Below are 72089 nucleotides of genomic sequence, written 5' to 3' on the forward strand. Positions count from 1 at the left end.
GATATATTAATATAATAAATTTAATATAAGAATATAAGATTATGATCTTATGATATATATATACACAAATATTTTAACTAGAGTAGATTCGTCATTTGGGCGATGTAAGCACCACTCCTGGGATAAGGTAAGAGGAATAAATTATGTCAGTTTTTTATTAAATTTGAACCGATTAAACGAAAGTATAAGATTGTAGGGTTAAAGTAAGGGATTTTCTGAACAATTTGAATGGTTGAAATTATTAGTTTGAGTTATTATACATATTTTGTAAAGAATTAAAGTGAGTAGGGTTGATCATCTCTGTTCTCTAAATATAAATTCTTAGGTTATTATAAACTGTGGAGATGATCATATCTTTATTTTTAGGAATAATGTATTCAAGCTTATTATGGTATATTTTCTATAAGCAGTATATTACAATACGGTTAACACTTAAATCGTGTAACATGAGATTAATTCTTCATAATAAACTGGTTACAATTATTGTGGTGGATAAACTTATATGTTTAGGTCATGTGTGATTATTCGTGTATTTCGCAATATAACGTTGGTATACCCGAGAAGTTTGTGTATATTGTCTTGATATAAATTGCAATATAACACTGGCAGGATATGAGAAGTTCGTTATGTTGGGCTTTTGTGGAGCCTAGTTATGTTTTGATTTGGATGACGACCCAACCTCTATTTAATTAGAGATTTCTATCCTAAGGCTTAGTCCATGGAGTGAAGGCCCAAGCCACAGTGCTCATGGACTAAGTGGTACAAGCCGTACTTGTGGGGGTGCGGGGGCAACGCCCCCGGGGAAAATTTTTGGAGCCCATTCGGAACGGAACCCTAGGCGCAACATATAAAAGGGTGCTTTCGGGTGATTAGGGTTTTGGTAGGTTGTATCCGCGAGAGAGAACGAGAGCGAGAGAATTGTATCGCCACACTCTTTGTGCTTTCTTCCTGATAATATTGAAATCCCTGCAACTCCGTGGACGTAGGCAAAATTGCCGAACCACGTAAATATTGTCTTGTGCGTGTGATTGAATTTTTCTTTGGCGTTATTCTTTCTCTATTTGTTTCTCACAGGTTTCGGGAATTTGTTCGTATATTCCTAACACGTTATATTGTCATTTATATAAATGAGGTAAAACGTTGGCAGACCTGAGGAGCTTGTTTTACTGATTTACCATGAATAGGTCATTGTGAAAGTGTAACAGCTGTCTGTTGTGAAGTAGGTACTGAGAACGATGGGGAGGGATGCTCAGTACGTAGAGGGAACGATGGGGAGGGATGCCTCGAGAACCATGGGAAGTGAAGTACTTGTGCATTATCCTTTGTGGGTGTGAGTACTTGTATGTGGATAAAATTTATTATGATTGTGGATGTGATGTGGTATTACATACAATATGTATTAGAGTGTGTCCAGTCCCACATCGTCTCTATGAGCAGTTTCAAAGCCAGTATAAGATCATCTTAGCTCTCTTTCCTTGACACCTAGGTTTTAAAGATGAGTTCTATAACATGGTATCAAAGCTAGTTACCAGAAGGTCTTGGGTTATAGTCATGTTACCTGCAATTGAAAAAAAATAAATATTGCATTCCTTATTATGGATGTTATTTATCATGTGTTTATCTCTCCACGTGCTGTCGGGTTGCACATGCGGGGGAGTGTTAAAGCTTGATACACATTGTTGGCCCACAACCTAACAGCTTAAGTTTTTAGGTAAAGTGGTAATCTAACATGGTATCAGAGTTAGGCCTTGGGCTGCTTCACTCCTCCGTGGGTTTGACTTTTCCTCGCCTCATTTCCCCCCATGGGCTCTTCTCGCCTCATTTCCCCCATGGGCCCGAGGAGGAGTATTAGTATGCGTCTAGTCCTACATCGTCTCTGTGAGCAGTTCTAAAGCCAATATAAGATCCTCTTAGCTCTCTCTCCTTGACACCTAGGTTTTGAGGATGAGTTCTCTAACAATACGTGAATGTAGTTTCCTGTGTTATGATTGATGATGTATGTATGAGTACAGTTCATAAGTGTCCTTACAATTGTAGGTTATTAACAAATAGTTATATTTTGTATACACCAAAACCCATGTTAGTCACACACTGGTAATAATTTATTCCGTCTTATTGAGAAGTGTCTCGCCCCATTATACAACTCATTTTTCATGACCTTCTGGTGATCGAGCATAGCCAGCTCCAGGGCAGGGTTGGATAGTTTAGAATAGTGTGAGTGGTTATAAGAACTCGAAGTATTTAAGTTTATGTTTTAAATTCTTGGTTATGTAAATGGTTGAATGAATATACCTTTTTGGATGCATAGTATAGTTTTCTAGTATTTTATTTAAGGATGTTTAATTATTTTTCGCTATTTGGATGATATTTATGAGATCAGAGATCTATGAATAAAATACATAACACCCCGGACCCCACTCTCAAATTCAGGGTGTTACATAACCGATTAATTATTATTTAAGAGAATTAATTGGTTACCTTCCCTATTCACAAATGTATTCTTGAACTCACTTTTTTGAAAGGTTATCTTCTATGTTTTTAATTTTTTTAAAACTAAAACTAAAGTGATAACTTCTTTTTCAAAGTAAAATGGGTAAGTTAGACGATAAATGAATTGATTTTCTTTATTTAATCTTATTTTCAAAATAGTTGCCAAACATGTTGGCTAAAATAGGCTGCCTATGTCCAAGGTCAACAATAATCAAATCTCATGTTTGTTTTTATTTCTATAATTGAACCTCAAGTTCATAGAAAGGTAGAGATCTTCTTCGCACATACTCAATTTACATTTGACTTTGGTAATAAATGGTGGGTCTTCTATTATACTATTAGTTGTCCACATTTGATTAATGCACGCTCAAAACAAATTCCATCCACATGTCCACAAATTGCTACCAAAATAAAGTTAAACAATATTAAATTCTCAACAAATCAAAATAATTATAAATCTCATAATTATTTGAAATTAAACAATAAAGGCTCCAAAACAAAGCTCTAAACTATCAAATTCTTAACAAATCAAAATTAATACAAATCTCACCATTGTGAAAATTTTTTAAGGCGAGTATTGAAAAAGATTCTTAATATTGGGAGAGCATAATGTATTTTTCTAGTTTTTAACTATTTGTTTGTATGTGTGTGTGTGTGTGTGAGAGAGAGAGAGAGAGAGAGACTGCGTACAGTGAAAAGTAAGGTGTACTCCAAAGAAAGGGTGAATTGGGTTTTAAAATTTTCTTTTAATTCCTTTAATAAATTATTTCTTAACTAATTTTTGAATTCAGCAAACACACATGTAAGATTTGAATTTCAATCACAAGTCCAACAAAAAATTAATTTAGTTATAATTCTTTATGAATGAGAATACCAAATTATATACTTTGTAGGTTTCTTAAAACTTCTTCCAGCAGCTTAGATCAATATCCAATGAATGAATTTAATCAATCAAGATAAGCTTCAATATCAAACAATACATCAATTCCAGCAATGCTTTCAAGATTCAGTTTTTGAATATGTCAATCCACTTAACAAGATGAACTTGATTTCTCAATATGAAACATAATAGAAAATTCAACCAAACTTCCAAAACTCAAATATTGATGTCAAATATATAACTTAAATTATGCAACCAATCAATTGTACTTGTGAAGTTGCTATGTTGAAGAGTGTGATTGCAAATTAACTCAAATTGAAAAAGGGATTAATACTTGACTAAAAGAATTTGTAAAACAAGAATTTAAAAAGAAAGTTTTAAAAACCCAATTCACCCCCCTCTTGAGAGTACACCTTACTTTTCAATTGGCATAAGAGCAGGATTATAGTGAATCCTAATTTAGAAGCTATATGAAGATCTTTATGGCACACCGCGTATCTCCCTTTGCCGAGGGTCAATCCTCAACTAGACCTCCTATATTTTGTGGGATTAACTGCACCTTTTGAAAACAAAGAATGAGAATCTATCTACAAATTATGGATTGGAAAGTATGGAAAGTTGTCACACATTGTAACGACCTCGACCCACCACGTGGGTCCGGGGTGCTACTTTAGTGACGTCTGTGTACTTGATACCTTATTCATCATATATGAAACACATATACGCAACGGAAATAAAATACAAAATTCTCAAATTACATTACGAGAGTTCTAATTATCTTTATATACAAATATCTCTATTTTCACATAATTACATCCCATAAAACTATACAAAAATAAAATCTCTATCCATACACACCACCTACATAAATTTAAACCACTACCCCGACTCCTCTAACCTACTAGACCCGATCCTTAGGATTTCCTGAAAAGATAGTTTTTAAAGTAGGGATGAGACACAGCTCAGTGAGGGAAAAACTAAGTTAATGTCAGTGCGTGACCAACATGCATTTAGTATATAGAAAATAATCAATTCACTTAGTAGATAAACACATTTATGAAATTATTCTTGTTTTACACTCACACGCACAATTAGCCGAGGATAAGGAAGATTACCCGCCCATACAAGTAGCTTCCCCCTACTTTAATACCATTACTGCTACTAGGGCACTCACATTTCTCAGTAAGCCCTCGAAGTTATCTTATTAATTATGCGTATTCACATAAATTAACATATATACATATAAGACACTCCCTATGACAAGCACGCCATTTACTTCCCCCATGACACGGGTTGTGCAATCCAAAGGCTAAACTAATGTCCTGAGGGATCCACCCAGACAATAGTCATCTATACTCTCTGCTAACATATTTTGTAGGTATATGCAGCTCCAGTTGCTAGTCCAATTGCCCTTACCCAAGGGGGTACATTCACCTCATATAGACAAATCAGATAAGGTCACCCTACACTTCTCAGCACAGGTGTGGGTGCACACAACCACATAACAAATCACTAGCAACGGTACTGTGCTCACAATACACTAGTCCCTAGGGTTCCTAAAGCATATCATACAATTTAGATAATAGAAATCACCATTTAAAACATCAATTCACATATATTTCTTGTTATTCCAAAAACTTGACCCCAGGTCACAAATACAATCCGGCTCTTAGCCGTTTAAACAAAACCCCGACCCTCGATTGTCATATCAAATCCCTGCATTATTCGCAAGCATTTTCAGTATTTCGCAAACAATTTTACTATTTCATAAACAATTTAGTATTTCAAAATCCCAAATTTAGATATACAATAATCCATATTAATTAAATCATCTGCCACACGGTTTTCCACATTTTAACATAACCATATAAACAAACAAGCCTTCCATCATTGATTTTATTCAAAAATACCATACAATATATCCTAGGTTTGTAAAATTCATTTCGAACGATTGGTTTTTAAAATAATATTTGAATTCTTGAATATATATATATATAAACATAACAATTAAATTGATTCAAATTTTATAAAATTACTAACTTAACTTAATCCCTTTACCGGATTCCTAAAAAGCCCGATAAAACCCCAACCTATGCCCCATGACATTCAAAACCCCTGAAATCCTGAAATTTAAATTTTACCATATTATTCATTACAATCCCTAGAATAAATTTCACTAAAATCTCCTTAAGTTCTGAATACTTTAAATAACCTATAAAAGTCTAAATTATTAAACTTACCCCGATTTAGGGTTGATGCCCTAGAGCTCCAATTCGAAAACTCGCTCCAGTTAGATTGTAGAGAATCTCCCCACGAATATCCTGGTGATTTCTGTTCATCAATTGAGCTTAATATTTAAGAAAAATTGAGGTAAAAGTGAGAATTTACCTTATCCCGAGAGATATGCTTACGTCGCTCCCACAAAAAATCTGCTCTAGTAGGAATGTCGATGGTAGAGATAGGAACTTGACGGTATCTTTGATTTCCCGATCGGCCGAATATTTGAGAAGAAATTAAGAAGAGTGGGAGAGAGGAGACGAGACGAGCGTGAGAAACCAATGGGGAGCTCTAGATTCTGCCAGAAGGGGTGCAGAAAGGGGGGGCAGGTTCTTCAGGAAATTTCATTTCTTGAAGAATCTTTTTCTTTACTTATATTATATTATATACTCTTATATATATTAATATTATAATATAGTATTATATTATATTATTTTAATTAATAATTATTATTTAATTAATTATTAATTATTAATTATTAATTAATTAAATATATATATATTTTTAGGATCATTCCACTATTCTTGTTTAACTATTTTTGCGGTTATTACACACATGGTGACCATATCCCAACTAAAATTGTGGATGGTAAAGAAATACCTAAAAAAAAAAAGAGATGACTGACAATGATCATAAAAGGTCATAGGTAAACTCAAGTGTTATAAATGCATTATATTGTACCATTGATATAAATGAATTCAATAGGGTCATGACATGCAAAATAGTCAAAGAAATATGGGATAAATTAGAAGTAATCTATAAAGGAACTATTGACGTAAGAGACAATAGAATAAACATGCTCACTAGCAAATATGAAGCCTTTAGAATGAACCTGGATGAAACTATCACTAGTATTGTAAAAACCCGAAAAAGAGATATAAAAGATTAAAGATTAATAGAATGATTTCAAAAAAATAAAAATAAAAATTAAAAAAAATTAATTAAAAAAATATTAATTAATTAATTAATTAAACGAATTTTTAAAAAAGAAAAAAAATTAATTAATTAAAATTAATTAAATACTATTATTATTATTATTATTATTATTATTATTATTATTATTATTATTATTATTATCCTCCTGAAGCTTGTTGAAGCTTCAAGAGATTCAAACTTATATATATATATATATATATATTATTATTATTCTTCTTCTTCTTCTTCTTCTTCTTCTTCTTCTTCTTTTCTTTTCTTCTCTGCAACTCTTTGAACTCTCTCTCTCTCTCCTCACGTTCTCTCTCCCTTTCTCCTTGATTTCGTGGCGGATTTTCGCCCGATCGAAAATCTGAAGATACCACTGGATTCCATTCGCCACTGCCGTCATTTCTACCGGAGCGGGTCGGTGGTAGGAGCGGCGTAGGCATATTCCCTAGGGTAAGCCATTTTCTCATTTTTCTTTAATTTCTTGTAAAATATAAGCCCAATTGACGAACGGACACCAACACGAGAATTTATGGATGATTCTCTACAAGTCTAGTGGAACGAAATTCTCGTGGGGGTGTCGGGCCAAAACCCCAAATTTGAGGTGCGTGGGTTATTAAGGGGTTTATTTTTAATTAATTAGCATTAATTTAGAAATGCTAAAATATTGAGCATTTTGGGTTGAAGTAGGATTTATGGAATTTAGGGCTCGGGTGAACACCGCGGATGTAATTTTGAGACCCGCAACAAAAATTTAGAAAATTAAGTGGGTGTTTTAAATAATAGTTTAAATATTAATTTGAGGTATATGGGGCCTAAGGAAGGCTAGATGGGTATTATTTTGGAGAAATAGATTAATTAATTTAGGGAAAATGTAAATTGAGGAGTTAAATTTTGGGCGCCAAGGGCGTGAAATTTTGGATTCTAGCGAGACTTTCAGTAAGTCAGGTAATGGGAATAAATTATAGCAGTGTTTTTAGAATTATTATTTGAATTAATATATGAAAATGAACATATGATATTTTGTCTGAAAATTATTATGATATAAATATCAGATAAACTGTGTGGCATTTGAGTGATGTTAAATTGTGGTATTTTGGAGTGTAAAATATAACGATAAGTAATTTCTATGAAAATATTGAGATGAGAATTACTCATGTGATTAGTGAAAAATAATGTAATATGGTATTATTATATGAGTAGAAATGTTTTGCCTGGAAAATAGGATTTTGTGAATTATTGATATTGAAAAATAATGAAAAGTGGGATTTATTTGTGAGTGGAAATTATTTGCATGAGAAATGAGTATTTTGGGAAAATGTGAAAAATATATGAAATATGATATATGATATTACGAGATGATGAAATATGCACAGAAAATGATGAGAATATTTATATTGAACTGAATTGTGATATACTGGAATATAATTGATGAAATGCCAATATTGCATAATGATTGCGGGTATGTGGTGGTAAACCCTGTTGAATGGTTATGATATTCAGCACGGTATCGTTGCCAGTGGTGTTAGTGTAACCACACGAACTCTTAGAGTGTGTGGTGTGATAGTCGACTGTGCCATTGTGTAGGGTTATTGGGCCCCTTGAGTCCGGATCAGGGTATTAGGCTGGCCAGTCGTACTACAGACGCGATATGTGATATGATATTTGATATAACCGGGTCGGCCAACCGCGGTTAGATCTAGCCTTCGGGCCGCACAACCTTAACCAAGGGGGGAAGCATGGCGTGTATAGAAAGATCCTCAGGGTGGCTATGAGTTACAGACATGATGTTAGTATTTGATACCGAGGATACTCATGAGCCGGAAAGTAAAGTGGAAATGAAAAGTGAAAGAAAAATTAAATTGGCTAAAATGAGAAATGAAAGAAAGAATGGAAATTGAGAAATAAAGAATGATAAAATTGAGAAATGGAACAGTGTGAGTTAATAATATAAATAATTAAGGCGAAGTGAAACTCTTCGCCTGAGGGCTTACTGAGTAAGATGAGTGCCCTGATGGGTATCAGATGTGGCCATACCAGGCTACATAATGTGTTAAGGCAGAAGGAAGCTACCTGTATGGGTGGGTAATCTTCCCTATTCTTAGGAACTTCGCGTGTAAATATGTGTTGGAAATCATTGAATTTGATAAATGATTCTAAAGCTTATAAAAGCTTGTATTGTATATATATATATGATTATGTGTATGTGAATATCAATGTATTTTCTCAGATGAAATGGTGATTTGAAAAGTAAAGTGTATTATAATTGTACTCATTTGGCCACACACTGTAAATAATTTATTCCTTCTTACTAAGATGTGTCTCACCCAAATTATCTAAATTTTTCAGGGGGACAAAGATAGGCCAGGTGGTAGAGCTCCGTGATCATAGGGAGCTGGGACCCTGAGATACAGGGTGAGTTTTGACTAGGGAGGTGTGGTTCCCTAAGGTTGTATTATTTTTGGGTATGAGATAGTGCTTTGTATTTATGTACGTTGATACTCTGGGTATTGTATTCTAACTGATGTATATATACTGTCTTCCGCTGTTAGGTTGTTTAATAAAATACTTCCCAATGCGGGTCGGGTCGTATGAATGATAGTAGGATTGTTGACGTGACCGATTAATAGATTTATGACATGATTATTTATTTATTATTAAAAAAAATTGTATGAAAATCATGGCGTCACAAGTATGTACACTAAGTTCACTCATATAATAAACTCCCTCAATGCATTAGAGAAAAATTACTCTACATATGAGATGATCAGAAAAATCCTTAGAGGACTTCCACCAATTTGAGAACCTAAAACCACAGCAATTACGGAAGGAAGAAACCTCAAAAATACCTCCATAGACGAATTAATTGAATCTCTTCTCACTTATGAGATGACTATGAATGAAAGGAATTCTGAAAATAACAAACAAAAGAAATCAATAGCTCTAAAGGCAGCAAAAGAAAGTTCTAATGAAGAAGAAGATGATAATGAATTAGATGATGATGAAATAGTTTTACTCACTAGAAGACTTGGAAAATTCTTCAAGAAAAATAAGAAATTTGCCAGAAAGTTTAGAGGTGCAAAATCTGAAAAAAGAGAAACAAGTAAAAAGGAAATTAAGAATGAACCTCCTACTTGTTACAATTGCAAAAAGGTTGAACATATTAAACCTAATTGTCCACAGCTCAAGAAAGACAAAAAGAAGAAGAAGAATGCTATGAAAGTTACTACATGAGACAATACAAGCTCAAGTGAATCGGAAAACGAATCAAGTGAACAAGAAGTAGCGAACATCTACTTTGTGGCAAAAAATGTTGAGGTAAATTATTATTCTAACTCATTAGAAGAATCAAGTGATGAATCATGTAGTGACTTATGTGAAACTATGTCATCGTATAAAGAAATCCAAGATGAGTTGTTTGCATTACATAATAGGTTTATAAAAGTAACAAAAAAAAACCATAACTTTAAAAGAACATAATGAAACACTCAAAAATCAACTAGAAACTTCAAAATTAGTTGAAAAAGAAAAAGAATCATACATTGATGAACTTATGAAGAAAATCAACAATATGTCTCAAGAGTTGATAAAACTTCAAGTAAATGGTGAAAACAAGAAAGAGTTAGAAATAAAAGATCTTAAAAGTAAAATTGAGGATGAGGATAAAATCATTTACAATTTTCCAAAAGAAAAAGAGAACTTTGAAAATTTAATTGGAACTCAAAGAATGTCATTAGACAAAGAAGGAATTAGATATAATGGAATTGAGAACAAAAAAAGAAAAAGAAAAAAGAATCTATATATGGGATACTTTGTAAAGGAATCAAAGTATTATGCAAGTACATCTTCCACAAATATTTATGAGCACACTACGTGCTTCTTGTCTAAGAAAAAAGGACATGTAAAATTTGAATACCCATTTAAAAGAAAAAATGTTAAAGTCAAGAAAGTATAGAAAGTCAAAAAAAAAAAAAAAAAATCTGAAATAAAGAGACTTATGAAGTTTTGGGTACCTAAAAATAACACATTGAGCCATTCTTGTAGGTTTGCTTTAGGACAACCCCTTCAAAAGACAAATGGTACTTGGACAGCTGTTCAAGGCACATGATCGGAGATGAATCCAAATTCACCACACTAATACAAAAATACGGTGAATATGTCACGTTCGGCAATAATGCTAAAGATAAAATCATTGGAATTAGAAAAATAGGTAAATAACCTTCTTTGACCATTGATGATGTTTTGTTAGTAGATGGATTGAAACATAATCTCTTAAGTATAAGCCAATTAAGTGATAAAGGATTTGACATAATTTTCAAACAAGACAAATGCATTGTTGAAAATAGAGAAAAACATAATGTTCTATTCACTGCTAAAAGAATTGATAACGTATATTGCATAAATTTTTAAGATCTAAAATCTCAAGATATCACATGCTTAGTAGCCATGAATAAAGCAAGATGACTATGACATAGAAGATTAGAACATGCTAGTATGAACTTGCTATCAAAGCTAGTTAAAAAGAGCTTAGTTAGAGGACTACCAAGCACTAAGTTGGCAAAGGATAAAATATGTAATGCTTGTCAATTAGGAAAGCAAACTAAGTTTAGCTTTAAGAAGAAGAAACATATATCCACTGGCAAGCCCTTAGAGTTTATTCACTTAGATTTATTTGGCCCTACTAGAACACAAAGTTTAGGAGGAAAGTAATATGCTTTTGTCATCGTTGATGACTACTCTAGGTTTGCCTAGGTTTACTTGAGTACTCTTCTTAGCTTCAAAAGATGAAGCTTGCAATATGTTGATAAACTTGTGTAAAAGACTTCAAAATTAAAAAGGATATGGTGTTTTAAATGTTAGGAGAATAAAGATATTGATAAATTTTGTACTAAACATGAAATAAAACATAATCTTTCAGCATCTAGAACTTCACAACAAAATGAAGTTGTCGAAAGAAAGAATAGATCCCTTTAAGAAATGGCTGGGATCATATTACACGAACACAAATTACCTAAGTACTTTTGGGCTGAAGTGGTTAATACTGCATGTTATGTAATGAATAAAGTTTTCATAAGATCAACCTAAAATAAAACCCCCTAAAACTAGGGAAAGGAAGAAGACCTAACATAACTTACTTTCATGTATTTGGATGCAAGTGCTTTGTACTAAATAATAAAGATAACTTAGGAAATTTGATGCAAAATCAGATGAAGGAATCTTTTTAGGATATGCGTTGAATTGAAAAGCATTTAGAATCTATAATAAAAGAACACTCACAATTATAGAGTCAATTTATGTACCCTTTGATGAAGTAAATCCATATACACAAGTAATTGATATTGAAGAAGTTAAAATTGATGCTAGACAAAAACTAGAAGACTTAAAAATCATAGAAGTGAAAGAAAAGAAAAATGAAGTAACTCCAAATAATGATTCTACTGAAATTCTAAGTTACCTAAAGAGCGAAAATTTGTAAGAAATCATCCAAAAGATCAAATCATAGGAGAACCATCACGAGGAGTATCAATTAGATCCTCATTGAAAAACCTATGTAATCATTATGCATTTCTATCTTAAGAAGAACCCAAGAACATTGAAGAAACATTAAGTGATGATTCATGGATAATAGCAATGCAAGAATAATTAAATCAGTTTGAAAGAAATAGAGTATGGAAATTAGTTCTTAGACCCGATGATCATTTAATAATTGGAACTAGATGAGTATTTAGGAATAAAAAAGATGAAAATGGTATTGAAGGCAAAAACTATGGGATTAAAGTCCATTTATAGTATTCCACTATATAATAGTAGGGGTACATTGAGTTCTCTATAGTTGAAGCTAGCTAGGCCCAAATAACTACATAATCCAAGTGGAACGCTACCAAATTAAATAGCTTGTTCCACTAGGGCGTAGATTTAGACATCTCAGTGGACATTGAATGTATATATAAGTCACTTAAGAGGGAAGCTCAATTCATTTTCCATTTATCTCTTCTATAGAGTTGCCTATTAGAGATAAAGGGTAGGTAGCTTTTCATAAAATTAGCGTCATACCTCAATTAAAATACTTTTCATCACACATCTAATGAGAGTAGAACTTATCCCAATTGGACTCTTATCCCATCATGAACCTAATTAGGGTAAGACTGATCCCAATTAAAGTCTTACTACATAATGGATCTAATTAGAATAAGATAGAATCAAATAGTTTTTCAATGTAGGACGCTTGTAAGTGAAATTTCTCAACGATCTCCTTTCACTTATGATCATTAACTACTCTCACTAGGTGTCATACAGCTAACTAGAAACTATTAATTACCCAATCATGGAAAAGTTAGAAAATTATGAAAGTTCGTTTTTATACGATACACATCTACAAGATCACACAAAAGAATACTCAAATATTCGGATAACTAAATCATTCCCCATTCATATTTTTGAATAAGACACCTCTCACCGGTAGTATATTTTCTACAAATTCAATGGTACAACTCTAACCAATTAAATTCCAATGCATACACTCATTTCATTTCTTTTAAAAGAAACCTCTTTAAAAAAGTTTAACCACAAAAGGCTTTAAAGAAAAAAGAAGGCCATGCAAAGAATCTGTAAATAGCATTCACCAAAGGTAAGATATATGCTGTCCAACAAAAGATAGAACATGGGAAAAAGAAAGGTAAAGAGTTTGTGGAGACTCAAAACCTCCTGCTAGTAATAAAGAGAGCAGCGATTAGATGGATTGGCCCTAGGAATTGTTCAAAAGCTTGACTTGCTTTGATACTTCAATTATTCCAAAGACAAAGATGGTAAAAAAGCAGAGATAAATTCCAAAAGTGGTTCTAATCTCCACACCTTATTGGGCGGGGCCGGGGCCGGGGCCGGGGCCCACGACGCAAGTCCAGTACTCCGCCAGCTAGAGTAGACTTACTGAGCCCAAGAGTCCAAAAGAAAAAGCCAAAAGAGAGAAATCAGAGGATGGGATGAAAACCCCGGTACGCACTGCACGCGCGGCGCACGATAGAAGCAGGAAAATCCGTGGGGAGCAGGGGTAGCAGATGACTGCCCCGGTTATCTTGTAGCTCTACGCCTTCCCTGTGTCATTCCCCAGTACTGTGTTAATCGCAATCAAAATGAGAAACCATTCTTCAATTATTATGCTCCCTCGTTAATATAATTATATAAAATAACCAACAGTGTGTCAAGACTGACTCCAACTTCCAACAACATTAGACGGAGTAGTATCAACTCCAACCTCCATTAATCTCGCTCCGTCTCTCCCTACAACAATCCATCTCCGCTTCTAAACCCTAACCCCGAACCCTTGAATCCGGAAATTTCTGCTTCCGCAGGTGCTGTTCCGCCAGCTTTGTTGATTTGTCCGGTCTCCCTGAGTTCTGCGAGGGCGGGATTTTGCCGTTCTGGACAGTTAGGGCTTTTTTTGAGCGGTGATTGTTCTTCTTCGTTTTTTCCTTCTTCTTGTTGGAGCTGGTATGGCGCAGTCGACGATGAGCAGGGGGAGGGTGGTGGGTGAGTACCAGGTGGGCCGGCAGATAGGGTCGGGCTCGTTCTCGGTGGTGTGGCACGGGAGGCACCGGGTCCACGGCACGGAGGTCGCTATAAAGGAGATCGTCACCGCGCGGCTCAACAAGAAGTTGCGGGACAGTCTCATGTCAGAGATCGTTATTTTGAAGAAGATCAATCATCCTAATATCATTCGCTTGCACGACATCATCGAGGTGTGTTCTTTTGTTCGCGCGTGTGTGCATTGATTTGTAATCTGTTTGTTTTTGAAGTACCTGATTTTTCGATGTCGTATGTTGTTTTTTTTTTCCACTTTAATTATGTTGGGATTTTTAGACACGTAGGGGAATGAATTAGAGAGGGTGGCGATGACCCGATGCTCTATTTGGCTCTTGAGTAAATGTAGAGTAGAAGAACTGTTTGTTTGCTGGTTAAATGAAGGAAAATAAATAAAAGGACATGGGAGTTTCATGTTTTTATTTTCATTTTGTTGCTTTTTATCTTCTTTTGGTGTTTGTGGGAAGGGGCCACTTTTCTCATAGATCCCAAGTACACTGTTGGGCAGTGTACTGTAGAGTTTGGAGAAGTAGAACAAAGTGAAAACATGAAAATTGAAGTACATGTTTTTATCTGCCTCCATTTCACCGAAAGATATAGGGTTCTGCATTATATTGAAGTGATCTGACATGGAAAATAGTTTTGTAGCTAATTGCTCACTGATAGTGACTGTTAGAGCTGATTTAAGTCATGTCAAAGATCTAGAATGCTGTGGTTTGTTGTTCTGCAGATTGGATTTTGTGACTAGTTCAGTAATGTTTGGCTTAATTGCTTTTTGGTTGTATGGGCCGCATGTAAGGTATCTTGATACTGAGAGAATTAAACTAATGCCACTGCCAATATATTACTCTTTAATTCGATATGCTTAAGACTAGCGGGATGCATTGTTTTCCCTTTTTGTTTGTCTATGATTTGAATTACATATGTTAGGTCAAGAAACCAAAAGACTGAAGCTTAATTTTTCGTGGTAGAGTTAATGCACCATAGCTCTGGTGTTCCTTGTATAACGCACTTTAAATTAAAATGTATAGAAGTTTCTGCTACTTTGGTCAGTCAATTTGGTTTATAAATGTATTTGAAAGGCTTGTCTGCTAGGGAGTGTGATATTGCTTGCCTGCATAAAGACAAATTTGTTTTCTAAGGTTTGTGTATTGTGCTTTACTGAAAAGTGTGGAGAAAAATAAATGATTCATGTTGCAGAGGTTGCAAATAGTGCATCATGGTCCACCCAATTTGATTTTCTTCCTTTTGTAGGGATTCTACATAACAAAATATTAGGCTTTTCAAGAAACTGATGTCAAGATTTTAAATATTCTGATCCTAGTTTTATTTTGCTGCACTGTTTAAAAATCCTCATACTCGTTCATTTAGGTTCCTGGAAAGATACATCTTGTATTGGAGTACTGCAAAGGGGGTGATCTTTCTATATATATTCAACGCCATGGAAGAGTCCCAGAAGCCACTGCAAAGCATTTCATGCAGCAACTAAGTCTGTCTCGAATTCTTTCATCTTGTTTAATTCATTTCCAGAATGTTGCATCTTTTTCTTTTCCTGTCAGCCAATGAGAAACACTATGGGCACCAAGGGGCATCAGCCATGTACAAGAACAGGATTTACAGATAAAGAGAATGAAAAAAATCTAAGGCTGCCTGAGTGATACATTTTTTTGCTTACAAAAAGCACAGCCTTGAGTATTAAATTATTAATAAAGCGCTGTTTATTACTAAACCAAAAGTATAAAGTTCGAAACATGTATCCTTTACAATATTAACAGAATTTTCTTTTCTTTATTAAGTGATATGTTGATGTTAAGATTTGTGTCTTGACAGCGGCTGGTCTACAAATCCTTCGTGATAATAATCTTATACATCGAGATTTAAAGCCACAGGTGTGTTTCTTGCGTCTTTTTAAATGTTTCAATTGTGATTCAGATTTGTTTCTGAATGCTTCATTGGTCTATTGATTCTAAAGGGAAGAAGATGCATGGCTATTTGTCTCAGTTATAAATGATAAGAAGTGGAATTTTTATTGGCTGCTAAGCTGTCAATGTGAAAAAAGAATTCCCACAGGACTGTGAAGTTGTAGAAATGCTAGGTAGGTCAAGAATGAATTGTTTTGTTGTGTGTACCCCAATTCTTGTATTTCTAATATAAAAAGTTGCATTAGTTGTTGGCCTGTGGTATTATACTTTTGATTTATACAAGAACAATATGGAAGAGATTGATCAAGGAAAAATGAGAATTGATTGGACCTTGGAGAATTAGTTTGGTTGATCATGTGATTTAAATTTGCCATGGAAGTTATTCTAGTACATAGACAAGTGGCGGAAAGGTTTGACATGAAGAAGGGCTTTGATTTGCTCCTTGTAAATACTGGAAAATTATATGATAAGATTGCTAGGTGCATATTTGAAGGATTAGCAAGGTATGTATATCTTTTCATTAAATTTTGCTACGGAGTGCAGCTACATTGAAGACACTTCATTGATATGATAAATATAGTATAGATGTAGTGGGAGACCTAATATTTGTAGGTTCTCGAGTTTCTTCACTTCACTCTTAACACAGTATCATAGCATCAGTCAATTCAATCTAATACCTTAAACCCTAAAAAAATGTCATCTTCCAAGCTGCCGCCCCCAAACCTAACCCTAAAGCCCCTTATCCATATGATTCCCCATCACAATGGCCGCATATGCCCAAGGAATGTTCCCTGAGCCTCTACCTGCTAGAACCACTGAAATTCTGGTCTAAAAATCATTTACGTTGCTGCCAGTCAGATTTAATCCTCTTTAGCCTAAACTACAAAAAATCAACACTGAGGGCCACCTTTGAGCTTGCCAGTTACCTAGATACTATATGTTCTGCCAACCCATGCACCTTCACATGCAAGCAGCAACTTCGATTCTACATGCTGTCGCTCGAGGCTCGGTTAAGCTTTGTTTTTCCTTTGGTTTGTTTCAATCTGCTTCAATTTTATCTATATTATGTTATCTAGTTAGTTATTGTATTATCATGTCTGCGGATCAGGTTTCATCGCTTTGGCTTGTTCAAGCTCAGGTTTGGTAAACCAGGTGTGGGCATGAGCATTAAGTATCTGCCCTTGTTTTATTTGTTGGTGATTCTTGGTTGTTGGTGCTTTTTAGCTGTTAACATTTAGTTTTTTGCGTAATGGAGTCCATGAATCACTCTTGAACTTAGTTTCTTTTACTTCATCTCAGATTACAACTCAGAAAGCGAATGGATTAGATAGTTACACTGGTTTAAGGCTGTTAAAATTTATTTGACAGGCTTAGATTAGTTAGAACATCTCGCTCAGTCAAGCCTTAGTGATGACAAGAGAAAGGAGATATGGATTTTGGAAGTTGCTTTAATTATATCATTTATGGAATTCCATGGAACCTTAGATTTTTAGGATGTGCGTGCATCTTGGTACTTGTAAGGAGATAGTAGTTTGATCCCCATGCATGTTTTTTCTTTTGGAGTGTTTTCGATTGCAATGTTCGCCCCCCGCCCCAGGGGGGTGGGGGGAGGGTAAGAGTGTTACTTGACTAATGTACAACTGATAGTTGCCCATGTTTATGAGATATGGAAACAAAAGGAGCATATGATAGTCCTTATATGACTAATTTAGGCATAATCCATTAGACACACACTCCACAGCAAAATAGAGTTGCCAAAAGAAAGAACAAACATATTTTGGCTATCACTCGTACCCTGTTATTTCCAAATATGCCTATAGTACTTTGGGTTGATATTTTTACAGCTTGCTACCTTATTAATAGAATGCCGTCATTAGTTCTAGAAGGTGAAATACCATATTTAGCTTCTTTCCCTTTATGTGGATTGTTCTCCTTTATTGGTATATACACCAATAACATAAAGTAGTTGAGAACTCGCCAGGTTCGGGTGTTCCACCATTCTTTCCAGTCCTAGCACTCTTGGTCATGAGATGAACTTCCCAATTATTGTTTGAAAAGTTAAGCACCGTTGTACACTTCCCCCTATCTCAAAGTTTGTGTCATTAGTTGTCTCCTTCCAACTATTGTTCTGTTGCCATGTTGTTGTCTGCTGCTATTGCAAGGTCTTTATCTAAGCTTTATCTCACTTTGAGTAGATTGGTGCAATTGAAGAAGATATTTATGCTTTGCAGGCAAGTGAGGAACTCCTCAAGCTTCCTGATCATTAATGATTAGTCTGTTGCTACTTGTTGTACACTTTACCTAAAAGCTTAAGCTGTTAGGTTGGGGCCAACAATGTATTACAAGCTTTTTAACACTTCCTTGCACGTGCATCATGATTGCATGTGGAGAGATTGCAACAATAAATAACACTACCCACTAAATGGGGGCAGCAAGATTGAAACTAAGGACCTCCTGGCAGGCTGGCAGCCATAATTCTGATACTATGTTATATTACCACTGAGAGTTATGGTGTATTTCCAAGAGAGGGGGGGGGGGGGGGGGATGAATTGGGTATTTAAAAATTCCTAGGTCGGGTGTCCGAATTTAAACACAATCAGTATTTCACAACCTAGGGTCTTACTAGCAATCTCAAAACCATAACAATTTAAATGCTAACAATATTTAAGCAAGCACAATAATCACAACAGCATAAATGAAATCATATAAGTGCGGAAATAAAATAGTGTAGGGAAGAGAGAGCGCAAACGCAAAGTTTTTAATGAGGTTCGACAAATCTCGCCTGCGTCCTCGCCTTGGGCAAACCACTCAAGGATTCACTATCCGCTCCTTAAAACCGGGCGGAGCTTCCCGTTACAATCCGCTTCTTCACAGGGCGAAGCTTTCCTTTACAATCCACTGCTTCTGCACGAGGCGTAGTTACCTCTCCACGGTTCACAATCCGAATCGCCAATACAAATGATATAAAATTATATTTGCGTACAACCAGATGCTTCTCAAAATGCTTGTGTACAATTTGAAGCACTAAATGCACTCTCAAATGATTTATAAATGAAGCTCGGTAGAGTTAAAGAATTCTCTCAAAAAATATTTTGCAATTAAACCAAGAGTATGGAAAATGATTTTCTTCAAATTTGTCCCTTGATAAAATCAAATGAATGAAGGCTTTCAAGCAATATATATATATATATATATATATATATATATATATGAATGTATTTATATGCTCAAGCCTTTAGAAAATACCTCAAAATATTTTCTCCAAAAATATATTTAAAAAATAAAGAGTGGGAGAAATATTTTGTACAAGATTGACCTTTTGAATGCAAAAAGACTCTCGAGCAAAATATATAAATATGAATATAAGCTCAAGCCTTACTTGTATAACCCAAAATTTTTTTTCTAGAGAGATTTGAAAATAAAGAGTAGGAGAAAAATAAACTTTGATCTTCAATGGGCAAGAAAGCTTTTAAGCAATATATATGAGTGATATATGCTTAAGCCTTGCAAAGATAACTAAAAAATTTCTCCAAAGAGATTTGAAAATGAAGAGTAGGAGAAGTATGCCCTTAATCTTTAAAATGGAGTATAAAAATATATTTGGGAATGAAGAATATGCAAGTATGCTTCCAAATAGTTTTTCTAACTTTTACAAGTTTTTAAAGCTTGTATTTATAGGAAAATCCATTTCTAGCCGTTTTGTGGCCGTTGGGGGATGAAAATATATTTTATTTTGAAAAACTAGCTGTTTTCGCCCGTTAGCATCATTCTGCCCGTTGGGCTCGTTGACGAGTGGCCCGTCTTCACTCGTCAATGAGTTCCTTTCTCTAGTCGACGAGTCACTTGTATTGAGAAAATGAATTTTGCTATTGGAAACACTAGTCGATGAGTCGCGCACACACACACACACACGTCGACGAGTGCCCTGTTCTCGTCGATGAGTCCCCTATTTCTCAGCCTAAAAAACCTTCTTTAAAGTTCAAAACATTTTAAAACCTTTTGTGAAAGTTTAACTTTGTAAACGAAAGGTTTTTATGAAGGTTGGGGTTCCTATGGTCAATCTAAGATCATTGAGCTTCAAATTAAATCATGAGGAATGCATGCACAATTTAACCTAATTAATTATTACAACCCAAGAAAAAATAAATGAGGTCTTCAAGCTTGCTCTTTTGATTTCCCATGCAATACACTGATCAGTGTGAGCTTTAAGTCCTTTTATGGCTTCCATTATGCATCCGTCATTCGCGCTTTCAAAAACATAAACCTGTTCACACTCAATGCACAAATGAGATGTTGTAGTTTGTCATTATTAAAACAGGGATCGGACTCAAAAAGTCAACAACCACTTTACCTAAAAGTTTAAAAGCTGTTAGGTTGTGGGCCAACAATGTTTATCAAGTTTTTTAACAGGCTAAAGTCTATACTCTAGTACATGGCTTAGATTATTCTGACATATTGTCACCAATGGTTAAAATTGCATCTGTGCACGTGATTATCTCTCTTGCTGCCTTTTTTTGTTGGCCTTTACACTAGTTGGATGTTAAGAATGCCTTCTTACATGGTAATCTTTAGAAGGAAGTGTACATGGAGCAACCTCCAACATTTGTTGATTAGAGCGGGGTTTATTCAATCAGTAAAGTTGCAATTGGTTTTGGTCTTTGGAAATGAGAGTTAGATCATTATATTTTCTACTTAATTTATGTGGATGACATTATAATTACAAGTAATGATTGTCAAGACATTGACCATCTAAAACAAATCTTGCAAACAAAGTCCCAAACTAAATATATGAGACCATTGAAGTACTTTGTGGGAGTTGAGGTAGCTTGTTGTCTGAGAATTGGGTTAGCACAAAGGAAATATGTAATGTGTTCTTGGTTTGTTAGATAAACAGGTTTGTTGGGATCCAAACCTGTTTTATGGATCCTAATGGTACACTAATGCAAGATGTGGGTGAAAATTGTTGGCTGAACAAAGACCTCGAGACTAGTTGGAAATTTGAATTGTCTTATGGCCACCACTATTGCAAATAGTGTCCTTAGCAAATTTTTGGACTTTCCTTGAACTAGCAAGTGGGTGCTCTTATTAGCATTTTGAGATATCAAAGGTGCGTATGATAGTGGTCTTCTATGTCAAGATCATAGTCATACTCAAGGACTAAAATTTTGAGGGTCTCAATTAACAAAAATTTTGTTTTCAATTTAAAAGTATAACAAAGACTTCTAGTAAATGATGGAAATTATGAATGAAACTTTCGGAAATATTAAAACCAATGATAGTGAATAATTTAGAAACAAAATTTAAATTCCAAATTTGCTTGTTTTTATTTAGTTTTTAATTTAAATGTCTAAAATTTTGCCTGGAATTTTCAAAACATTGGTAATTTTGTTCGGTACTGTTCTCTTTTCAAACCTTTTTGAAATTTTGATGAAATTACTGAAATTTAATACCATGATTATGCTTTTGTTCAAAGATACGCAAATGTAGGAAATTTTGATAAAATTACCAAAATTTAATACCATGATCATACTCTTGTTCGGAGACATGCAAATGTAGACTATCCAGGGGTTCTTTTTGATAGAAGACCCATGGTCATACTCTTGTACTTTGTTAGTTGAGTAATGGGCAAACTGGAGTTGTTAGGTCAAGTGTTGAATTTGAATACGACAAAGTGAGTCATACTACTTGTGAAATGATTGGTTAAAGAATATGTTAAAAGAACTTAACACCCCCCTCCCCCCTTTTCCTCCTCCTCCATGGGGGGGGAGGGGGGTAGTTTATGGAATGGAATCGAAGTAGGAAAAGTCTCGAGGTGGGAATGGGATTAAGGAGAAATGTAATTGCTATTGGAATACGCAATGCAATACTATTATTGCGTTTGGTCAATAACAGATAATAGTTGCAGGAATCACGGTTTCTATTTCTTTTCGATCTTTAATATTTTTAAGTGTTGGCTATGGTGAACTGAGAAATAAGTCATTTTTCAAAAATGTCTCTAATATAAAATTATTTAATTTTGTAAATTTTCAAAAATATGACTCCAATTCAAAATTGTTTTTCTATTCAAAATTTCTGCATTTTTTTGGATCATATTATTTTTATATTTTTTATAATAACAATAATAATGATAAATGATATTTTTGTTTGGATTTAATTGTTATCCGTCATAAAATAATAATGATAATACTCATTGTTATTTTTGTTGTTGTGTTGCTACTGCTGTTGTTAATTATTAATACCATTACAAAATCAATAAAATAATAATATTAACAAAACCAACAATAACAAAAGTAATACCAACAGTTATTTTATTTATTTTTGTTGTTTATGTTATTATTGTTTGTTATTGCTGTGGTTGTTATTTTACTGCTGTTAATTGTTAATACTATTACAAAAACAATAAAATAGTAATAATAACAAAAACAACAATAACAAAAGTAATAACAACAACTATTTTATTTTTGTTGTTGTTTATGTTATTGTTGTTTGTTATTGCTGTGATTGTTATTATATTGTTTTCATAATAATAGTAAGTATTATAATAATAATAATTGGTTCTATTTGGTGTTATTATATTATAATAATTTAGGACGACAATAAACTATCTATTGTGACTAATTTTAAATTATTTTTTATAATAATAATACGTATTATTGTCTTTGATGATGCTTCTACTTTTCTTTTGAGAAAATGTCATGAGTGGAATTGTAATTCCTACCTGAAGAGGAGGAATCGCCATTGAATGAGGGAATTAGCATTTGAGCTGGAATTTGATTCCACCCTGATTTATAAAAGCCAAATATGGGAATAGGAATCAAGGTCAGAATTTGGGTTCTTGTCCAACCCTAATTCTGCAAAACCAAGCAGGGGGTTAGGTTTCAGAATTCCCAGCCTATGAGGTTAACATGTGATAATTGGTTAATTCATTCTTGCTTTAACCCTAGTTTGTCATAAGATGAGCCACATTGAAGTAGATTTTGTTCAAGAAATGCTATTTCGGAAGCTTATCAATCCAATTGCTTGAATCTGAGTATCGAATCTTTTGTAAGTTCTCTCCAGTTTCCTCTCTCTAGAAAGGACAATTTGAAATAAAGCCAATAGGTGATCATGATCGTCTTACACAAAAGTTGGTTATCAAGCCTTTATTTTTATGTCAATTGTCTTGGAAATACTAATTAGGATAATTCTGGTTGAGGTATTGTGATGGGAAGTTTTAGGTTTGGGGAATGAAGACTTCGGTTTTATTTTATGACGTATGAGTCTGGGCAGGGGTAATTACCACATTAGCATTATAGGGAGAGGTGTATGTACTCTTGAGGTTATAGGATAACAAGTGCTAAGGCTGACAATTGTTAACATATTTTGGCAATACTAGCTATATGTAACGAAGGATTAGTGCAGACTGATTGTTAGGAGGTGCTTCTCTACTTATTCTCGGCCTGATTTGTTAGGCCATTGTTATTTTCTTTATGTTACTTTTTAAACTATTAAGATGCTTCTCCTTTTATCCCAAAAAATGGGTGGGAGGTGTGTGAAAGTGTTAACTTTTGTTGTACGAACCAATTACTGATAATAATGGGGAGATTGAATAGTTTGTTGCATATGAATGTAGACTGGGATGGCTATGGAGTGGTAAATAGCTGCAAAACTAACAAAAGCTTTTGAAAGGCAGATTCCAACCAGCTCTTACATATAATAGAACTATTAATCAACTTAATAAAAAAAGAAAATCAGTATAAATAAAATGGGACGTTGTTACAATGATTTGCATGAATTAAGATCATTGACTTGGAAATTCGTTCCTGTGTAGTTATTAGTGGCACTGGTGGAGAACAAGATGAGAAGAATTTTATTGGGGGCTGCCTCTCTGTAACTGTTAGATTTATTAGTTGAAGGTCATCTTGTCCCCACAGCTTTTGCCCTTTTATTGTGTTATTTAATAATTTTTTTTTCTATATCTATATAAACAAGATGAGTAAAAATTTGCAAAGTTTGCTAAGATGGTTTGGGTTGTTTGGCCATTTGTTACAATAGTTAAGAGTAAATGAGTGATTTATTCAAATTGAATGCACTGTGAGGGGAGGAATGGCCAAAAAAGAATGTGGCTTGAGGTTGTGTTCTGTGAGAAAAGATGTGATAAGCTGCAGTATAACTTTAGGTGGATTAAAATGGACAAAAAGGATTTGTGTAGTGTGTTCTGAAACAAGTTGTTGCAAGTAGTTAAGTTGATTTTGATTTTGTTTTTTTGTTTTAAATTAATGGAAGTGTATTAGATTGAGAAAGGGGACAAGAAATCTGCCCCAAAAAAGTAAAACAAAAAATACAAAAAAGAAATAAAAAAAGAAAAAAACAATAAAAATAAAGATAAAACAATAATGCAAAAATTGCTATTAACCAAGAAAACCCCTTTTCAGTCCATTTCTGTTGTAAGTTACCGAGCACTTAAGATGATTTTGTTTGAAAATAAATTAGTACCTGTGGCTCAATCCCTCCATCAGATGGGGAGAGATTGAAGATAATATTGCATATAGGGTTAAAGCAGGTTACTTAGAGTGAAGAAACACTTCTAGAATGTTCTGTTCTATAAGATGGTTGCATTTATATTGCGAGACTGTTAGTGTCATATGGTTCTTCAGAATGATAGGTAGTACTAACAAATTTATCATGTGAGAAGATGGTTAGTCAACATTAGTGCATTGAAATAGAGGAGCAATGATCAATGAAATTTTAGAAGGAATGGTTAAATGTGTAAGAGGTTAGGGTTGTTAAGAATTGAAGGTGAGGTGAGTGGAAGCGTGTTAATATGGTTTGGAAATGTGCGGAGACAGTAATATATGCTCCATTAGCAACGAGGGACTTGATTAAGTGAATCATTTTGTGGGGACGAGTGAAACCATGAAGAAAATGGACTGAGGCAGAAAAAGTGATGATTTTATTAATTCAATAGAGGAGATTGTCCTAAATTAAGCAGAAGTCAGAGAGTTCATATGTTTGAAACCAATTGTTGGGACAGATGCTTCACTGTCGTGGTACTTTGTGTTGTTTTTTGTTGTTTATAGTTTTTCTCATTTGTTTTGGGTAAAATTCTGTATTTTTTTCTCTGGAAACGATCAATAATGTAAATGTACGTCTATCTAGAGGTCATGGATGGCCCAGTCTTGATTGGCTTATACCACTCTGGATTTGAGTAGTGTCTGAACCTCCCCCTCCCCCTCTCCATTCCCCTCTGTTTGATTACCACTTCACTAAAATCTTTAGCTGTTAGGTTGTGGGCCAACAATATATATCAAGCCTTAACACCCTCTTACAAATCAGGAGAAAAAAGTCTAAAACCCCATTTACTCCCAAGATGTTGCATTTAAACTTTTATAATTCATTTATGAGAGGAGGTGTAATAGACGGGGGCCTATTTTTCTTTACAGACTCTTCAATTTCTATAGGTTTTAAGTTGCTGAGCTCTCACCTGTGGAGCCAATGCTTGATAATTAAAATGTAACTATGGACAGTGGCGAGTCCTAGTCTATGAGTTAAACCTGTTAGATGGGTGCTTTAGCGGGAAGAATTACTCTGATTCAGGCTTGTCTTTCTAGCATCCCACTTTATTTTCTGCCTATTTTTTAAGTTCCTCTTTCCGCTCCTGGCTTCTTTGTTTAGTGGTAACGAGCGGAGTGCATAAGCCCCTTTAGAGATAGGGGAGAGTAGTCCCCGTCGAAGGGCAAATTATTTATTTAGGAAAGATCCGATACCAAGTGACAGCGAGCTAGCTATTGGTGCTATAATCAGTCTGTGGTCAGCATACTTAGAGTCGGTAGCTCTTCTTGCTCAAGTGGAAGTGGAATCAGTTTCTCTAGACTACAATTCGATAAAGAACGATTTAGCTTGTCTTCAATTTCCTGGTATGAAAGTTGTTAGGCTTGGTTTTCTGTGAGTTCAAGATATTCGACATAAGCCATCTTTGCTTTTGCTGTCATCAATGTGATCCTTGCCTTTAGCTTGGCAGCAGGGCGGTTTGCTTACCTACCTGATGACTTTCAGACTTTATTCTTTTCTGTTAGCAGTAAGCACGCATCCAGTGACTGATGAGTCTGTTGTTGAAATATGGTTTGGAATGGGGGTCATAGGGATCACTTAGATGGGGTGAGGTCTGTAGGCCTAAGAAGGAGAAAGGGATGGGTCTAGGTAAGTTGGTGGCTAAAAACACTGCCCTTTAAGCTAAATGGTTATAGCACTTCCCTCTAGAAGAATCCTACCTTAGACGTAGAATTATAATAAGTAAGTTTGGGTTGGGTGAGAATGCGTGGGATACCAATAGTAATTTAAAATGTTCTTTGAGGAGTCTGTGGAAGTCTATTTCTTAGATTTATGCTTCCTTTACCACTCACACTAAACTTGTGGTGGAGAGGGGGTCATGCATACACTTTTAGAAAGACCGTTGGCTGGTTAATGTTGTTTGCCCACTTCTTTCCCTAGTCTCTTTTGTTTAAGTGCTGAGCAAAACAGAGCCATATCTTTTTTTTAATTGGGGATATGAGTAGTCCTTTGGTTTCTTGGAATCTCCATTTTAGGAGACCTCTTAATGATAGGGAGATGGAGGTGGTTGTCTTTCTTGAACAGAAATTATCTTTCGTTGGGGAAGGATGTTCGCTTTTGGTCCTTGGATCAGTTGGGCATGTATTCTTGCAAATCTTATTTTGAATTCTTGATCCATTCTAATTCTTCATTTCCACTCTTTCCTCAGGTTGTTCAAAAATTACTGAAAAACCGAAAATCAGATAGACAGAACGATTTCACATTTTGGTTTGGTTTTCTGGTTGCAGTTTTTGGTTTCGGTTTTGGAAATATACCAAACTGAAAAAAGTTAAATAAATGAATTATATTCTATTTCTTTAAATTCAAATATTGTCTGATATTTATTTTAAATTTACAATTTCAAAAATATAGAACATTCCATTGTTTCTACAAACATGGTCACTAGCTTAGAAGAAATGTTCTGTATATGGTGATGGAATCATTTTATAAAAAAGAAGATTGATTCTCCAATTCTTCTAAAAGATGTGGGACAACACACAATAGGAACACCTTAAAAACTAACAGGTTTAACTGTGCAAGTGGTGCTAGTGGGCAAAAGTGCAACACCTTGTGAGTTGGGTCTTGTTCCACATTAGCTGGATGAAAGACGTGGGAATCATCTGTCCATTATAAAAACACAACAGGCTCCCTCCGTTCACATTCTCACTTCTATCATGGGCTGCACAGAGTCAATTGTCTCTGACTTGTGCTTGGCCTTTGAAACATTGCTCACTAAACAATGATGGGTTAAAGAAAAGTTCAAAAATTTTAAAATTCAGTTAGAGAACCAAACCAAACCGTAATGGTATTGTTTTTTATTAACTGAATTGTCAGTTTCTGGTTTGGTATCGGTTTGTAGTTATTAGAAACTGCAAAGTTCAGTTCGGTCATCTCTTTAGGTTTAAACTGGACCCACCAAAAGTGAGTACACCCCTACTCTTTTCTATAATTTAGGAGGCCAAGGCTCTCTCCAAAAATAAGGCTTTCACTTGGTTGGTTGTGCTTAATAAAAGAAATATGAACAACTTGTTGCAAATCAGAAGACCTTTGAAGTCTCTTGCTCCCGATGTTTCTGTGCTCTGTTTCAAGGACTTTGAGACAGCTTCTTATTTCCTTTTACACTCTGATTTTGCTTGAGAATTTGGATTAAGCTGTATTATGTGGGGAGAGTTGGGTATGCCCTGTATCGCTCGGAGACTTACTAACCGTTTCTTATACAGGTTTTGGTAGAAGGAAGGATAGGGCAGCCTTATGGAGTTGTGGTTTATTTGCGGTTTTATGGGGGATGTGGATGTAATGTAATGCAGTATATTATCTGGTATAAAATTAATTTGGGAGCTGGTCTAGGATAAGATCCAGTATTTAGCATCACTTTGGTGCATTGGATTTGGGTTTTTCAGAGGAAATTGTTTGCAGGAGATTCAAAGGGATTGGAGGAATGTGCTGGCTTGTTGATTTTCTCCTTTTTTTTTGTGTGTAGGTTTTAGTTGTTTTTTCTGGTTTGTTCCAGATTTACTGTGCGTGATGTTTCATTCTCTGTCTTGTCAATTCTTCTTTCATTAATATAATTTTCTTTTGCTGTAAAAAGAAAAAAAACTGTTCACATATTACATTCTTTCAGATGCTCTAGCCTTCATTTTTCTAGCTCCCTGTGGGTGCTTATTCTCTTAAGAATTTCTTGTACTTCCCAAAGAATATATCAGATTCATTCAGTGTCTTAGTTACAAGAAATTGTGTATCATTGCATCGTTTTACCAATCGAATTGTAATTGAATCCTGTACAACATCAGTATTAAACTGCATTGACAAAATTTTAGAGATCATCTATTTCTGATATGTGTGTTTGGATCTGTTTCATCAATTGATAAATTTAATCTCCTATTGATTATTTCTGTTTTTTAACTTTTTTTTGGTTATTCAAGAGTCAGGAGAGCAGTGGATGCTTTAGCCCTGACATTGAATTGTAGCACTTATATTTCAATATATTTTAAATTTTAAAATATATAGCAAATATCACGTGTGCTTGAAAGAGATTTTGGATATTTTGTTTACTGTATCTTGCTTTGGTGAAGTAGCTGAACTTTAAGAAGTTACAAAAAGAAGAATATGCAAGCAGAATATTGAAACTCAGTTCTGGCCAGAGTAATGAATTTCTGTTGTTGAAACTCTGAATAATGGAAGTTCAAGAGCTTCTGGATAGGATGGATTGAAATTGAAAGCTTCCAGAGGTCTGGAAATAAGGGCACATTGTGGAATGGATTTGGCACAGGAATGGAATTGAGATAGAAATGGAACTGAATGAGTTAAGAGTTTTCAGCATTTGGTTGGAATGTGGAATCCAGACAAAATAAAATGCCAATTCCATTCCACTGTCCACTATTCTGTGAATATGATTGAGGGAATAAATTTGAGTTTTTTCCAAAAATTACTATTATATCCTTTTTCTTAAGAATAGTTTAGACTTAGCTAACAAATTTTCAGATTTTTCTTTTCTATATGTATATTTATTTATTTATTTATTTTATAAGTTCTAGACTTGGAGGTGAGATAAAAGGGGAGGGAGAGAGGGAGGCCAGCGGTGTTCTGATTGCAAGGTCTGAACATGGGAAATGGAATGGCACTGGTGGGGGTGTTGGAATAGTTACCATTAATTGGGGGAGTCCATTCCAAGGGAATTGGGGTTTCACCTTTGTTTTGAGTATTCAAATGATGGAAGGGAATGGGACAGTAACTTGGATTCAATTCTAGCTTCGATTCTGCCCAACCCAACCAAACGTCATGATCAGAAGAATTTGAATAAAGGATTCTTGAATAATCTTTCTTAGCTCCTTTTTGATTTATCTTCCTTTTTTGCATTTTTAATCCTGAGGAATTTTTGTTCGAAGTTTGTATTTCTTTCTTAAAAAATTTCTTCTGCTGTGAAAAAATGTTGAAGCTTAGTCAACTATACTGATTTGGCTACAGGTTGTCTCCATAAATTTATACAGTGGGCCTTATTTTATGAAAGCTTCTGTGTTTATATGCCTACCATGCTCACTAATGCTATGGACTTTCAGTTTTTATTATGTGGAGCTTGCTCATGATTCCACTTTTTACAAATTGCAATGCATCTCTCTCTCTCTCTCTCTGTTGAGAGTTGGTGGACCTCCCATTGAATTTTTAGGGAAAGGGTGTTATAAAAACAATGCTCCTTGAGATAGAGTGCATTATTTAAATAGTAGTAATGGAGGTAAAAATCAAATTGAAGCAGATGCTACTGTACTTATAACAATAATACCACTTGGTACAGTTAGATCACTTCATGAAAACAATGCATAGCTATTAGATCTGTTGTTTGAGCAAAAGCCAAGGGATTACTTGGCTCTTGGGCAGGTAGCATTGCATGGCTTCAAAGAACCATGGAGATTTTTTGGTCAATAGAGCTGTGAAAATTTTCTTCATTTTCCATTTCCAATTTTCCAAAGAATTACATAACTGACACCTTGTTTTCTAATTTCTAACATTTATATGGAGAACTTGGCAAACAATGGGAAGATTGTTCCAAGTTTCCTACACAAATGTTAGAAAATTGGAAAGCAGGATGACATTTTTTGTATTTATTTAGAAAATTGAAAATGGAAAATGAGAACTATTTCCACAACAAGAGGTCCTTAGGGATTAATATGTTGTTTGAGATCTATTTCCCTAGCAAAGAGGTATATTATATATTGTACTTATATATTCCTGTAATTTTTATTCCTCAAGCAGAATCTCCTCCTCTCAACAAGTGATAGCAACTCAGTCTTAAAGATTGCTGATTTTGGATTTGCAAGGTAAAATCATCACCATGGCTAGCTAATTCTTTAGTCCAAAAATTATTTTTTAAAAGATGTTGTAAGTTGCATTCAACATATTTGTTTACTCTCTTGGTTCACTCATGCATGGATGGGCACCTGCACACATATATCATATGTGCCATAATTTATGTTGGATCTTTGAGAAAAAAAAGCACATTTCTTTTGTTGTTTTGCAATCTCTCTCTGTTGTTCTTCTGAAGTGATCTTCCTGATCTTGGATGGTGCACTCAAGAAAGTTAAGAAAACCTAGCTGTAGGTGCTTCTCTTCAAGAGCATGTAATAATATTTCTCTAGTTTTTGATATTTAAGAAGGGAGGATGCTATTGCCCCTCCCAAAAATACAACTGGCACTCCATCATACGAAATGACGAATTTGCCTCCACTCTCTCCTTTTTTATTTTTATGTTATTTATTTATATTTTGTCTTTTGGCCTGCAAGATGAAAATCAAGGGTGAAGTTCTCATTTAATACATTAATAAATAAGAGTGGAGTGGTTGTGGTATTTTTTGGAGTGTCAACAGCATCTTCCTTTAGAAATGGTCTTAAAAGTTTTTCTTTGATACCGAAGATGCTCTTTTGAATTCAATATTTAAGCCATTTTTCTCTTGATAATATAAATTCTCAAAATTTTGGGCTAAAGTTGAACGTATGTTAGGTTGATCCTTGATAGGGTAGCAATGTCTAAGCTGTAAGTAACCCGATTTACTCGATTAATCAACGTGGCATCTCTTTTTGATTTTTCCTTTCCTATATTTTTTGTGGGGAGGGGCAAGGGGGAGGGTGCAGGGGGCATGCCTGGCACTTACTCTTTTCTGGTTGACGAGAAGCATGATTCCTCTCTATAATTACTAAAAGTTGATCCCCTTTGAGTTAGATCAGAAATTGCCCAACCTTTGGCCCATAGGCAATATGAATACTAATAGTAGGCAATATGAATACTAATAGAAGGGAAACAAGAGAATCTGGAGAGTTTGAACAAATTCTTGTCTTAATGTGGGCTGTCAGTTGACTTATTTGTACTGTTTAAACTCTTCCATATATGATCAGAGTTAGTCAGTTAGTCCACTGTTGTTTTTCATGCCAATTGTCTCTAACTGCTGTCTCTTTTTTATACTCCCATTAATATTCTTGCAATTGAAAAGCAAATATTCTTTGTACTGAGAGCACCTTAGTAGCCCAAGGACGCTCAGGTCAATCAATTTCTCATATTCTTCAATAGGAATAGGGCTCAAATCATTCTGTGAAGTGGATAGGCTGTTCCTTAAAGCAAATTTGTCATCCTCAGACATCTGATTTTGCTACCAAAGGCCTTCCCCCTTTGTCTCAAAAATAAATCCATGTGCTTCTGATTGCTTGTTTATGATACTGGAAATTTAACTTAACCTGCCATGATTTGAGCACCTCCATCAACACGTGGGTAACTGCTTACAGACCTTTCAGCCTGATTTGGACTTCTTTGTGTCATCCTTTAATAATGATGATCCCGATACATTCTTATATTTTTGTTCCAAGTCTATCAAATTTGATGAACAATCCATTACTAAGTGTATATATATATTTTACAGAATCATGAAGGAATTTTATGATTACTTTTTACCTCCATAAATTGTATTATATTTTATTTTCCAGAGTATCAATCCAGTCAATTTATTTTGACTCTGATGGCTGGATCTCTACAATTTATCTTGTGTGCTATAACTCTATTGTAGGGGTATTTTTGCAATGTTTTAAAAGCTGAGGGCATAATAGGAAGTTTCTTAAGACCAAAGGAGGTGAAGTGTAAGCCTCAAGGTATTAAGATGTTAAAATTTTGGAAAATTTATATTTTTATATAAAAATATAAATAAATTACATATATAGTGAAAAATGAGGAAAAGTTAGGAATTTGGAAATAAAATTCGAAATAATTCTCAAGCCTCAATGTGTTTTGGTGTCAACCTTTTGGAACTCCTGAATGTACATTTTTTTTATATAAAATATTTAAATAAATTACACATAATGAAAAAGTTAAGGAATAATTAAGAAATTGCAAATAAAAATTGGAAAGCAAAATAAATATATGACTGTATACTGCTTATTAGTCATTTTAGCAAACCATGCTCAGAGATGATCATAAAATTACAAAATTCACATTGTGTTCATAAGCCGAAATGCAACTCTCAAGCGTGTGGGAAAGGTATAGGTTCAAGAGATTTAGTGATTGAAAACATCCCTTATTAAGTTTGCTTACCATATGGGACTTAAAATTCACAAACACAAAATGCTTTAGCCTCAACTGAAGAAACACAGAAGGTGCATTTTTTTTGAAAATGCACAAGTCTTATTGTGTTATGTTTGCTTTTCAGAATGTATTTCTGATTCTTCTTTGGGGCATCTTAGGTATTGCTTGTTTCATGGCGTGCTTTGGATATGTCTTTTAATTCATTGGTATTCTATGATCAATTGTATTAGGTCTTCAAATTCTTCATTGGATCTTCAAATTCCTTCAAATTCTTCTCCATGTAATTTATAGCAGGGGCGCTACTGTTCGTATTTATATTCCTATTCAACAATAATTTTCTACCATGATTTTTATTTCTCTTCAGTAAACACAAAATTTTTAGCATTGGAAGCACATCTAACTCCAAACCTAACTAATTTTCGAAATTATTAGTATTTTACAAAATTTATAAATTTTGACATTTTTTTTCTTTTATAGGGAAGTCTATTTTAATATTATTCGATTTTTAAGTCAAAATGTTCAAACATTGTGGTTCTATTTGGCAGGTCTCTACAACCAAGAGGCCTTGCAGAAACCTTGTGTGGTTCACCATTATACATGGCTCCTGAGATAATGCATCTTCAGAAATATGATGCAAAGGTGACATTTATTCTTTTCATGTGTAAGCAGTTAAGAGCACTCGCTCAAATAGCCTTCTCCCACTAATTTTGAGCCAAATACGCAGGCAGATCTCTGGAGTGTTGGTGCCATTCTGTTTCAGCTTGTCACGGGGAAAACCCCATTTACTGGAAACAATCAGATACAGGTCTGATTACCTTCTTCTTCTTCTTCTTCTTCTTCTTCTTTTTACAGTTGGACATTTAAGTAGTTTCATATAATGCTGGGATTAAAACATATTTTTTCTGTGCATTTTATTGATTTGTGTGAAGCAGTCAGTCTTACTCATGGTTTAAATATTGTTTCTTCATACCTATGCAAATTCCTCAGGGTAAACTTATCTTCTGTTGATATGCAGTTGCTCCAGAATATCGTGAAATCCACCGAATTGCATTTCCCTCCAGATAGTAAGGATTTGAGTTCTGACTGCAAAGATTTGTGTCAGAAATTGCTGCGCCGTAATCCAGGTATTTCTTGCAGTGTAGTCTGAACTTGATTGTTTATATCATTAGGTGCGGTTATACATGCCTACATAAGTGCATGCATGGATTCGTTTGTTTGGTTTATTCATGGCATTGAGTGAAAGTAGAAAGAAATTTCAAAGAACGAAATGAAAAGAAGTAAGTGTCATATCCAGTTGGGTCAAATAGTGACTAGATGACAGTTGGGTGCTGACATAGTGATTTGGAATTAGCACAGCTCATGTAGAAAATGCTGCTCCATTTTTTGCAACTTCCAGTTGTGTTTATTCCGATGTCTCAAACGTCTGAATCAAGTTGTGACTTGTAAGAATTGCTTGATTTTTTTAGAAGATAAATATTTGTTAGAAACTTATATTTAGTGTTGCAGTTCCATTATCTTGATCTTGATATCTCTCCTTGGTGGTAATGTAAATTTTCCAACAAATCTTCCTTTTTGTTTTGAAATTTTTAACTTGAACAACCATCTCAGTAATCAAGCTTGCCAGAAATGAGGAATGTATGTATTCAATGATGGTGCACTGGTTCCTACGGTGACCAAATCAATCTAATGAATTTGCTGCATCGATGTGGAATAGAGAATTTCTATTGTAAGATCATAATAGTCATTCATTGTACAAGTCTCCAACTAAAACGGTTTATGTTATCTGCCCTTTGAAGAATGCAATGGAGAATCTGGAGAATTTTGGCTTGTTTGTCAATAGTTTCAGCATGCTTTGAGCTCCTATTTATTCTTTGATATTTGACAATTTTTTTCTGGTTCTTTTTCCCCCCTATCATTGTATCTACAGTGGAACGGTTAACATTTGAAGAGTTTTTCAATCACCCTTTCCTATCTCTGAGACAAGCTGATGACATGCTAAGGTGATCAATGCAAAGATTTTCAGCCTTCCCATATGGTCATTTAATTCTTATCATTATCGTTGTGATATACAGGAGTAGGAGATCATTGAGAATATCTGATGGTATTCCATTTTCTGAATGCAATCCATTGAGGAACATGGAAGAAAATTCTCAAGAGGATTGTCTCCCTTTTTTTCTGGATGACGATTCCAGTGGTCCTGATGGAAGCCCATCCAATATGGGGAGGAAGTCCTCCATGAAGTCTACTTATGGATTCTCTATTGATACGAAAGTTAATAGGAGGGAAGCAGCATCTAACACTTTCAACAGCATGGAACATGTTTCCAAATATGATAGTGCCACATATAGACTTGAAGATTCCGGATTTAAGCTTGACAGTAGAGCACCTGATGTAAACCTCAAAGAGCCCATAAAACCAATTGACCAAAGACCGGTGAACATTCGATCTAAGGGTACCCAAATTTCGTGTTCTAATTTTTCTTATGATTTTTCTCGTATTTATATTCAAAATATTTGTTGCTAAAAATTTCATTGTTTGATCTTATGTGCATGGACCATACAGCTGTGGATTCATTGGAATTGAGTGATCAGGATTATGTATTTGTGTCTGGACCTCCAATGGATGTGTCATCTTCCTCTGTGAGTGCTTCTAAGCCAAGCCACTCTCCGTGCATATCAGAAAGTCCTCAACCTGTGTCACTAAATATGAACAACACATCAACTGCTCCAATGCAAATTGTTGGTGCAGTGGATGGTAAAACGTGTTGCATTGGTAGCCTGGAAAGTCAGAGTTCTGCTCCGTCTGGGACTTCACATGGATCTATGGATATAGGAGATGCTATGGAGCAGCCATCAAATCATTGCATGACAAGGATTAAGTCGTTGCAGCAGTGTGCATCTGCCATCAAAGACTTGGTGAATGAGAAGGTAACTCCTAGTAGTTTCAAATTTCCAAGAGTGCCATTATATCTCCCAAAAATGGGGAACTAAATTGTGCTGCCTGCCTTCATGTCATTTGCACTTTCAATGATTGGTAGATTTTCTTTTATGGCTCAAGATTCAATTTTGTCTGTTCAGGCAAGTTTTGTTAAGTAATTGATATTTGCTGTCTCCACGTACTTACATTTTCTTTTTTCTTTTTTAAAAAGATTGAGGCAGGTAGACAACTGGAAGCATTCTCAATTCAGCTTGTGATTCTTGCAACATGGAAGCAAGCTCTGCATATTTGCCATGCACAGGCTGCTTCAGCCATGGAAGGAAGTCCAACACAAGAGACTACCAGATTGAGGAGGAGTAACAGCAAGAAGCATGGTACTTCTGATATGCAAGAATGCCTTGATGTGGTTAACACTCAAGGACCAGAGGATATTTGCTCTCAAATTGAGAGGAAATTTCTTCTTGAAGTTGAGCATGCTGAGGAACTTGCCAAGGTTATTGACCCTGGTATGGGCTCGACTTTTGATGTTATTTGTTGTCGTATAAATGATTCCTTGTACCTGATAGCTAGGGGACAACATTTTCTCTTTCATTTCCCTCCTTTATCCTCCCAGAACATACTTATAGAGATGGTTCTTGATGCTTAATTTCACATGCTTGTTTTGTAAACTAATAGTGCTTGATGAAATTTTGAATTTTAAGTTGCTTGTTTCTGTGTTGCATAAAAGACTTGTTGATGAAACAGGAAAAAAATATAGCAAAATAACAGTAGTCGTTGGTAGGTCTGATCAGTTCTTTTCAGTTGTTGGAGTTGAGAGCCTATCCATTTTTTGGAGTGTGGCATGCCAACAAATTTGTTATTTGACCCTTATTATGAATATAATTTTTAATATGGAGCTGTATTTTCTCACTTTTGTGACGTTAGCATCCCACATAGGGCATCCTATAATCCTAATATTTCTACTTTGCATTGTTGTAATTTGTAAATACAAGATAGATAAATTGCTCTGATCTCATGGTTATGTTATTTTAAGGTTCTAATAACGTTATTACCGTTGGCTTTGCAGGAAGTACAGAGATGCCGGATGCAATGGAGACAATATTTCAATCTGCCCTTGCTTTAGGCAGACATGGGGCAGTGAGTTTTCATTACCTTTCTGGAACTGATACACTGGCATGCATTTCCATATTTAGTTTGCGGTAGCATATCTGGTACAGTAATTTACAAGGCGCAGTTTGATGCCTGTGCATTTTAATCTATGAAGCAATGAGACTTCTTGAGGGTGGCTTATTTGTGTATCGTGCTCTTATTTGATTGAGGTGAAAGTTCTTGGATAAGATTTTTCTGAGGAAGGGATTTGGAGAGAGGTGGTGTAGATGGATGAAAGGCTGCATGTCTGATGTGAATTATTCGGTTTAGTGAATGGCCTAGATGTTGGGTATCTAATACATTTAAACTTTCGTCTTTTGCCTCCAACTTTTCATTTCCTTAAAAATCATATCTTACAATTCATTCTGAAATCCTTCATCTCCTCCTCCTGAGAGACTAACAACTTCTTCCTTTCTAACTCATCCAGCTCTCCTAAAATATTAGTCTTACTAAAACTTATATCTCAAAATTTTTCCCTATTCCACTCTTTAAAGTTCGAACACTTCCAACCTCTTCAATTTCTTCATAAATCTAGACCCTTCCCCACCCCCTTTCAATTTCCTCACTCCAAGAACCACTCACCAAAGGCTGGAAAAAACTCACCCAACTCTCCTAAAATATTTGTCTTTCTAATACTTTTATCTCCAAACTTTTCCCTATTCCACTCCTTGAACACTTCTTTCAACCTCTTCAATTTCTTCATAAATCTAAACCCTTCCCCACCCCCTTTCAACTTCCTCACTCCAAGAGCCCCTCACCAAAGGCTGGAAAGAACCATGATCCAACTACATATTTTTCAGACCTCAAGGGAGTAGAACCTCAAGAAACTTTTCTTGATTCCAACAAAATAGGAAAGTGATCAAAGGTGGATCTAGGTGAAACAACTTGAGAGAGATTAGGGGACTCATCCTCCCACTTGCTGGAGAACAAGAACCTATCAAGTCTGTTAGCCACTGCCCTAGCTGACTCCATTCATTGACCACCAGAAAAAAATTGGCATTACCCAAAGGAAGATCTCTCAAGCCACACTTCCTAATAAACTTATCAAACTTTTGCATAATTGCTATATTCTATCTCCCCCCATCTTCTCCTGATGTTTCACTTCTAGTAAGAAAGAAGAGTGAGTGTCTTACAAAACAGGAATGCTAGTTCTTGGGGTTCCTTTGGGGGCTCACCTTGGGTCTGCTAGTTCTTGGGATCTGGTTGTGGAGAGGTTGTCTATGCGTTTAGAAGGGTGGAAAAGGATGTTCTTTTTTCTCTCGGAGGCAGAATTACTCTCATTTAGGCTTGTATTTCTAGTATCCTGTTGTATTTTCTTTCTATTCTTAGGATTCGCGCAAGGGCTGCTAGCAAAGATTGAGAGAATTATGAGAGATTTCCTGTGTTGGGGGGTAGGCGTTTTAGGGATCATTTGGTGAGGTGGGAGGTGGTTTGTAGGTCTAAATGGGAGGGAGGTTTGGGTCTTGGAAATTTGGTGTCTAAAAACACGTTCTCTTGGCCAATTAGGTTTGGCGGTTCCTGCTAGAAGATTCTTCCTTGTGGCAGAGTTGTTAAAAGCGAGTTTGGACTTGATGAGAATGGGTTGGACACAAATTTGGGTTCTTTATGTTCTTCGGAAAGTCTGTGGAAAGCTATTTCTCATATTTATCCTCTCTTTATTCCCCATACTAAATTGTTGTTGGGAGGGGTTGTAATATCTGTTTTTGGAAAGACCTTTGGTTGAGGAATGCTGTTTTATCCACTTCTTTCCTTGCCTCCTTTGTTTGAGCTTTGGGAAGAATTGCCCTATTTCATCTTTTCTTGTAGATCCAGGTGGTCCTTTACCTTCGTGGGTTTTCACTTTCAAGGATCCTTGAATGATAGGGTGGTTGGAAGAGTTGTCCTGTTTGTTAGTCTTGTTGAATAACTGTTGGGTTTCGTTGGAAGATATAGTCAATCCTGGTCTTTGGATTCCTCAGGGGTTTATTCTTGCTATCTTTTGTGATCTTTTGACTTTTACTGATTCTTCCTTTCCTCTCGAAAAAAGTATTTGAAGGCCAAATTTCCCCCTAAAAACAAAGCTTTTCTTTGGTTGGTTGTGCTTTAATAGGATCAATACCAATAACTTGTTGCGGCAAGGAGGCCCGTCTCTCCAGATGTTTGTGTGTTTTGCTTTGACTGCTCAGAATCTGCACTGCATCTTTTCATGCATTGTGAGTTTTCCTGGAGGGTATGGAACAAGTTAATTCAATTATTTTGGAGAATGTTGGGTTTGTCTAGAGACAGTGGAGGAGTTTTGGCAATTTCTTTTGTCAGCTTTGGTAGGAAAAAAGGAAGGGTCAGTGTTATGGAAATGTACTTATTTGCAGTATTTTGGGGACTGGATGGAGTGTTATGCGCATGTTTTCTTAGGGAAGATGTCATTTCTGTCGGTTTGGGAGAAGATTCATTATTTGGCTTCTCTTTTTGGATATTCAGCACTATTGGCATTCATTTTGACTTGTTAGGGCTTGCTGGTTTTTCTGTATTGTTCCGTGAAAAGAAAAAAAACCCATACTTCTCTTATACATGCAAGATACTTCCAAAATGTATTAGATACATCTATAATGTATCTTGATGTGTCCAAAACATATCATGTACTTTTTTTTGGGGTAATTTATCCATAATTATAACCCCTGTTGTACCATATCTTCGACTTTTTAAGAACCATATCTATGTATCCCTGTATGCTGTGTCTGTATCCATTTTTCATTTATTGTAGTATTGGTGTTGTAGCCTAGCAGATAAGCCCCTTTCCTCACCCAGTCTCCTTGAGATAGAATATCAATTTATGCATTCTGTGTCTCATGAATCTGGATAAAATTAGTTGAGATCAGGCTGGCTCTTCTCCCGTCTTGAATGCTATGTTTGAAAGCAATAATGCAAAATACTTGATGGTAAATGCTAATAAAAAGTCAAATCCTGATTGAAAACCACTCAGGACTTTTATACCAGAAACATGCATGTATGGGTTGAGAAAAATGTCAATGCATTATTGGGAAATTTTTTTATGGGGTGGCTGCTGGAAATTCTTGGGTGAACTGAAGTGTTATCTAAATGTAATTGGCAGGTTGATGAAATGATGGGCGATGGGGAGAGTGCAGAGTTGTTGTATTCAAAAGCAGTGCGCTTGTTAAGGTTCCTTCTTGTGGAAGCACCATCCCTCATTCTCAACCCTCCATTCTCTCTCACAAACTCAGACCGGTATAGGCTTCGGAACTACATTGATATGCTGAATAGCAGACAAGGCCATTCAAGGTCTCAAAGGACGGCTCGTCTCAAGTGTGAAAATCAACCATGCCTCCCCTGAGACCTTTTGCAGGTTACTATTTTTCAATGGTCTCTCCTGTTTCAATGTGTAAAGTTATTTATTTGTACAGCTATTCTTTTGAGCGACTCGGGGAAAGGAGATAGGAATGGTTGTATCTGGTTCACAGAGGCTATTGTTAATATTTGATTTCTGTAAATTAGAGAATTATAAAATGTGCATTTCTTTTACCCATTTGGGGTGTGCGACCGCCGTGTTGCAACATTTTTTTGGCTCATTTTAATGTTCTGCAACTCAAAAACTAAAATTGAAATTTATACTGGAATCCATTCACTGGAGATTTAAATTAATAATACTGAAGATTAAAGTTCTACAACTCAAATTTTGACTTCAAAATCAAACTTGTAGACCATTTTTCCAGATGTCTCATGAAATGAAAAATTTATTTGAACATTTTATTTATTGCTGATACATTTATGTAAGTCAGCAAATGAATGAGAATGACATGCAACAAAATGGGATTGGGTGTGTTCTTTTTGCGGATTACATTTCTTTTGTTTGCAAATTTATCTGTGCCTTGAACTGTGTTTTGTACGTGAATAATTTTGTGATTAGGAGCCCCCGAATCATGCTTCATTTTCTGATGCAATGTTTTTTCCCCTGTTAATAATAACTCTCCTCTGTTCAGGTATTATTATTATTATTATTATTATTTTCATCCTTGTATAACTTATTTTTTAATTCTCATCATTGTTATCATCATAAATTAAAATAATGCGACATTTTATAATTATTTAAAAATAAAAAATGAAACTATTTTTACAATAAAACAGTAGCAAAATTATTTATTGTTATTAATTTATTTTATAGAAACTCTAATCCTACTGCTACGTTTCAATCTTCTACCGATAGGGACGACTCCTCCCCGCGACAACGTCAAGCTTCGACAATTTCTCCAACGTGGGGATGAAGGACGCGCAGATCTTCTTATGGGTCTGTAAGCAGAGACGACCTTCCAGAAAGTCTCGGAAAGGCAATCTCTCTCTCTCTCTCTCTGCGGTTGAACTATTCTTCAGTTTTTTTCCCCATTTGCACTAATTAAAGCGGGAAAAAAGTGGCTGTCACAGAAGACTTCCACCAGTTTTGTTTAATTAGGGACCAATGGCATGGCATCTCCTTTTCTTTTGCAGTTGAAGATGCAGTGGCGCATGTGGATTTGGTTTTTGCCTTTTTAATTTTCCTAGAGATTGCTCACATGGATGAGGGAATTCAAACGCTTCTCCATTCATTATTTTCAATGCCATATTCTCTTCCTCCCACAAAGAGTCAAGTTGCAATCGTCATGAGAAGCGGAACTCCTGTTTCTCGAAAATATTGTCCAGCTTCTATTTCTACTCTTCAAAGAATTGTAAAAATATCAACTTATTTATTCTTTTTTATTTTTCAGGATTTGTATAAAAATGATAGAAAATAAAGGGTTTATTTTCTTGTGCAAAATAACTTTTCAATTTCTATTTCTATATTTTTAAATAATTACAAGAAAGACAAATCGTTTCTTAATTTTCCAAAAAGAAATTATGTGATTTGCTACATGAATCTTTTTTCACCAATTTACACAATGTCTGATCAATTTTTTTTTTTTTTAAATTTAAGAGTTATTAAATCTTTAATCACTATATTTTCTTGAAGTTATTTTATATCTATCTTTACCGTTCTATTGCCACTACTAAAAGTAACTTACTCTTATTCACTGCCCAAATCATTTGACTCGCCCTCCTTATCTTCTAGTGGATGCTATGTGTAACTTACCGTGAATATGTTAATTTCTTAATTTGTCTTTTAACGTATACAACACGTTCCCTTAGCATTTTAATTTCGATAACTTTTACTTTTTAGATTTCCTTAACTGCCCAATACTCTTATTCATAGAACATAACTGATCTTATAGATTTTCTATAAAACTTTCATTTTGATTTTAAATGTATTCTATGATCACACAATACGCTCGAAGCACTTCTCTTTGCCCTATTTATAACATCTTCGATTTCTCCTTCAGCTTGCATAATAGATTCAAGATATCAAAATGTATTAATATTATTTACTTCTTCACCATTAAGTTTAATCTTTTCTTTAATAGCCCTCCTACTATTGAATTATATTTTATGTACTCTGTCTTATTTTTACTTATTCTAAAATATCTCACCATAATTATAATTTAGTTTCTACTTCATTCTTAGTTTCATCAATGGAACCTCATTCTAAAAACTTCTTATCAACTCATCTATTACTAGTGCAAAAGGACAAACTCAAAGCATATCCTTCATGTACACCCATTGTGATTGGAAAATTCAATGTTTTAAAAGGCCAAGATGTAAGGTGAGGTATTTGACCCTCCCTGAGGTGAGGTGTAACCCTCTAGGTGTTGAGGCGTAAGCCTTTTGGGACTGTATTTTTTTAAAATAATTACTAGTCACTCGAGTCTTAAATTCTCCTCATGCACTATCAAACAAATCCAATTGGATATCTGCAGCTAGCCTCTGCTCATATCCCAGCATTCTATTCATGCATTCAAATAATCCTTTCTTCACTTCTTCATAATCAGAGAAATTCTCATTATAACTGAATTGAGGATTTAGATAATATCTTGTAGTAAGTATAGGGTGATGAAGTTGTGGAATCCATCTATCATCTATTTTCCTCCAAATGGGTCCACACTTTTGGGCATTTGTAGAAAAAATTTGCAGCACTTTTTTCCTTCGCCGAATCCATCAACTCATAGGTAAACCCTATAATTGGTCTTTCCTCAAAATCAACTTACCTTAGAACACACACAAGAGGGACAACACTCTTGATAACATAAGCCACGTGAGGCAAAATATGCTCGTTAAATAAAACAATTTAGTGAGTCCTTATACCTTTATGCATTTTTTGCATATGCATAAGTACGCCACATCTTTGAAGAGAATATCTACTGAAGGCCTCGATTTTGTTTGTAAAGGCTTTGAAGTGTCAAAAATGTAGTACCAAAGTGCGTCATTGCAGGGTGGATGAGTTCTTTATTGATGGTGAGATGCTTCCTCATCATTACAAGTACATAGGAAATATTATAAATAAATTTCACAACTTGCTTAGCCTCTAGGATTGTGGTTGCATGAATCTTTAATTTTGCAATGTCCTCCAACATGAGATTTGAACAATGTGTAGCATGTGGTGTCTAATACAGCTTCTTGCCCTTTTCCATGAGCTTCTTTCCACCACATATCATGTTTGTTAGCCTTGGTGGCTACACCATCATTGTTTAAAGTGTTTTGATGATATTAACCTATATATTGTTCCTAATGTTTTCCTATCTTTGCAGATCATATTTAGTACAGGTACTCGTACATGAAGTACTGGATCGAAGGCAAAGATCAGATCAGGTTGTCGTGCGAATTGGAAGATCAAAAGAACATGTACTCGGAAGGACCCAAGCACAACTGGAAGCTTAATTGTAGAATTATTTGTAATAAGGGTTGTGTGTGTGGTAGGAACTTTTTGTAACTCTTGTGTTTTGTTTCTTGCATGATTTCAGAGCAAGAGTTGAGTAATGCACATCCATACTATGCCATATGAGTTTAGATGATTACTATGAAGTCATAAACACAAACTCACCTTTCATGATTTTCGAAGTTAAACTTAAAGAGTTTGTTAAACTAATCCTAAATTCAAACATGTTTTCAAAAGGGACAAGTTTTAAACATCTTGGTTTCATAAGCATCTTCATACTTGGTCCCATTTGTGTCTAATGAGCTTTATGTCCTAAAGTGTTAAGAAAGTAAAAAATATTTTATAAAGGATATATTAAGCATATAATATTTCTAAATGATCTTTCAAATATGTTTTCATAATTCAAGATATCTTATAATCAAGGGGAAACTTACTTGGACAAGTTTTGAACTTCATTAGACTTAATATCTTTCTTATATTTTGTCCAAGAAATGTTTTAAGTCATCAAAAGACTTTTTGACAAGGAAAAACTGAGCAATCGTCGTTTAACGTAGTGCAGCCTCGAGTCCTGAACACGTTTCGGTATTTGGAGCATAACTTTTGATAAAAAAGTCCAAATTAGACGATCTTGGGGTCTATGGAAAGCTAAGAAAAAAATCCACAACTTTCATGTTGATGACTTTTTCTGATTTGGGGTAATCGTCAACGTGTGCATGAAACCATCAATGGTTTCAAAGAGTTTAGAAAAACCGTCGATGGTTTTGGACGGTGACAGAACACCAACGGCTAGAAAACGGTTAGTTATGTTTGGGAATTGCTCCCAACGGCTAGTTAACGGCTATAAGAGGTTTTTGACTGTAAATACAAGTCCATAGACTTGTTTAGCATGACTTTGTTGGTTTATTCAAGCTTATAGTGAAAAACATCATTTTATACAAAATCTAGGCACTTTGCATATTTGTTATTCATTCACAAGTGCTCAAACTCTATTGCTCATTCATCTTGTTTGAATCATTCCTTGAGCGAGTAGTGTAAGGTTTTTTTTTTATTTGCTATTAGCTCAACAAGGAGCATTCTATTTGTAAATCATCTTCTCGGTGTAAAGGTTCTTTGTGAACCGTTGTTGGTGAAGGTTCTTTGTGAACCGAAGGCTATTGTTGAGCGCGGTAGGGATTTGTTCCCAAGTGTAGGGTTTGGTACCCAAGTTGTAAGGCTTGCTCCACCAATGAAGGAATGCTTATAGTGGATTGTGAAATCCTTGACCCAGTGCTAAGATGTGGTCGTAGGCTTGGTGCCGAACCACGTTAAATCTCCGGTGTTAAGCTTTCTCTCCCTTCACTCTCTTATTTATGTCTTGTGCTTGATTTATATGTGCTTATATTGTGATATAATTACTTGTCATTTTGCCAAGAATTTTTTTTTGTAGAGAGAATTTTTAAATACACGAAAAAAGCGATTCACCCCCCTCTGACTCTATATTGTATATTTGCTGCGGGGCATGACATATATACTCTTGGGTTGGGATGTTTTACAAGTGGTATTAGAGCGAGCGCTTGCATTTTTCGGAGTAAAATCCAGAGCGTAAAAGATCAATAGAGTATTCGGTGAGCACCTCTTCACATGGACGATCTATTTATCAACCACCGTTGTTCGAAGGTGCCAACTACCTCTCTTGGAAAAATCAAATGGCCGTCTTCATTCGATCATACAACTTGAGATTATGGAAGATCATCTCCAAAGGAGATTACATCTTCAAAAATGAAGAAGGAGAATCTAAAGAATTTGAAAAGATGTCAAGCACGGAAAAGAGGTTAGTTGAATCGAATTTTAAAGCAAAGCATTTCATTTTTTGGTGCTTTAAGGTTGAATATAGTTGTGTTTGCTAATGTAAAACTGCAAAAGAAATATGAGATTTGCTTCAAAGCACCTATGAAGAGCCCAAGAAATAAATTGACCTCACCTTAGATGCATCTAGTGCCATTCACCAAAGCACTCTAGGAGAAGCACATTGCTTCTTAGCCAATGAAGAAGAAGGAACAAGTTCGGATGATGATGATGAATATGTTCCTTCGTATGATGAAGTAGTAGAAAGTTGTGTTAAATTGTTTGATGAATTAATTTTAGTTAAAAAGAGGAACAAAAGTGTTGAGAAAGAACTTGGTATGTCTAAGCAATGAGAATCCTCTTTGAAAGAAGAAAATGAATCCCTTAAAAGGAAAAATGAAGAGTTTGTTTTAGATTCTCAAAGAGAGTATGGAACTTTGAAAGAAAAGATAGAAATTTTGGAAGTAAAATTGACAAAATCCAAAGGTAAGGAACCTTATCTCTGTTCTATCTTGAAAGAAGAAAATTACTCCTTAAAAAGGGAAAATAAGGAGCTTATGGAAAAAGCTCAAAAAGACTATGAAATTCTTCAAGGGGAAGTAGGAATTTTGAAAAATCAAATTGCAAAACGTTTTGAAAGAAAATACTCTCTTGAAAAAGAAAAATGAAAATCATGGTAAAGTCACGAGAGGAAAAGAAAACTCCAAAAGGTTTTTAGGAGCTAAAAGAAATAGTGTTTACAAGAAAATTTTGAAGTCCTCTTGCAAACCACATGGTCATGCCTCATCTAGAAAAAATAGTGTAAACAAGTCAAGACCCTCGCACAAAAACAAAATTTGTTTATATTGTGAAAGAAATGGTCACATAAGATATTTTTGCCCTTATAGAGGAAATAGAGGTAAAGAAAGAAAAATGGAATGAGCAGTGAAGAAAAACCCATTGGCACCCAAGGAAGAATGGGTACCCAAAGGAAACACGTGATTTTTAAAATTTTTGTTTCCTTAGAACCTAGGATTAGAAAATATGACTTAAATAGATTTAACCTAGGAGAAATGGAATAAGTGTTGTCCAAGTAAATTTATGTTGTGATAAATTAGAAACAATTATTTTTTGAATTGAGCTCAAAATGAGTAAATTCCAGTTTTTTGCATTTTAATTTGTTTAAATTATATTACTGGAATTTTTTTGAGAATTATGCCAATATAATGCTTTAAATTGTGTGTATATCTTATCAATTGGTTCCTTTTTGAAAATGTTGGCTATTGTGTGTGGGATGAAATGGAAATACCTTGTTTTTCTTCATGAGAATTACTAAGGCTTTAATTTTTGATTCAAAAACATGCTATAGTTTGTTTTGATGATATATGCTTTGTTTAAATACATAGTAGAATATCTAAACATAGCATTCATGAAATGGATTTTGGTAAACATAATCATCACAACAAATGGTATCCAAATAAAGCATCATTGTAAGCATATGTTATGTTTAAAGAATACCTTCCCAATTAGTGGCAAATTAGGAGAATATGTCTCCTATTTTTTAAGAGCATTGTTAAATAAAGCCAATTTTGCATCTACGTTCTCCTTACCAAGTTATTTGGACACATTTACCATGCTTAAATTACAAGCATGAATATTTTGTACTTATTTTGAAAATGTCCATTCTTGAATGATCATTGAATGTTTGATCCAACATCATATGATACTTTCTTAAAGATCATCATTCATGTATTTGCAAAAAAAAAGCCATTCTAGGCTTTCCACTGTTAACAAATTTTTTGGTATGTGTCAAACACATACACAACTCACCACCATGGAAACTGATGTTAAGTGAGAAAAAAAATATTTTAGCTAAATGAATAACACGTCTCTTTTTGATGATGATAAAAGGGGGAGAAGATATTTTGGTGTCCTCTTTGTTAAGTGAATGTTGTGTGGTGTTATGTGTGGGGAAGAATGAAATGCATGGAAAATACATGTGGGGTAGAATGCATGTGGTAATTCAAAGATAATATGAAAGTTCTAATTGCGTACTAGTTTTATCTTACATGAACTTTCTATTTTATGGTGTGCATGTTTAAAGTTCTAATAAATACGAAAAATATAGTTAAATAATTTTACACCTTATATGCATAAAGTAAGGGGGAGCAAATTGTAGATATGCATATAGTAAGGGGGAGCATATTTTAGTCTTATCTAAGAATATGCATAAATTAAGGGGGAGCTTTAAATTATACCCTATAGGAGAACACCAATGGTTTGCCATCATAAAAAAGGAGGAGAACGTTAGCCTTAAAGATTACGTGAGTTTAATTGCATTGTTTTGATGATAACAACCCATTATTAGTTCTAGGTAAGCTTATCTTTGCATAATAAGTTATGGTAAGTCGAACTCAAATGCAAAGATTAAGTTAATTAGTAATAGGTTAGACATCATCAAAAAGGGGGAGAATGTTAGCCCTGGTGGCTACACCATCATTGTTTAAAGTTTTTTGATGATATTAACCTATATATTGTTCCTAGTGTTTTCCTATCTTTGCAGATCTTATTTAGTACAGGTACTCGTACATGAAGTACTAGATCGAAGGCAAATATTGGACCGTATTGATGTGCGAATTGGAAGATCAAAAGAACACGTATTCGGAAGGACCCAAGCACAACCGAAAGCTTAATTGTAGAATTATTTGTAATAAGGGTACTATGTGTGGTAGGAACTTTTTGTAACTCTTGCGTTTTGTTTCTTGCATGATTTCAGAGCAAGAGTTGAGTAATGCACAAGCATACTATGACACATGAGTTTATAGGATTGCACTAAAGTCATAAACACAAACTCACATTTCATGATTTTCAAAGTTAAACTTAAAGAGTTTGTTAAATGAATCCTAAACTCAAACATATTTTCAAAAGGGACAAGTTTTAAACAGCTTGATTTCATAAGCATCTTCATACTTGGTCCCATTTGTGTCTAAATGAGCTTTATGTCCTAAAGTGTTAAGAAAGTCAAAAATATTTTATAAATGATATATTAAGCATATAAGGTATCTAAATGATCTTTCAAATATGTTTTCATAATTCAAGATATCTTATAATCAATAGGAGACTTACTTGGACAAGTTTTGAACTTCATTAGACTTAATATCTTTCTTATATTTTGTCCAAGAAATGTTTTAAGTCATACAAAGGCTTTTTGACTAGGAAAAATCGAGCAATCGTCGCTTAATGTAGTACGACCTCAAGTCCTAAATACTTTTCGATATTTGAGACATAACTTTTGTTAGAAAAGTCCAAATAAGACAATCGTGGTGTCTATGGAAAGCTCGATCGTGGTGTCTATGGAAAGTTAAGAAAAAATCCCACAACTTTTATGTTGATGATTTTTTCTAATTTGGGGTAATCATTGAAGTATGCATGAAACCATCCACGGTTTCAAAGAGCCCATAAAAATCGTCGATGATTTTGGACGGTGATAGAACACCAACGGCTAGAAAACGGCTAATTTTGTTTGGGAATTGCTCACAACGACTAGTTAACGACTATAAGGGGTTTTTGGCTATAAATACAACTCCATAGACTTGTTTAGCACGAATTTGTTGATTTATTCAAGTTTATAGTGAAAAAATCATTTTATACAAAATCTAGGCACTTTGCATATTTGTTATTCATTCATAAGTGCTCAAATTCTGTTGCTCATTCATCTTGTTTGAATCATTCCTTGAGAGTGTAGTGGAAGGTTTGTTTTGTATTTGCTATCAGCTCAATAAGGAGCATTCTATTTGTAAATCATCTTCTCAGTGTAAAGGTTCTTTGTGAACCGTTCTTGTCGAAGGTTCTTTGTGAACCAAAGGCTCTTGGTGAGCGCGGTAGGGACTTGTTCCCGAGTGTAAGGTTTGGTACCCAAGTTGTAAGGCTTGCTCCGCCAATGAAGGAGTGCTTATAGTGGATTGTGAAATCCTTGACTTGGTGCTAAGACGTGGACGTAGGCTTGGTGCCGAACCACGTTAAATCTCTAGTGTTAAGCTTTCTCTCCCTTCACTCTCTTATTTATGTCTTGTGCTTGATTTATATGTGCTTATATTGTGATATAATTACTTGCCATCTTGCCAAGAATTTTGTTTTATAGAGAGAATTTTTAAATACGCGAAAAGAGCCATTCACCCTCCCTCTGACTCTATATTATATATTTGCTGCGGGCACGATGTATATACTTCCGGGCTGGGACGTTTTACAATGTTCTTCACATTATTGGTTATCACTTGCACAACATTCTCCTCATCAACTTCCTCAACCACCTCATCTATATACTTAAACATAAAATCCTCATTTTTTTTTTTTATAGAATCAAAAGCATCAATGGATTTAAAAAACCATGTACCAATAGGACTATTGATCAGCTAATTTTATTTCTTTTGACTTCCAAGCGCAGAACCTGTCAAAGTAATATACGAGGGTGAGTCCTAGGATCTAATTCATGGGGACAATGGGAAATATGTAAGTATTAACATTTCAATTATAACCCAAGAAATCAATTTATTATTTATGGTGACAGGGATTCCTAAAACGAATAATTAACTAACGGGTTAAAACAAAAATTAGGAAAACGAAAGATAAAAATAATGAGGTTCACGCACAAATATGATTTGAATATGGTGATGAATCTAAGGATCTAAAATTACCAATAACTAAATAACTAAAAGGGAATGCGCAAAAATTAAATTGTAATTAAAAAACACTTAATTAAATACTTGAGACACAAGTTTCGTTCGTTTTCGATTTGATAATGGATATTCCTCTAAGTTTCTCTTCTTTCAATCACTTACCTTGTAACACCCCAGAAAATAATATGCATTGGAGTGATCCTAAAAAAAAGGAAAAAATTAAATTAAAAAAATTAAAAAATTAAAAATAATTAAATTTATTAATAATAATAATAATAATAATAATAAATAAATAAATTAATTAATTAGTTAATTAAATATTGTTAAATTGAATTAATTAAATAAATAATGTGATGGATATATATATAAACATAAAAGGATAAAGTAATATGTATATATATATATATATATATATATATATATATATATAATATTAGAATGGTATCATATAAGATTATTAAGTTATAATAATATATATTATTTATGTACATTATGTTACTGAAGGATCAAAAGATCCTTCAGTTCAAATCAATCTAGAGAGTTCTTCTCTCTCAGGCGTTATTCTCTCTCTCTCTCTCTCTCTCTCTCCTCAATTTCTCTCAAACTTTTAGCCTAATTGATGATCAGATGCCATTTTTAGGACCTAACAGCGATTCTCAACAGGTTAATCGGAGCGAATTTTCGATTTGGAGATCTTAAGCACCACTCCTAGAAAAAGATAAGGGGAATAAATTATGTCAGTTGTTTTAAAAAATTAACCGATTAAATTAAACAATATAATTAAATGGATATTATATTGATTTTAATATGAGTATACATGTTGGTTTTAAATTTGAATATATGATTATATTATGAGGTATGTGATTTTTCCGAATGTTATTAAAGTATGGTTTTATTTTTCAAATGTGTGGCATGAGATTATTTCAAGTTACTATATAAATTAAACCTGTTGAGATATTGTTGAGAGTAATGTGAAATATGTTTATGAATATGGTACCATGGTATTGTGAAATTGCATATTTGGGGAATTTGTTTGGTATTATCTAGGCAAAGGGGGACGACGATACGTAACGCCTCGATCCTTGGAGTAGTATGAGGGTTTGCTGAATTGGGGTAGGGAGTAGAAGACGCCTCAATGTCAGTGAGTGTCTGGATATGCACCAGATGTGGTCACCGAAGGATATAATGCTTTACATGTAAATAGGACCCAAGAAATTGAGAAGATAGATATAATGCTTTATTACATAAACATGAACCACAATATAGAAGGTTACTTATATGATACAAGTGTTATATGTTATTTATATGTGATACACAGTAACTCATTTGTCACACAGTGATAATAATTTATTTCATCCTTACCGAGAAGTGTTTTGCCCCATCATTATCAAATATTTTTTAGATGTCCTATGAAGTATGATAGGAATCAGAGTAGCGCAGTGGAAGCGTGGGTGGGTTTAGAAATAGTAGTTTAAATTAATTATTAAATTTTCTATTTATGATTTATCTTAGAATTTCCAAGGATGTATTAAATTTTTTATTGGAAATATTCTTGTAATAAAAGGTTTTTAGTATTTTAGCATATGAATATTGAGGTCTTCCGCTGTATAGTTATTTGGTATCAGTGATTTATTTTTAAATAACACTCTAGACCCTAGTTTCGGGTTCAGGGCGTTACATACCCATTCTTGGAGATCATGACCGGATAATATAACATTCAAGCCTGCAATTTCAATATAATCCAAATTACTTAAGAGATTGTATAATAAATTCAACAATACTAGTTCAAGTATCAGTTGCGCTTTCACATCTGCGACTAATCAAAACCCAGAATAGAGAATTTGCAGGGAACTATTAAGCTCCTATTACTAGTTCAAACATCAATTGTGTCTTCATGTCTACAACTGATCAAAAACCAGAAAAGAGCATTTTAATATTTTCTAAATATAAAACGAAATACAAACCATTAAATTAAACATTAAAGTTCTTGGGAATAGGAGAAAATCTAACCCAAAACATCCATGGGTTACCCCTTGAATCTCAAGATAAACTCTAGCCTAGCATGTTTGCATACCGAAATTTTTGGAACAAATTAAAATGACAATATATCATTACAAACAATAAAAATAAATGATAATAAAAGTAAAGAAATAAAGACAAAAGAAAAGAGGAGGAGAAGAAGAAAGGAAAAAGAAGAAAAGTGGAAAGAAATCCTTGTGTGGCTGAATGGGTCTCCAAATTTTCTTTTAGGCGCATTGCCTTCCTTCCTCTTTGTGCACGGCCGTATGGCCTTCCTTCCCTAAAACCCTATTCTATTTTGCTTTTTATATGCCTCCAAAAAGTAACCTAAAGCCTATTTTTACTTTTTGTTTTTTTGCTTTTTGCTTCATTTACTTTACTACCCCTCCTTTTGCATTTTATTGCATGAGTCATTCTTTTGTTTTGTTTCTCCATGGCTCAAAAGTGTGCATGACTTTTATTTTGCATGGGCCATGCATGTGTATTGGACCTTCACGTGTGTTTGTTATTAATTCTTACATGACCCATTATTCAAATTATCAAAGTCTATGCCTTACTTCTAATTTTAATTCAATTTGCCGCACTCTTTTGAAATTGGGCCCAACCCATCACCTTGTTGGGGTTTGTCCACATTATTTGTGGAAGGGGCTTGGTGGTCAGTTATTAAGTGTGAGGGAAAACCTCACCCCATAAGTTAACTTTTGGGGTTGAGAAGATCCAAGACCACCCAACAAGTGGTATCAGAGCTGTATTATTTATATGTATTAAATTTGTGTAAATCATGGATGGTAATGTTGGCTGTATGATTAGTTTCAATGGAAGCAATTGGGTAACTTGGAAAACAAAAATACAAGATCTTTTATTTTACAAAGATTTAGATGAGCTTATTGAGGGTGATAGCCGAAAGCCTAAAAACATGAGTGATGAGGAGTGGCATAGACTTAATAGGAAAACCGTTGGTGTTATCCGGCAATGGATTGATGATAGTGTTTTTCATCATGTTTCTATCGAAACTTTGACACATGAATTGTGGAAAAAACTGGAGGGTCTTTATGATAGAAAGTTGGCTACAAATAAAACTTTTCTTTTTCGAAAATTGGTGAATTTGAAATGTAAAGATGGTGGTCTTATTACCAAACATTTGAATGAGATGAAAAATATTATCAATCAGCTTGCTATTATGAAAATAGTTTTTGATGATGAATTGCGGGCCTTAATGCTTCTTAACTCTTTGCCGGAAAGTTGGAAAACTTTGGTTGTGACAGTTAGTAATTTGGCTCTCGATGGAATTGTTACTATGAACCAAGTAACTAGCAGCTTGTTGAATGAAGAAATAGAAGAAAATTAGTTGGTTCTTCTCATTCGGAGGCACTTGTGACATAAAATCGGGGGAGAGGTTGAAGCAAAAGCAGATATTCTCACCGCAATGATAAATCAAGAGGCTGGTTCAGCTCAGTTTCGAAAAAAGATATTGAGTGCCACTATTGTCATAAAAAGGGGCATATGAAGCGGGAGTGTAAAAAATTGAAATTCAAGGAGCAAAACAAAGAGAAAAATTTTGAGAAAAAGCATGAAGACACAACTTCAGTTGCATCTGATGGTGATTTTATGGTTGTTTGTGATGAAAGTTGCATTAATTTGACAAATCAAGAGACTAATTGGATTATTGATTTCAGTGCGTCATTCCATGTCACTTCTCGGGAAGATTTCTTCACATCTTATTCCAAAGGAAATTATGGAGTCATTCGGATGGGAAATGAAGATTTGTCAAAAATTGTTGGCATGGGAAATGTTTGTTTGGAAACAAATTTGGGATGCAAGTTGGTGCTCAAAGATGTGAGACATGTACTCGATATTCGACTAAATTTGATATCTAACGGAAAGCTTGATGATGAAGGGTTTGACAACCATTTTGGTGATGGAAAATGGAAGCTCATAAAGGGTAATTTGGTGGTAGCTAAAGGCAAGAAGACTGGTACACTTTATGTGATGCAAGGTAAAATTGGTAATGGTGTTGTGAATGCAACTGAAAGTAACTCTTCCACCGATTTGTGGCATAAGCGGCTTGGGCACATGAGTGAAAAAGGAATGCAGTTTTTGTTCAAAAAGAAGCTCCTACCTGGGATGAAATGTACCTCTCTTAAAGCTTGTGTTCATTGTTTGGCCAGTAAGCAACATAGAGCTCCTTTCGTACAAAGTTTGTTACTAAAAAATGTAATGTTTTAGATTTGATACATTCAGATGCATGTGGTCCTTTGAAAGTTAAATCTCATGGTGGTACACTTTATTTTGTTACCTTTATTGATGATTGTTCAAGAAAATTTTGGGCTTACACTTTGAAGACTAAAGATCAAGTTTTAGATGTGTTTAAGTATTTTCAGGTTAAAGTTGAAAAAGAGACTAGAAAGAAGGTGAAATGTGTGCGCTCGGATAATGGTGGAGAGTACATTGGCCCATTTGATGCATATTGTTAGAACCAAGGAATTAGACATCAAAAGACCGTCAAGAAAACCCCTCAACAAAATGGGATTGTTGAAAGGATGAACCGCACTATATTAGAGAGAATGAGATGTATGCTCTCTCATGCGAAGTTGCCAAAATCATTGCATTTGTTCACATTCCAAGAGATGAAAGATCCAAACGTGATGACAAGACAATGCAATGTATTTTTCTTGTCTACAGGCATGATGAATTTGGATACAGATTGTGGGATCCGGTTGACAAGAAAATTGTTAGAAGCCGAGATGTTGTATTTTTTGAAGATCAAACAATTGAAGATTTTGGCACGGTTGAGCAACCACAATCTAATGGGAATGATTTTGTTGACTTAGACTTACCTTCTCCATCTTTGGCACATGATAAAAATTTAGAAGATGTTCTTCCACCTCTTGAAGATGTTGGAAATGATGAAATTCCTTATGATGTTGAAGATGAAAATGAGGGGGAGCAACAAGTTCAAGAGCAAGCTCAATTGAGAAGGTCTTCAAGAGAGCCAACACCTTCAACTAAATATCCATCAAGTGATTATGTTACTTTAACAGATCAAGGGGAACTCGAAAGCTATCAAGAAGCCATGAACCATGAAAACAAAGTTGAATGGATGGAGGCTATGCAAGAGGAAATGAATTCCATTGTTGACAATCACACTTATGATTTCGTTAAAATTCCTCCTGGAAAGAAAGTTTTGAAAAACAAATGGGTGTTTAGGTTGAAAAATGATGGAAAGAATCTTCGGTACAAGGCTAGGCTTGTGGTAAAAGGCTTTGGTTAAAAAAAGAGAATTGACTTTGATGAAATATTCACACCGGTTGTGAAGATGTCATCTATTCAGGTTGTTCTTAGCATGACAGCATACTTGAATTTAGAAGTTGAGCAACTAGATGTGAAAACCACTTTCTTACACGGTGACTTGGAAAATGAAATTTACATGGAACAACTAGAAGACTTCAAACAAAAAAGGGAAAGAGAATTTAGTGTGCAAATTAAAGAAAAGTTTGTATGGGTTGAAGCAATCACCACAGAGATGGTATAAGAAATTTGATTCTTTCATGACTGATCATGGTTTCTCCTTGAATGCTGGGCATGTGGTGCTGCCAATTTGGTGAGCCCAATTCGTGCGGAGTTTGGAGCACGATCCCAATTCGTGAGGAGTTTGGAGCCCGATGTGTGAGGGGGAGATTGTTGGGGTTTGTCCCACATCGGTTGTGGAAGGGGCTTGGTAATCAGTTATTAAGTGTGAGGGAAAGTCTCACCCCATGAGCTAGCTTTTGGGGTTGAGAAGGCCCAAGATCACCCAACACACCTTACACACATGCACACATGGCTTCACTCACGGCAGCCTTTCAATTGCTGTTTTTTTTTTTTTGTTTCTCCTTTAATTCCCAAAAATGCCCTGCGATAATTAAACACAAGTGCTCATAAATTTATGGGCAAAAATAGAATAAAAATCCTAATGTTATAAATTGAGCTCCATTAAAATAATGTGCATAACTTGGACATTTAATCTAATTTGTAATAACCAATTAGTACAAACACCTAATTATGTAATATTTGACACTTAATCACACCCCCAACTTACGTATCTCTAGTCCATAGCAAATAAAATGAATGAACTCATACAAGGGGGGGGGGGGGGGTTTACCAACTACAATTCTAGTTTATTCGAAAATTACATGCCATGAAATAAACTTGTTGATTTTAGGAACACATGAAATAGATTAATCTGAATTCAGTATCAACTGAGAGATTTGCACACTATTTAGTTAATCAACCAAGGTAATTGAATGTAACAAAGTTCGCGTGCATAGGAATGAGACTAAAATTCCAAGATTGACTACCATGAGACATTAACAGTTTCAATTATAACAGCTAATATGAGATAACTACATGATCTTATTCTAATTCAAAGGCATTATAGTGACGAATTTCATGCTATTACACTTTAGAAGGCACCTAATTTCATATTTAGTAAGGACGCCAGTAATAGGTAGCATTTTCATGTTATTACACTTTAGAAGATACCTACTTTCTTATTTTTTTAGGATCCTGGTAATAGGTAGCCTTTTCCAATACACAAATATTTTCCTCTTTTTTTTTTTTTCTTCTTTTTATTTATTTATTTTTCTTTTCTTCTTTTTGTTTTTTATTTTATTTTATTTTTGCAATTGATTCCTGGCTTGTTTCTCATTTTAATTTGCTTCAGATTTTTTTTTTCTAGGTCATTAGGATATGGTTCATTAGAGTCCCAAACAACTGAAGTGTACATCAACAAATTATGACCCAAGGTAGTCTTTCTAATTATTCCGACATGTGTTGTGTGTGTTTTAGCAAAAAAACTTTTAACGTCTTTCCTTTGGTTGAAACTAAGTGAAATGAATAAGTTTTCCTTTTGATCTAAACTCTAATTTGCACTACATTTTGCATGTTCCATGTCCTAAAAATTTTTTTCTAGCATGTAAAATTTGATAATAAGGAATTTAGTATGCTTTGAGCTCAATATCAGCACTTCCCCAAAGTGGACCAACATATGTCCAAAGCATGCAGACAAAAAAATAAATTCTCTTCCACCCCCCCAACTAAAATGTAGCATTGTCCTCAATGATTGAAAAGAAAAGTAAAAGAGTAATACTGAGAGAAGTGGGAGAGAAGAGTACTTGGGTAGAGAAGTAAAGGACAAAAAAAAAAAAAACAAAAAAAAAAATAAAACTAAAAGAAAATGTACCTACAAACAAACTAAAAATGAAACAAAATAAAGCAAAATGAAATAAAGGAGAGTAAAATAGCACGGTATGTTTGGAGGCTTAGGAGGAATTTCATCTAAGGGTGTAGGATTATGGATTGAAATGGCAAGTCTCCAAATTTGAGTCGCTAAACGAATCTGTTTTGTTATCTGCACAAAAATTAGCCTCAAATCCAAGGTATCAGACAAAACATGTTTAAATTGAATTTCTTGCTTTAACAAGAAAGGATCTTTATCAAGTATGGACTCCAAAAAAAATTCACTTCTTAAAGAACCAATCTTTGAGGAAAATGTGCTGGAACAGTTACCTTTGGTTCTTTAGAATCATCAACATTAGAATTTTTACCTTGTTCTTTGAATGTGGAACTCTCACTATTGTGATTAGCTTCTCTATCTGGTGTACCAATCACCTTACCACGGTGGAGAGTTGTTACGAAATTGCAAGTCTTGAAATTTACTCCAATGGAGGATGAAGGCTCCATGGCTACAACCTGCACTTGAGGATTTGATTAGGCTTTAGATGGGAATTTACCTTTTTCTAATGCACTCAAGGTTGTGTTCAGCCTAGTCAAATTGCTCCTTATGTCATTGATGGCTTGAGAGGTTTGGTTGTTGATGGTGGTTTGAGTTTGCATGAACTGTTGAAGGGTAGTGGTTATTTGTTGAAGTGGATCATCCATGGGTTTCCTAGGAGCTGGAGTTGATGCATTTTGTTGAGTAGGAACTGAATATGAGGTGCACTTCTGGGATATGCTTAATTCATGGGATGATCATTTCTCCAGTTGAAATTGGGATGATTTCTCCAACCTGCATTGTAAGTGTTAAAATATTGTGCAGAAGAAAGCTGAGAAATCATATTAACGGGGTGAGATGATTTAAACAAAATTTCTTTGAAAGTTGGAATAGTCGGGCACTCGGATGTCACATGACTATCATCTAAACAAATATTACATTTTTCTTGCTTTGGAATGCCCTGAACTACATGCACTTCCTTTAACTCAATTGCTTCTAATTTCTTTGATAGTAAAGCAAATTTAGCATTCAAATCATCTTCTTCATTCAACGTATATTTACCTCCCCACTCATGGTCCTCAATGGTTTAGTTTGATCATAAGCACAAGAGGTGTCCCATGATTGAGCATTTTCAGCCAAATAATCAAAATAAACAAATGCTTCTTTAGGTTCTTTATTACAAAATTCTCCATTACACATGGTTTCAATAAATTGGTGAATCTTGGGTATCAAAGCTTCATAGAAAAAACTAATAATATGTTGATCCTCATAACCATGGTGTAGACATGCATTTAAAAGATCTTTGAACTTTTCCCAACATTTATAAAAAGTTTCAGTTTCCTTTTGAGCAAAATTCTTAATTTGTCTTTTTAAAGCATTGGTTCGTTGCATTGGAATTTTTTTTTCAAGAATTCAGTTTGCATTTCTTACCATGTGCCAACGGACCTTGGCCTCAGTGTGTTAAACCATGTTTTTGCTTTATCCTTAAGAGAGAAAGGAAACAATTTCTGTATAACCATATCCTGAGTGCAATTTTGATCTAAAAATATAGAGCATACTTCCTCAAATTCCTTAAGATGCAAATAAGGATTTTCAGATTCCCTCCCATGAAAATGTGGCAACAAGGGTATCAAGCCAGATTTAAAATTAAAACTGTGAGCATTCAAAGGTGTAATGATGCATGATGGAGTGGTGGTCCTAACATGATGCAAATTTTCTCTAAGTGTTCTATTCAGATTATCTCTTGCTTGTTCTCATTTCTAGCCATGATGCTACAAGTTTTAGATGATAATCAAATTCTAAATCAAGTGATACTGATGTTGATAAATTGCAACTATCAGAATCAAAATCCTCAATGTATTGATTTCAAATTAAATGACCAGCTATTCTGAAACCAGACAGACATAAATAGTGACAAAAATCATATACGATGGAAAGACTCAGCAACTAAAAATAGAAAAGAAAACATAAAACAAAAAACAAAAGGGTTAGATGTCACCAAATTTATGAAGAGGTTCATAATATTTAACGCTCTAGACTCCTTCAATCAAACAAATAATGCTTCATAAAAAGCCATTTGTCCCCGACAACGATGTCAAAAACTTGATCAGTTAATTTTATTGCTTTTGACTTCCAAGTGCAGAAGCTGTAAAAGTAATATACAAGGGTGAGTCCTAGGATCGAATTCACGGGGACAATGGGAAATATGTAAGCATTAACGTTTCAATTATAACCTAAGAAATCAATTTATTATTTATGGTGAAAGGGATTTCTAAAACGAATAATTAACTAATGGGGTAAAACGAAAGATAAAAATTGATTAACAGAATTGCTAACCTGTTTGGTGCTTGGCCTGGTCACACAATCTTTTATGCAGTGAAATTGGAATTAATAAATTCTGTCGTTCAAGTTATTGAAAGCTTTTGGCTGGCTATCTTTCTAATACCAAAAGAAGTGTTAAATCATATTATGAAACTTTTTAGAACTTTCATTTGAGGGTAGCCCCGGGGGGGGGGGGGTGGGGGTGTAGAAAAAAGCCCCTTGTTGCCTGGAAAGATGATTGTCTTGTGACAACCCAAAAAATTTCATTTAAAATTACTCTGATACCACCTGTAATAATATTTTCATATAGCGGAAGACCTCAAATTCAAATTGCCAGAGTGCTAATCTACTTCATCATGACAATAATATTTTCCAGTAGCACAATTAATATCCTTAAAATTCTGCACTCATCAAAACATAATTTATTTAATATCTATTCTAAATAGAACCTTCTATCCCACCCACGCTTTCGCTATGCTACTCTGACTTCAGCTAATCTTCTTATGGCATCTGAAAAATGTCATATAATCATGGGGTGAGACACCTTTTACTAAGAAGGAATACATTATTATCAGTGTGTGGCAAATGAGTTTTGTTGTGGAATCATTTATATACATTTCTTATATTGCCCCTAAATAAATATGTCATCAGTATAAATAATATGATGCAGTTCAGATAAATCTACTAACGTAGGTTTTTATCATATCACAAATAATTTAATTCACACTTCTATATACACACAACGACACACGAGTCATCTGCTACGATTTATATGCCACACATGCTATTTGCTTTTATTTATATGCCACATAGGCTATTTATATGCCACACAAATTATTTATATGCCACACCGACTATTTATATGCCATACAGGCTATGCCACACAGGCTATTTATATGCCATACAGGTTATGCCACACAGATTATTTATATGCCACCCAGGCTATTTATATGCCGTACAGGCTATGCCACACTGGCTATTTATATGTCATATAGGCTATGTCACATATGCTATTTATATACCATACATGCTATTTATATCCCATATAGGCTATGCCACACATGCTATTTATATGCCATACAGGCTATGCCACACAGGCTATTTATATGCCACACAGGCTATTTATATGCCATACAAACTATTTATATGTCACATAGATTATTTATATGCCACACAGACTATTTATATGCCATACAAGCTATGCCACACAGGCTATTTATATGCTATACAGGCTATTTATATGCCACACAGGTTATTTATATTCAGTCACTTCATATTTCTCAATTCAATACAAGGTCCAACTTACCATAAAACGAAATTGAACCTGTCATATCATAATTTCTTAATATTTATAACATTTTCTGAAAATCATTATCATATCGTACTTGTTCTGAATAAACATAAAATATTTTAACAAACTCATTTATGCGATAAAAATAGTTATACTCATGCCACACAGTTTGAGTGATAATCTACAGTATAATAATTGTTTGGGAAAAATATGTTTTTGCTGAAAACAAGCGCGTGATTAATTTCACCTATTTAATTTAATTCCATTATATTTCAGGAAAACCCGATTTAATCCAATCCTTGAAGTTTAATTTAACTCTAAAATATTTCCAAAAATCAAATTTAATCGAATCCATGTAGTTTAATTTAACTCCAAAATATTTTCAAAAATCTAATTTAATCAAATCCTTACAGTTTAATTTAATTCCAAAATATTCCCAAAAGACTGATGTCCCTCTGTAACGCCCCAACCTTGGTTTTCCAGGGAGCACTACGTCTCTCCTCCTCCACCTGGACCAGACAACAGGGGGGCGGGCCTTATCGGACTAATGACTGACCCCACAAACCAACACGTGTCCTTTTCAGTGTATTTTGTCCTCACTCACACACTTCCTGAGAAAACATCCCAGGTGGTCACTCATCCCAAGATTGCTCAAAGTCAAGCACGCTTAACTATGAAGTTCTTATGGGAAGGCTCCCCAAAAGAAAGGTGCACCTTGTTGATATGGGCAGTAACATCTAATCTTTTAAGTCTTTTATCCATAGGGTATCACATTCTCCCCCACTTATAGAACGCAACGTCCTTGTTGCAAACCCATATTTCCAAACCCAGGTCATGTGAATCTCAGCACACTTCTGACTGGGTGTTGGCTCTGATACCATCTGTAACGCCCCAAACCCTTAATCCCTGGTCCGGTGCGTTATACCTGATAAAATCCTTGATAATTCATATTCGGCATATACGCAGCGGAAAACATAAACCATAATCTCCATATAACATAATACCAGAGTTTACTAATTCTAACTACCAACCATAATAAATTAATCATCCACCAATATTTAAATATATACATGTCTGCAAAACATTATGCACTAATACCAGCATGTTTTACAATCATCCATATCTTATAAAACTTAAAACATAAATTATAAAACATAAAATATACATATCAAAATTAACATAATAATATACCATTTTCTCTTTCTATTTACCAAAAATCCTATAAAATCTCGAGCTCTCTAAGCTCGATCTCGAGGAAATCCTGAAAAAGATAATTTCATATTCGGGTGAGACACATCTTAGTAAGGGAAGAAATCATATATTAAAACAGTGTGTGGCCAACATGAGTTTATATATGACATATTATTTAATATTTGAAAATCGTTAACATAATTTCTGAAATCATTCCCTGAACCTAATCAAACACATGCAAATATTTATCCCACGAGATTACCCGAGGATAGGGGTGATTATCCGCCCATACAAGTAGCACCCCTCTACTCTGATATTTAGGCAACCCAAAGGTCGCAGTTAAAGCATACCAGGGCACTCACCTTACTCAGTAAGTCCTCAAGTGATAAATTAATCTCGTACTCACACAGTTCAACAATAGTTTACCAGCAAAGGCCCTAAGGATAGGGAATTCTACCCGCCCATACAAGTAGGTTCCCTCTGCCCTAGTGCGTTATGCAGCTACTGCCACATCTGAAGCTACTAGTGCACTCACCTTACTCAACAAGCCCTTAGACGAAGAGTATGTCTTTCCTAATCGTAACATGTTTTACATACATAGATACTTCTAATATCATAATACATCGTTCTTTCCATCGTTATTCAATCATTCATATTCTTTCATTTTCATAACTTATCATTTCCTTATGTTTCACTTTAAGTGACTCTTTCTCATTTGTATCATTCACATTTCACATTTCATTTCATTGCATTACCATTTCTTGTCATTTCATTTCATAACATTTTCATTTCTTTCCTTTGTACTACAGCCGCTCTTTTGCCGTCATTTGTTAGTCCACATAAAAATGCGCTAGAATCTGCTAACACAGCTCCTTTTAGCTGTCATCAGTTAGTTAACATAGAAATGTACTAGAATCTACTAACTCGACTTTCAGCTATCGTACCTTTACATGGTTGCATTTAACATGCATAGGAAACATTGTCCATATCATATTTTATTCTCTTTGTTTTACTTACTTAGCCTGTATCTCATACATTTAACATATATTTGCACAGATTCTTATGCCACACAATTTAGCAATAAAATTCATACACTACCTGTAAAATAAACTAACCAACATTTAATATTTATATACTGAAAATACCTTTCATTTCTTACTTAATTATCCTAAAAATATTTCCCACTTTCATCAGTTCATTTTCGCATATACATATCTAATAAAACAATTCTAGGCTCAGAAAACATATTTTTACATAGTTGGAATTTTAATAATTCACACCAAAACATACATATAATGTGACATAAATTATTACCTTTAATTTCATAAAATCTGATTTAATATATAATTTTCCCTTACTTGGTTTCTTAAACTACGCCAACAGGGATCCCAAAAAATACTTGCGGCGCTCACTCGGAGCCTAAATAAAAAATCCTAGTTCCAATAAATTATTTTAGAATAAAATATTATTAAATATTTACTAAGGCCATAATTCCTAAATAAATAAATAAACCCTTAAATTTAGCCAAATTGTCAAATTTCTCAAATCCCACTCTCGCTTTGGAGTAGGGCCTAGAAAATCCCAATTGAAAAATTACCTACGCCAAAATGACGAAAACGATGATTAGGACCCCGTGATGGTGCTTGATCGTCGATTTAACAACAGATTTAAAGCAAAATTGAGAAAATGGGGAAATATTACCTTTCCCTAGGAGCAGTGCCTAAGCTGTTCCTACGACAAATCTGCTCTAGTAGAAATGTTGGTGGCGGAGTTAGGAACCCAACAGCACCTTCCGTTTTCTGATCGGTTAAGTATTCGTCGAGAAATGAGGAGAGAGAGAGAGGCGGAGACGGAGATGGCAGAGAGAACCTGAGAGAGGCTGAGTTGTAGAGACAAATTGACAGAGAGAAACGTTTGAGTTTCATCTTCTTCTTTTATTCTTCTTTTATTTTATTTTATGTATGTAAAACATGTTATGATTGGGCAAGACATACTTTTCGCCTAAGGGCTTGCTGAGTAAGGCGAGTGCACTAGTAGTTTCAAATGTGGCAGTAGCTGCATAACGCACTAGGGCAGAGGGAACCTACTTGTATGGGCGGGTAGAATTCCCTATCCTTAGGGCCTTTGCCGGTAAACTATTGTTGAACTGTGTGAGTACAAGATTAATTTATCACTTGAGGACTTACTGAGTAAGGTGAGTGCCTTGGTATACTTTAACTGTGACCTTTGGGTTGCCTAAATATCAAAGTAGAGGGGTGCTACTTGTATGGGTGGGTAATCATCCCTATCCTCGGGTAATCTCGTGGGTTAAACATTTGCATGTGTTTGATTAGGTTCAGGGAATGATTTCAGAAATTATGTTAACGATTTTCAAATATTAAATAATATGTCATATATAAACTTATATTGGCCACACACTATTTTAATATATGATTTCTTCCCTTACTAAGATGTGTCTCACCCGAATATGAAATTATCTTTTTCAAGATTTCCTCGAGATCGAGCTTAGAGAGCTCGAGATTTTATAGGATTTTTGGTAAATAGAAAGAGAAAATGGTATATTATTATGTTAATTTTGATATGTATATTTTATGTTTTATAATTTATGTTTTAAGTTTTATAAGATATGGATGATTGTGAAACATACTGGTATTAGTGGATAATGTTTTGGAGACATGTATATATTTGAATACTGGTGGATGATTAATTTATTATGGTTGGTAGTTAGAATTAGTAAACTCTGGTATTATGTTATATGGAGATTATGGTTTATGTTTTTTGTTGCGTATATGCCGAATATGGATTATCAGGGATTTTATTAGGTATAACGCACCGAACCCGGGATTAAGGGTTCAGGGCGTTATACCCTCTTAATGTTTGCTTAGCATGTAAGCTTTGGGGTCTCAGAGCTCTATATAAGGGACTATCTTCCAATCTGTAAGATAGAACAAGTTAAAAAGAAATAAAAATCCTTTCGTGTATTCTATCCATGGCTCTCTAAGCTCCCTTTTTCCTTAGAAACTATTTGTCTAAAGGGCTTTTATCTTCCACTTCTATGAGCTTGTAATATCTTCCATGATATTATGAGGGAATACTTTACAGTGGATACCCGTAACCTATCGAGTCATGGTGCTGGTACAAGGCAAACTTCAGGTTTAACGAAACTATAATGGGTTCCTCTAATGATCATGACATGGCATCAAGTATGCTCTGTGCTTTCCTTTAAAGAGGATCCTACACATCAAAAAGGTTTTACGGTCCCCATTGACATCCTTTGGTAAAGCATTGGTTGAAAGACCCAAGTTCTCCGTTTGAGTGGCCATGGGAAGGCCTATGTTGGAGATGTGGTCTTAGATTTGCTTTCCTAAGGAAGGTCAAAGGGGCTCCCGACTCTCATGTGGTTGTTCATCCATAACCATCCTCTCTAGAAAAACTCAGATTTTTTCATTCATATCCTATTCAAGCTTAATGAAGATGTCAGTCCTACCAAATCCACCCATCTGGGAATGTCTCTTCAGATCTTAAACTTGCAAGGGAAGAATGTCATTCTTTATTACAACAAGGTTTAATTGAGCCAACCAGTTCCTTTTGGGCATGCCAAACATTTTACATTGAAAAAAGATTAGAGGAAAGAAAAGATTGGTTATTGATTACAAGCCATTGAATGTGTTCATTAGGGATGATAAATTCCCTATTCCAAAGGCCAAAACACAATTCATCCATCTTGCTGAAGCAATTATATTTTCCAAATTCGATCTAAAAGAAGAATGAGGTACAAATAGTTTAAGGGGAAACTTGCAAACCATGGATACATCCTCTACTGACAATCGTCTTTCTTCTTCCATCTCTCTTCCTCCTTCCATAAAAAGAACTACTTCTTCCAAGATTACCAACCTAGTAGAATATTCTTATATTCTTGATTCTGCTCAGATCCAGGAAACCTCCCTTCCTAGAGGGAAAAGCATTTGGGAGGCATCCTCTAGATATGAAGATTCCCCCCTTCTTAAGAGGATAATCAAATTGAAGAACTTGATCCTTCAAGGATGCAGTGATCATTTATCAATTGAAGATCAGTTCAAAAACTAAATGAAGGGTAATAAGTTTTTTTGTGCGAAAACATATCAATTTTGGAGAGTCAAAGGCTCTCGGGTTCCTTGGTTTGCAGATGTTTGGAAGAGTAGAGCCACCCCAAAACACTCCTTTACGTTGTGGCTTGGGCCTAAAGGTCAGTTGACTATGAATGATAGAATATTTGGTGAAGGGAAGGACCATCCATGCTATTTTTGTAATTTTGAAATGGAAACATTGGACCACTTATTTTTCAATTGCAGATTCTCTGCTTTGGTCTGAGACCATCTTAGAAACTGGCTGGGAATAACTAAAAAGATGACAACCATAAAATTAGGCCTTAAATGGTTGCATAAAGAGGAATGAGGTACATGAATTCAGGCAAGTTCAAAAAGATATGTTTTGCAACTACTGTATTCTTTATCTAGCATTTAAAAAATAAACAAAAATTTGAAGGAAAGACTACCCCTGGAAGCCATTATCAGAGTCATTTACATACACACATATAGGGCAGTGTATAACAGATTTCCCATGCTCTCATCTGGTAAGAGTAATTCATATTGCTTAGGAGATATTTGATTTTATTGTTGTAAGAACCTGAACCATGATATAGGGGTTAATTATGTAAAAGGGTGGTAAAAATGGAATTTGCACAGACTTCGTCGACGAGGCCATATTTCGTCGACGAAATTCAGAAGCTCGTTGACGAGTGAATGCCAAGGGGTTCAGAAAAAAATTGGAATATCTGACTCATCGACGAGGCTGCCGATTCATTGATGAGGCTAGTGAAGAATTCGTCGACTAGGATACCAATTTGTCGACGAATCTACTTGGGTTAAAGGTGCTATAAAGGATATTTTGGTTTGCTTTGGGTCTACGTTTCCCCAAACACATACACTCTCTCTTTAGAACTCTCCCTACACTCTTTCTCTCTAGTTTTGTTTTTCGATTGTTGCCTGGTTCGTAAATCCAAAGTTATTGTGAGGATCAGTGAAGGATTCTCTACATTTCTAGCGGATTGGAATCTCGTTTCGAGCGATTTTGGGTTTCGGGCAAAAATCGAGGTAAGGCTCGATTTTCGTTTCTGATTCAGTATATGTGTAGTAGTACGGATTGTAAGTATGTATTGTACTGTGATTTATAGGTTTTGGAGTCTCGGTTCGTAGTTTTGAGGACCGTAGAGTTCATAGTTGGAATTCGGATTAAGGTAAGGGGATTTTGTTTATATTAGTTTATTTTCGAAATCAAGATTGGTAAGCTTGTAGGCTACGATCGTATGTATGTTTTGGTAACTTATTTGGGGAAATCTATTGGGTAAAAATGCGGGATTTTTGGGTTACAGTTTTTGGAAAAATTGGGGATTTCGGAAATCATCTCTACTTTGTTTGGAAAATTGTTGAGTATGTTAAAACTGTATTATTGAGGTGATGGTAATCCATATTTGGATAAACTGTATACTTGAATTTGTAAACGATATGATTTTTCGTAAACCAAATAAGTGTGGCATGTATGGATGTATGTATTTGTTCCAGGTATTTGTAAAACAGCTATGTGGCGGCAAATTACCATACGCTGAAATGTATAGGAACGTGAGTTCCAAAATGATTCCAGGGATTTGTAAAAAAGCCATGTATCGGTTAACTACCGTGGGCGAGAGTGGCCGGCTCTATATCCGGGGTGTGAAATATCACCAGTATGTTTTGGCTGGTTATCGAAGGGTGTGTTCTACACCGTATGTAGCAATGTAATCACTGTGGGCTTGAGTCGTCGCATCGTAGTTGCGTATGTAGCAATGTAATCGATGTGAGACTAGGTAACCTTGTGTAGTTGCGTATGGAGCAATGTAATCACTGTGGGCCTGAGTTGTCGCATCGTAGTTGCGTATGTAGCAATGTAATCGATGTGAGACTAGATGACCTAGTGTAGTTGTGTATGTGGCAATGTAATCACTGTGCGTCTGAGTTGTTGTGTTGTAGTTGCGTTTGTAGCAATGTAATCGACGTGAGACTAGGTGACCTTGTGTAGTTGCGTATGGAGCAATGTAATCATTGTGGGCCTGGGTCGTCGTAGCGTAGTTGCGTATGTAATAATGTAATCGCTGTGAGACGAGGTGACCTTGTGTAGTTGCGAACTAGTGTGACGACACTGACCGTATGTTTTGGGTATCGTATGTACTGGAATGGTTTTTGTGAAAATACTGGAACTGTGTGAAACTGTATGTAAATGTTTCGAACTGTATCGTATTTTATAGTGTTATGAAGTATGTAAAATAACACTGGTATGCCACACATTGATATAACTTGCTTTCTTCCTTATTGAGAGGTGTCTCACCCCGAATGTACGTACAATGTTTTTCAGGTCCTTCAGGTAGCTGTAATTAGCATCCTAGCGTCTGGGAGTAAGGGTGTCGTTAGCTATTGCTAGTACCTGTTAGGTACGAGTTTTGGTAACTAGGTTGTCAGGATGGTTTTTATAGACACCTGGGGTATGTTTGTATTATGGGAATGTATATCCTAGCTTGTATAGACTCTGGTATGATACCGTATATGTATAAAAGATCGTATTCCACTGCATATGTTGGATGAGTATGGATGTTTGTATGTATGTATGTGGGCATCCGTTCACCCCACGGGGTCGGACCCTCTCTTCGTATTGTATCATGTATGTTTTAAATTGATATAGAGATAGGTAGGTTACCCAAATTCACACCTGGGACCCGCCTGAGGGTTCGGGGCGTGACAGCTTGGTATCAGAGCTAATCGGGTTGTTAGGTCTTGTAGACTTGGTTAGGAGTATTGATGTGTACATACCAGAGTATAGGATGTAGGAAATGGGTAGTGTTGGTTGAGGATTGTTCTGTTGTTAGACCAGGATTTGTCGGCAGTATTCCGTGTTTTTCCTAGGATGACGATTCCAGTAAAGGCAGGGCAGACCATTGACGACTTTCGTGTCGGTGTGACGGGACAGGCTTAGACCTGTGAGAGTAATAGTTGACATGATTAGGTGTATGATTGTGTTAACTGTGTACGACATAGGAATTCTAATCGATTCCTATTCTGTTTTCAGAATGGAGTCCAAGGATAATAACTTGGAGAGTGGCTCCGAGGAGACGACGAGTGATGAGTCTCTTTCTGTGTCTCATGGTTTAGCAAGAGAGGTGATCCGAGAGATTGGGCGGAGTGTTAGGAGACGCGAGAGCTCTCCTATTGATGCGGGGTGTACCATCGAGAGGTTCACACGCATGCACCCTCCGACATTTACGGGAGGATCTGATCCGATAGTGGCGGAGGACTAGGTCGAGAAGACCGAGAGGATTTTGGAAATCTTCCACTGCATTGAGAAGCAGAAGGTTTTGTATGCTACCTTCTAGCTGATTGGGGAGGCAGGGCGATGGTGGACAGCGGTGAGTCTGCTTGAGAGGCAAAGAGCTGGTCCATCTGGTATGACGTGGGGCCGTTTCAAGAAAGTATTTTTCAAGAAATACTTTCCGGTCTCCACTCAGGATGTGAAGGCCGATGAGTTTTCGGGCTTGATTAAAGGAACTTTGATGGTGCAGAGGTATGCTGCCAGGTTTATCAAGTTGTCTCAATTCATGCCGTACTTGGTTCCGAATGAGCACAAGAAGGCTCGGAGGTTCAAGAGGGGTCTGAGGAAAGACATCCGTCGTCTTGTGGGGATGTTGCAGATCCGTGAGTTCTCTATCCTGGTGGATAAAGCCCCCATAGTTGAGACTGACCTTCGGAGAGATGAAGTAGTGCAAGATCAGGGGAAGATGCCAGTATCTTTTGGTCCTCAAAGTGGTCCTCGGCAGGGTCAGTGGAAGAAGAAGAAGAACTACAGCTCTGGTTATTGGCAGAACATCGAGCAGACGAATTCTCAGGGGGATCCATCTTCCACACCGTGTGCCAAATGCCGTAAATGGCACGATGGCGAATGTCAGCCATTCTGGGGTGTTTGCTACAATTGTGGCAAGTTGGGCTTTATGATGAAGAGCTACCAAGAATAGAGGAGGATTATGCCTGCACAGAGTCAGAACCGTAGGAGTAATCAGATGCCTCGGGTGAACTACCAGGCAACCACGGCTCCGACGAGAGTATATTCACTTACTTTAGCAGATGCGGAACACGCTGGGAACGTGGTGACAGGTACCATGTTATTGCTTTTGAATAGGACTGTTGTTTTATTTGATTCGGGGGCAACCCATTCGTTTATATCTGCTAGTTTTGTGAAGTTGTGTAAAGACCTGAAAAAAAAATTTATTAAAATGATTGAAATAATAAAAATAAAAATAGATAAAATAACAAATAAATAAATAAAAGGAATGATGTGGGAAAAAGAAAAAAAATTAAATTAAAAAAAAATTAAAGAAATTAAATTAAATTAAGATTAATTAAATAATTAGTTATTAAATTAAATATTTTTCAATTGATTTTAAAAAAAAACTAATTGAAATAAGATAATATATATATATATATATATATATATATATATATATATATATATATATATGTAAAGTTAGTTAACTGGAAGAGGATAAGAAGAAGAAAGAAGAAAGAAGAAGAATAATTCAGAAGAAGTCAGATGCCCCCCCCCTCCTGCAAGCTCCAGCCACTCCGTCTTCGTCTCTCTCCTTCTCTCAATTTCTCGGTGAATTTGCAGCGGATCGGGAAACAGAAGGCGCCGTTGCATTCCTGGTTTCGCTGCTGACATTTTGACTGGAGCAAATTGGTCGTGGGAATGACTTAGGCATTGCTCCTGGGGAAAGGTAAATTTTTCTCATTTTCTCAATTTTGCTTTAAATCTATTGTTAAATAGGCGAACGGGTACCACCACGTGGTCCTAGTCGTCGTCGTCATCATTTTAACGTAGGTAATTTTTTAATTGAGATTTTCTAGGCCCTACTCCAAAGTGAGAGTGGGATTTGGGAAATTTGTCAAACTAGTTAAATTTGCTGGTATAACTGTAAATTAAAAATTATGACCCTAGAAAATATTTAAATAGTTTTTTATTTAGGAATAATTTAAATGGAATTAGGGTTTTGATTCTAGGCTCGGGTGAGCGCCGCGGGTATAATTTTGGGCTCCGTAGGCATAATTTAGAAAATTAAGTGGGAGTGTTAAATATTAGTTTAAATGTTAATTTGAGGTGTGTGGAGCCTAGGGAAGGATAGATGGGTAGTATTTTGGGAAATAAATTAATTAATTTGAGAAATTTGGTAATTTGGCTATATTTAAGGGTATATTTATTTATTTAGAATTTATGGGTCTAGAAAATATTAAAATAATATTTTATTCGGGATTAATTACATGGAACTAGAATTTTTGATTCAGGATCCGGGTGAGCACCACAGATATTTTTCCAGAGTCCCTCTCGGTGTAGTTCAAGAAACAAGGTAAGGGGGAAATTTATATATTAAATCAGGTTTTTCATGAATTAAAAATGAACATGTGTTATTTATGTATATATGTTTTTTTTTATGTGGGTTTAAAATGTCAGCCATGAAATTTATGTTTCTGAGCCTAGGATTGTCGATATAGTTATGTATGTGTGAAAGTAAACGAACGAAAATGAAATGAATTTTCTAAGGAATTATGTAAGAAATGAAGTGTATTTTGAGCATGTAAATGTTAAATGTGGGTTGACTTATTTTACGTGAAATATGTATGAATTTTACTGCTAAATTGTGTGGCATGAGAATCTATGCAAATTATATGTTAAATGTATGAGATGCAGGTTAAGTAAGTAAAGTAATGAGAATAAAATATGATATGGACAATGTTGTCTATGTATGTAAATGCAACCATGTAAAGGTACGACAGCTGAAAGCCGGGTTAGCAGATCTAGCTCATTTCTATGTGAACTAACTGATGACAACTAAAAGGAACTGTGTTAGATTCTAGCGCATTTCTATGTGG

General features: G+C 35.0%; 1 protein-coding gene across 1 annotated transcript; it reads left to right on the forward strand.

The window, feature by feature from the left end:
- Positions 1–13423: 13423 nt before the first annotated feature.
- LOC131159863 (serine/threonine-protein kinase ATG1c-like) lies at positions 13424–40301 on the forward strand. Its single transcript, XM_058115058.1, has 13 exons — positions 13424–14304; positions 15518–15635; positions 15977–16035; positions 30385–30449; positions 33241–33334; positions 33420–33500; positions 33711–33819; positions 34623–34695; positions 34768–35147; positions 35258–35622; positions 35844–36138; positions 36699–36769; positions 39870–40301. The coding sequence occupies exons 1-13, from the start codon at positions 14059–14061 to the stop codon at positions 40107–40109; spliced, it is 2196 nt and encodes a 731-aa protein (XP_057971041.1). The 5' UTR covers positions 13424–14058; the 3' UTR covers positions 40110–40301.
- The last annotated feature ends 31788 nt before the right edge of the window (positions 40302–72089 follow it).

The sequence above is a fragment of the Malania oleifera genome, chromosome 7 (assembly GCF_029873635.1).
Source record: "Malania oleifera isolate guangnan ecotype guangnan chromosome 7, ASM2987363v1, whole genome shotgun sequence".
Taxonomy (NCBI): Eukaryota; Viridiplantae; Streptophyta; class Magnoliopsida; order Santalales; family Ximeniaceae; genus Malania; species Malania oleifera.

Coding starts and splice junctions, on each gene's coding strand:
- LOC131159863 (XM_058115058.1), top strand. CDS start 14,059: ATGGCGCAGTCGACGATGAGCAGGGGGAGGGTGGTGGGTGAGTACCAG. Junction 14,305..15,517: donor GCTTGCACGACATCATCGAG/GTGTGTTCTTTT, acceptor TCGTTCATTTAG/GTTCCTGGAAAGATACATCT. Junction 30,450..33,240: donor GCTGATTTTGGATTTGCAAG/GTAAAATCATCA, acceptor TCTATTTGGCAG/GTCTCTACAACCAAGAGGCC.